Source organism: Trichosurus vulpecula, chromosome 1, assembly GCF_011100635.1.
Source record: "Trichosurus vulpecula isolate mTriVul1 chromosome 1, mTriVul1.pri, whole genome shotgun sequence".
Taxonomy (NCBI): domain Eukaryota; kingdom Metazoa; phylum Chordata; class Mammalia; order Diprotodontia; family Phalangeridae; genus Trichosurus; species Trichosurus vulpecula.
In genome coordinates this window covers 9,162,885-9,234,196 of record NC_050573.1, presented here as the reverse complement: position 1 = coordinate 9,234,196, position 71,312 = coordinate 9,162,885, and the positions used below count along the sequence as shown (strand labels likewise).

Genomic DNA, 71,312 nt, shown 5'->3' with positions numbered 1-71,312 from the left:
TTGGTGGGTGTACTCAGCTGAATGGTCAGTTCTTCCAATGTAGTAAGGGATATCTCAAGTCAAGGCAATAAGCACCTACTGTGTGCCAGGTGGAGTGGCTAGGGGGCGCCATAGTGCACGGAGCATTAGGCCTGAAGTCAGGAAGACTCATCTTACTGAGTTCAATTCTGGACTCCGATACTTGCTATGTGACCCTGGGCAAGTCACTTAACCTACGTTTACCTTAATCCCCAGGAGGGGGAAATGGCAAACCACTCTAGTATCTTTGCCAAGAAAACCCCCTAGACAGTATAATGGGGTCATGAAGAGTCAGATATGTCTGAATGATGGGACAACAATGAACAGACAAGATACAGACAGGATAAATTAGAGATAATCAATGGAGGGAAGGCCCTGAGATTCAGGGGGAACCGAGAAAGCCCTTTTTCAGAAAGTGACATTTTAGCTGAGATTGAAGGAAGCCAGGAGGTGGGGGGAGAGAGAGTGAGAGAGAGAGAGAGAGAGAGAGAGAGAGAGAGAGAGAGACGGAGAGTGAGAGAGAGAGCGCTCCAGGCATGTAGGACAGCTAATGAAAATGCTCCAAATTGGGAGGTGGGGGTGTCGTGTGAGGCACAGCAAGGAAGCCACCGTCACTGGATTATAAAATCATCTGGAGGGGAGCAAAGTGCAAGAAGCCTGGAAAGGTAAGAAGGGGCCAGGTGGTAAGGGCTTTGAATGCCAAACAGGATTTTATATTTGATCCTGAAGGTGAAAGGGAACCACTAGAGTTTATTGAGTAGGGTAGAGACATGCTCTTTAGGAAGACCAGTGTGACAGCTGAGGGGAGGAAGGACTGGCATGGGGAGAGGCTTGAAGGAGGAGGACTAACCACCAGCTATTGCCATGGTCCAGACCTGAGGTGATGAGGGCCTGCGCCAGATAGGAAGGACGGGAACCAACAGATCTTGGCAGTAGAGTGAACATGGGGGCTGGGAGAGAATGAAGATTTGAGGATGACACTTAGATTATGGGCCTGAGCAATTTGAAAGGGTGGTAATCCCTGGGATAGTAATAGGAAAATCTGGAAGAAGGGAGACTTGGGCTTAGATAAACAGATCTGGGAACCATCAGAACAGAGATGATAATTAAATCCATGACAGCTGATAAGATCACCCAGTGAAATAGAAGAAGAGCAGAGGGCCCAGGACAGCTCTGAGGGACACCTATGGTCAGAGGGCTTGATCTGGAGGAGGACCCAGCAACACAGAGAAGGAGCCAAGGTCAGAGAGGGAAGAGGAGACCTGGAGAGAGGGATGTCACAAAAGCCCATCGAGAAGAGAGTCAAGGAGAAGATGGTGGTCCACAGTGTCAAAGACTTCAGAGAGGTCAAGAAGGATGAGGATGGAGAAAAGGCCATTAAATATCAAGATGAAGAAATGACTGATCACTGGGGAGAGCAGTTTCAGCTGATGATGAGGTTGGGGGCCAGACTGTACAGAATTAAGGGAGCAAGAGGAGAGGAAGTGGAGGCCCCTGTTCCAGACATCCTTCCCAAATAGTTTAGCCACTAAAGGGAGGAGAGAGGAATGATGAGGTGTGAAATGATGGATGAAGTGAAGGCAGGGGACACCGAGGCAGAGCTGGAAAGTCTCAGTAGAAGTATGAACTATGACATCATCTCAATCTAATGGAATCACCTGGCTGTGGGAGCAATAGAAACCCTGCAAAATTAAGCATGAAGAGAATAAATAGAAAGAAAAACAGAACAACCACCCAGAAGCCATCCAGTATCAAGCAATCTTTTTCTGCAATGTTGAGAAGGTGGTCTGTCTACTTATTGTCAAAACGGCCTAGGGGGAGGCTTCCCCTCCCAAAGCAATTCCCAGCTTTGATAGTCCCTTGAATAAACTCCCAAGAGGAGGCCTGGTTTGTGCTGCAAAGTCTGTATCCTGTTACTAACACCTGTAAGTTTGACAGAGGTGGAAGCAATATCCTTTCTACTGAGGCTCCCTTTGGGGAGGTACTTTTTCCAATTAACCCAGGCTCCAGGTTTCAATCAGTGAGGGAGACCTTTGGTGATGGGGCCCCCAAGGGAAGGGATCTGAAACCCGAAAAATTAGTCTGGGCAGCTTTCATCAGTCAGTTACTGAGGAAGGCCCTAGAGAAAAGGCTAACAGAATGGTTTCTGTTTCTTAGCGTGACAAACAATGTGATTCCTGAGGGGTAGATGTGTCATGAGGAAGGGCAACAGCATGTCTGGACAGGGAGAGAACAGTCATCGTGTAACCTGGCCAGTTCATGTTTCAGAAGTCCATCCCCTCATTCTACCTTTCCACTGAGCTCTGAAGGTAATGAGGGCAGGGGAAGGTTGGAAGCATGGCAGACATTTAGGAGCTGTTGAAGAAGTCTTGCTATCCCGTGAAATGGATCCCCCAGTCACTGGAAACCTGATGTGGAATTCCCCGAGCAGGAAATATCCTATTGAAAAGAATCTTGGCCACCATTATGTAGCCTTTGAGACAGGAAAGCCCTCCACCCAACCAGAAAACACACAATAATAACCGAAATGCACTCCTCTTTATATGCTGGCAGGTGCAAAAAGTCTAATTATAGATATGCAAATGGACATGAGGAGGTTGTTTCTTTCTTCATCCTTCCTTGCCAGGTTTGCTGGGGTTCTGCACGTTACAGGCAAAACAAGAAGTCACCTATGCCCTTTTCCACTTTATAAAAGTCTCACCGAGAGGATTTGGGTTAGGCTGTATATAGGGCTGTGGCTAATGGGTGTATAGTGGAATTAGGGTCATCAGACAGCTGCTCCTGGATCATCTCTCCAGAGTGATAATTACAAAGAAACTGGAGCTCTGTGTTTGGAAGGGGCACCTCAAACAGGTCTGGTCTGGTCTAGGAAGGGAGGGCATCTGGGAGGGCAGAGCAGTCATGAGGAATCCCTACTGCTTGCTGGTGATGTCATTAGATTGTAAGTGCCTTGAGGGCAGGCACTGCCTTTTGCCTCTTTAAAATTTTTCATTTATTATTCATTTATTTTAAACATTCTTTTCTTTTTAAGTTTTGAGTTCCAGATTCTTTCCCTCCTGCTCCTCCCCCACCCAGTGAGAAGGCAAACAAGATGATATTGATTTTACACATGAAATCATGCAAAGCATATTTCCATATTAGCCATGTTGCAATAAAAAAGAAAGTGAGAAAATTATACTTCAGTTTGCACTCAGAGTTCATCAGTTCTCTTTCTAGCGGTGGATAGCATTTTTTCATCATGAGTCCTTTGGAGCTGTCTTAGATTATTGTATTGATCAGAGTAGCCAAGTCCTCCACAGCTGATCACCATTACAATATTGCTGTCACTGTCTTACAATGATCTCCTGGTTCTTCTCACTTCACTTTGCATCAGTTCATATAGGTCTTGCTATATTTTTATGAAACCTTGTCATTTCTTCTAGCACAATGTACTCCATCACAATCATATGCCACAACTTGATCAGCCTTTCCCCAATTGATGGACATCCCCTCGATTTCCAGTTCTTGGCCAACACAGAAAGAGCTGCTACTTTTGCCTCTTTTTGGGTCCCTAGCACTTAACCCAGTACCTGGCACACAGTAGGTGCTTACTAAATGCTTTTTGACCTATTGATAGATGGATGGAAAGAGGGTAGCAGAGTATTCCCCTCTGCCTTCCATCATTGTGGACTCAGCAGTTCCTGGGATAATAACAATAAAGCTCATCATGAAACATTTTGCAGTCTTCCTGCCTTGCTCAGAGGAATTTGTTCTGAAAGGAAGAGGGACAAAGTTGTAGTCAGAGCAAATTTCTGTTGTGAGAGATGATTCATTTTGGACCCCTACTCAAACTCAAATCAGTATTAGTTCAGTATGATTTCAGAAAGGCTAATGATTATCAGCAATTATTTAACTGTTCTAACAATAGGTATAAGAATAAACAATGTATTAACCCACATTTTATACAAATCACGTAGCAATATCTAGATAAAACAGGTCCTTATGGAAGGGCCCCTATAATAGTCTCAGACTGTGATGTAATGTTCACCACTTGTTTACCAGTTATGAAGCGTACTTGTTTAATGATAGAATGCTAATATGGATATTTCCATCCTGTTTTGCTTAAATTTCATGACCAAAACAAGCATGGGTACATGGTATGGAAAATCCCTCCAATCTGTTTTTGGGAAGTATGTATGACTTCTACCACTTCCTCTTGCTCAGTGGGAGGGAGCCCATCCATCTGACGACCAGTTAGTCAGTGGAGATGTTCCCTGCTTCACCCAACCCGTTACCTCCCTGCTGACCTACCATTTCTAGCTGATGCATCCTTTTTGGCTCTTGAAGCAAGGCCTGTCAACCAATGGGGTTCTGTACTTGGTATACCCCCTCTAGAATGTTTAAGTATTACCTCTGATATCGAGTCTTATAAAAATAGGGCCCTGGACGAAGGGGGCATCTCATACCCTGAGGAAAGTCTGGGGTCGCCTTCATTAGAGGGAGTCAGATCCCTTTAATAAAGTATTACAGGCTCAGAGCTCTGCCTCAGTTTTTCTTTTTGTCATTTGGGGTGTCATTATCCCCACATTCTTGGCGATCTATATAATGGGATGGGAGAACAGGACTCCCTCCTCCTTCGGCTCTCCCACCTGCATGGGTCCCAAGAGATAGTACACACCCTGCCAAATTTTCACTGTTGGCTCCCCCGTGGATTTGAGCCGTGGGAGGTTGGACTCACTTCACCTTTTGTACCTAAATTGTCTGAGCCTGAGGTAAGTCTCTCCAAGCTGCAGATTGGTGAATCTGCCTTGATTTATTTCTAATTTCTCATCTTTTAAATAAAGTTCCTAATGGAGCTGAAAGGAACTGTTCAAATTTATGGCTGATTTATCTTGAATGTGTAAGCTCTGGAGGGCTAAAATATCTCATGGTCATAATTTTACTTTTTAAAAAAGACCAGTTTTTTCTTCCCCATTTTTTCTTTCACTTTGCTAAAAGAAACTCTTCTCAGTGAAATCAGCTGTGAGAATGTTTGTTTCTCCCTGCCGGCCCCCCAACCCCAGCAAGCTAGTTAAAAGACTTTCTTTTTGACAGAATTGAAATAGACTACTTGCTTTTTTTTTCTTTTTAAGCCACTAGTGGTAAGTAGTAAAACTGGGTATCTGGGAGTTCTGCTCTGAGAAATGACATTAATCTTGCCTCTAAGCAAAAGATAATTTATAAGCTTAGTCTCCGGATCTCATCAGTACACATAAAAGGGAAAGGGCAAAGCTGCTCTGATTCCAGTTACCAAATTCGGGGGCTAGTGGTGAAGCCCTATAACCTTTTAATACGAGAGAAGGTCCTTAGTAGCTTTCATGGTGCCAGGGCTGATTGCAGCCATTCCAAAGCCGTCTTGAACAGTGTGGTGATAGTGGCTTTGAAAGCACGGGTGGCAAGTCGGAAAGCCATGAAAAGCCATAAATGATCAGGAGGGGGCCACCAATTAGGGCCTCCTTGGGGGTTTCTTAGTTTTATGAGCCTGGACACCAAGACCGTGACTAGATCTCTAGAAGAGAGTTGATTCCAATTTCTCAAATCCTAAAAATATAGGGAGTAGTTTAGTTTCACATAAGAATTTCCAGAGACCAACCACCTGGTTCTAGTCACTGATAAAGAACCTTTGGGCTCTAGTTGACCGGTCTTAAAGCCTTAAAGGTTTGGTCTTAAAAATGAAAAATGTGAAAGCATTTGAGAAATTTGCCAGAATGGAGCCCTAAACATTTAAGCATTAGCTGTAGGAGAGAACTCCCATATAGGCTGAACTCAGGAAGAGAGGAGATTATCCCCTATGATCCATGCTTGGCCGGGGGTACCTTCAGTGGGGAGCTTCTCGGACAGAATAAGCCAAAAGGCAGGTGCCTCGAGAATCTAGTCCAATTCTCTCAGGAGTTCTTCCGAGGAGGGCCACTCTTGTTTGGGGACGCCCCTAGGGGAGATGGGATCTGGCAAGAGCATTCCTATGGGATCCCCATTAGGCAGACTTTTAACAGCCTGGGACAAGGATGGACTCTGTCTCTGACAGGGCATCACTATCAAGCTGTGTAAAATCTGGTATGAAGCTACAAAGGGTTTAGGGCAAGAGTGGAGAACCTGTAGCCTCGAGGCCATGTGTGGCTTTTTGACTGAGTCCAAGTTTTACAGAAGAAATCCTTTTATGAAGGGGATTTGTTCTGTGAAGTTTGGATTCAGTAAAAGGGCCGCACTTGAGGACCTAGAGGGCCACATGTGGCCTTGAGACCGCAGGTTCCCCACCCCTCGTTTAGGGGAATGGTTCCGGCTGAAGTATGGAGCTTTCAATCATCCCACTCTTAACAAGTTACCAAATTTTATTGAACAATCTCCCCAAATCAGCTTAGAACAAATGAATTGTCGATATTGCTAAATCCTTTATCAGCCTCAGTTTTTCTTCCTGTCATTATGCTTGGGCAAAAAGTCTAGAAAAATGGAACTTTAACCAGCTCTTCTATCTAGCAGGGACTTGTTCTAAATACAAAGTGCCCTTTGAATGGGTGAAGCCAATTGGCAAATTAGACCCAAGCAGTTTTATATAGTTACTAAATTACATTTTTATGACATTCTAAAAGCATTAACATAATTGGGAAACATAAGAATTGTCTTAGGCTGACTGCAGGGCCCCAGCCACAAGATGGTCATAAGTTCTTGTAAGTAAGGTGGAGTTTAGTGTAAGTAAGATGGATTTTAGTACGTGTAAAGTAGATTTTTGTTATTATTTCGTAGAGTTCAGTTTCGCAGGATCCATGGCCACAACAATCTGTTTCTCAGGTTCATGGTTCAAAACATCTCCACCAGGCTTGCACAGCATTATATAATGATAAGTAATATAAATGTGTGCTGAAATTGTAAACATTCACTGTGACTGCGCAGTGAAATATAGGGATGAGGTGATGTAAGCTTGTGAAACAATTGCTAGCAATATGCCTTCTTTGTCTGTTGCCCTATAAAGCAGGTGGGCACGAGTCAGTGAATGGGGAACCCTTTAGGGTTGAATGAACAAGCTAGGATGCTGTGTATGCTTTGATCGGCCCCCATCAAGGCTGGGGGGAATCTGTGTTTGCCTCAACTGACCCTCATTGAGACTTGAGGGGATTTAGGGAAATGTACATGTGCTTGTCTCAACTGACACCATCGACATGAGATGTAGGGGTAGTTGCCCCTGCTTCTTGCCAGCCCCTGTGAGAAGAATGATTAGGTAATGCTGTAGGAGTTTAGTTTGTGTTTCATTAACACTAAAGGAAAAGACTAGACTAGAATAAAGATTATTAACCCCTTTGAAGCTGTCTTTCCTGTCTGACCAGATCAAGAGTGAACCTGTGCTAGCAGCCATCCTGTGTGCTAGTGTTATCTGTCTTACAATTCTATACTTATGGAGACTGGTAAGCTCCTGACTTCAAAATTTCCTAGAGAAAAACTTAGAAATTCAGGCCTGATTTAATGTTGTGTCTTGTTACATGTTCTGCGTGTGTGTGTGTCTATTTTGTGAATGATGAAACTAAGTTGAGGAATAGTGGCTTCCTTACGTCAGATAGAAAGATACTTTATACAATTAGGAAATCTTTAAGTAAAAGAAGGGGCAATACAGTGTCTATTATGTCTGTGTTATGTTCTTCATGCTTCGTGCTAACCCATAGCTAATGGGTGTTTTACCAATTCCTTTTCTTTTGGTGTGATTGACCGAAAGAAACAAGCTGCAAAAATGTAAACTTCCAAAAAAACCTTAAAAGAGGACAAATCTCTCTTTTCTGTCTACCCAACACTGTCCATGTTGGAGAGTGCTAAGATGAAAAACAGATATAGAAATTAATTGAAAACTAAGATACAAAAATAGATTGGAAACCAAATTTGTGAAAAAGAAATAATCAAATTTCTTTCATTTCTAAATTATAATTTGTATGTTTTGCAAAGTCTTTTGATGAGCTATATGGGGTACTAGCAAACTTTGGAGAGTATAATGAAAATGACAACAAAAATTTCACAGATTCCTTAAAAGGGACCTTGAAAATGACTAGGAATTGGGGCAGCTCGGTGGCGCAGTGAATAGAGCACTGGCCCTGGAGTCAGGAGGACCTGAGTTCAAATCGGCCTCAGGCACTTGACACACTTACTAGCTGTGTGACCTTGGGCAAGTCACTTAACCCCAATTGCCTTGCCTTCCCCCCTCCAAAAAAATGACTAAGGATTGATTTAAAGCTGTAGTTTGAATTTTAAGGACTGTCCTATTAGTTATGAGATATATTCAGGAGACAGTCAATGAAATAGGAATTCAGGGAAGTATTAAAATAAGAAAAATTTCAGAAATAGTATAGGAGAAATTAGAATAAAACTCTTGTGAATTTAAATAATTCCACAAATCAGAATTTAAAAAGGAAACCCATTTGCTAAGCCTGAAGAAGTTTCAGCTAGTCAATCTCCAAGTTTGAAGTTTTCAGGTATCTATCTGTGAAATTGGTTTTAATTTTAGTGTAGAATAAAGGTATACTTTAAAATGTATTTAAAGTTGGGACAAATTTACTGCAGGAAGGAATTTTTATTACTAGAAGGCAGAATAAGGAAATTTTAGACCATCTTCAGAAAAGAATAAAAGTGGGTAGAATTGGAGTTTATTCACCCTTCTGTTGTTTGCTGGTTTTAAACAACCAGTCTGAGGGCACCAAGAAAGTCCTGGCTGGGCTTCCCAGTTGAAGGTGAATCCCAAAGAGCTCCCAGAAAAAGGAAAACTTGTTTTGAAATCAGAAAGCAACAGAAGGTAAGTGAAGTTTCATGATGCTACTGCAGTTTAAATCAATTGTTTAGGTAAATTATAACAGAGTAAAACTTGTGTTGAAATAATTGGTTGGTAAAAAATAAGTTCAAATTGTATAAATAAGACTTTAATAAGTTAGGGGAAAATTATTGAAGGTAGAATTTATCAAGAATATAAACTACATACAGGAATAAATTAAGTGCAGGCACATCTATTTGAGAGTGCTCAGATTACAAAAAGATCAAATTAAAATAAGCATATGGCTAATAAAAATATAAAATACTGAAATTTTGAGAGAGAAAAACAGAACTTGCAAATTATTTCAGAATAAATAAACATTTTATAGGTTGAAATAAGGAAACCTACAATATAAAAAAATTCTTATCAGTTGAAAGCTCTCAAAGTCATAAAACAAACAGCAATTATAAATGATACCTTAGGACAGGTTAGGCTAAGAAAAAACAAAATAAATGGACATAGTTTTAGAGTAAATTGAAAGGAAATAGGGGAAAGGCTACACTCTGAGTCGCTTAGAAAAGTACGCTCTCCATCAGATAGTTTCCAGCAGTTCAATTCCTGTTAATACTATATGAAGTCAAAACTGTATTTTAATAGAAATAGAAACTTTAAATCAAGAAAGTATTAAACTACAAGTAAAAGGATCTTTCTAATTCAAATTATTGTCAAATATATACTAAAGCATGAACATATTGATGATCTTGGGCCCTGAAATTTGAAATCCTGGCACTTAATGGCCTTTGTGGAAGCTGAGATTTTAAAATTATTATTAAGTTAAATTAAAATGTGAAATTATTTTAAATTATTAACATTATATTACAGTGTTACATTATTTTAAATTATTGAATTAAATTATTTTAAATTAAATTAATTATTAAATAAAATTGCTAGATTTCATTTAGGTGAATTCATAGTTAAATGAGTGTAATCAGGATTTGTGTTCATTTATAACCATTAGGAAATTAACTCCTTTTTTGACAAGAGGCAAACCTAAAATTCCTAACATGGAAACCTGCAGTTTTGGAAACTATAAAAACTTTGTAAAAGAAAGAGGCAATCAGGAATTGGGATCATTTACAATCCACAAGCACCAAAATGGAAGTGGCTTTCAGAAAGCTGTTCAGTGTTTCACTTAGCGTGAATAATCAAGAAGAGATTAATAACAGCTTACTGTAGTGAGAGGGGTAGCAGAGACCCTTTAAGGTTCCAATATCTGTCATTCTGCTGCCATAGGTGGGCCCTTGGTCATTGCCGTGTGAATTCCTTTGTGAAACAGCTGGATAAATGCCTTTCTAGCATAAAAGAGGTTAACTTTGAGAAAGAGATAAGTCCTTCTGCTTACTGAAATCTGTGACACCCCAGAATGGGGGACTTGTTGTGCTGAGTGAATTGTTTTGGGGTGTATTTGCCCATCACTTACAAAAATTATGTGATTGTAACTAATTCTAGTTGCCCAAAAGCCCTTAAAGAAATTGGTATGAACTGTGCATTTGTAGCCACAAGGGAATCAAAACAGGTGACAGCATTGCAATTAGGTGGTTTTGTGTGATGAAATTTTGTGCTGAAGTACAAAGCAGTACTTAAATCTCAATTTTTTACAACCATACAGACTTAGTCTTTACTCCATTGAATTTTGCTTTATACAAGTTCCTCATGAGTTCCTCTGAGTCTGATTCCAGGTATGGTCCTCAAGGAACCCTATTAGACCAATGATCCATGATGCCAGTTACCCTATGGAGTTGACGCCCATGAATTACGATAGAGTTCTCATGGGGAAGGTTGGGAGAATGGCTTTTGGCATGGGCTGATGTAGGATTCTTCTGATTCCATTTTCCCAGTATGACACTTCCTCTTAAATGAAAACTACTCCACCTTTTAAGCCTAGCTCAATAAAATGGTCTATCTATGCGATTCTAGCCTGGAATTGACATCAAGTTAGGGAAGCATTTTTCCCTTACTGTATAACGTCCCTATTTTCTTTCTATGGCAAATTTATAGAATCACTGCAGGTTATCAGTATAAATATATTAAATCCTTATTTTGTTTGTTAAACTGGAGCACATCTGAGCTATTATAATAAGATAAAGGTATAAGATTTGGTATTTAGCCTAAAATTTTAGTCCTTCCTAAAATTAATGTGAGAATAATTGGGTATTGATGAAATAATTTATGAGACCAAAAAGCTGCTCCATTAATTATTAAGCCTTAAACAGAAACATCTTCAATTTTGGTTTGAAGAAAAGAATGTTAGACTATCTTGTGTCACCTAAATGAAAAAAAATTATTTGGGATTATTACCACCATCTGGATACTGAGAATGTCTTGAAAGGTAAACATACTCAATTATAAATAACTTACTTGATCTGCCTTGTCTTGAAGTCGACTACTCAATGTATTTATATGTCCCATCCCAGAACTTTTGTTACATCGAAATTATTATTGAAGCTTTTAAATGAATTTATTTTTGTATCAGAGGTAATCAATCTTAAAAAATGTTCTGTTAATAGTTCCCTAGCAGAATCTCATCCTCCTAAGTGGGGGATAAGCAACTAAAAGAAAATAGCTACAGTGAAATGTTTTCAGTTGCTTTTAATAAATATTTGTAATAAGACTAGGTAATTAAATATGCCAAATATAATTTGGGTTCCAAATTTTTAAATTTTTTTAGTTGTTATTTGAATTTACCAACCTAAAAATGTAAATCTTCTGATTTAGTGATGTTCATATTAGTGCTTTTAAGGTTTGAGCTAGCTCTCACTACCTGATCTGGTTATTGTAATAGCAAAGTAGAATTATATTAAGATCTATTTTGTCAGAGATTTTTTTTGGAGGAGGGAAGGCAGGGCAGTTGGGATTAAGTGACTTGCCCAAGGTCACACAGCTAGTAAGTACGTCAAGTGTCTGAGGTCAGATTTGAACTCATGTCTCCCTGATCCCAGGACTGGTGCTGTACTCACTGTGCCACCTAGCTGCCCCCATTGTCAGAGACTTTTTAACAGAGAAGGGGACCTCTGCAAGTGATCTGAACTGGAGAAGCAAATCCACTAGGAGTTGCTCTGAATCCCCACTTATTCCAGTCTTCCTAAGAGGAGAGCTAGCCAGAGGAATACAGGCCTGCATCAGAGGATGTTTCAAAGACTGGACAACTGTATGAGATGGGACTCTGAACCTTTTGATATGATGGACTAATTAAATGGACAGGAGGAACTGCCCCCAATGGCTTTTGTCAGTGCAGTGATGAATATTTCTCCCCTTCCCCTCACACTATTAACTACCCTCTCTGATTTTGTGTCACCCATAGAGGATTGCCCTCTATAAATTTAGATTGTAATGATCCATAGAAAGACTATCTTTCTATTGTGTGGGTCAAAAGACCACTGACTCAAGTGAAAAAAAACAGAGGTGTCTCGGTTTCTCAAGGCAGAAAAAAACCAGAAGCTTTATTTGATCAAGTCTTACGAGAATTGGGCATCTCTCACTACCACGGTGGAGATAGCAGTGAAGAGAGGCAAGGGGAAGAAGGCAAGCAGGGAGATATATGCCCTTGTACAAATAATTCTAAGAAATCCCACCCCAGAGGCTGGACCCCCGTCCCCATTTGCGGAGATGAATGGCCTCACAATCTAACCAGGAATAAGTTTTTATCCAATACAAGCACAGAAACTACAGAATTACCTTATAGGAAAACTTTAATGCTAAGATGGCAGTTTGTAAGTAGGCTAGGGGAGGGGGAGAAGGGTATATCATCTGGTTTCCCTGAAATCATACGATTTACAGGATAACAAAACTTAGGCCTGGTGAGATTCACATCCTAACTAAATTTGTACTATCTCTATTTGAATATTGGCTTGCCTGAGTTATTCATAGGGAAGCTTTCACAATCTTGTATTCCACTCACAGCTGAGGTGACATCTATAAATCTAAAGAAGGAGGGGGAGAAAGACATTCCTAAAGGCTAAATAATCAGATTCTCACAGACTCAAATTTATCCCATTTCCCTTTTCTCTAAATATTGATTCTCAAACATTTTAGATATAAATACATATATATACATATTCCCTGTAGAGCCTTCACACTTTATTCTCTCACTACCCCACACACTATGGATTGAAGGGCGAAGAGAAGGACCTCTACTCTATTCCAATCAGTATTGATCAAGTTGATATGATTCCATAGGGTTAGCGATTATAAGCTCTGTATATTAGGCTCCAGAGTTGTGAACTGCAGATTATAAGTTCACTTGCTTAATCATAGGATGCTAACTAGAGGACCACCACTCTTGTTTTTCCTGGTTATGGTGACCAAGTGCATCATGGCAGAGGTGACTTGATTATATGGAAAGTTCCCCAACTTATTTTTGTACCTCTCGACCGTGCTGTTGTTGTCCAACATGACCAGGTGACCGTCTTATGACCACTTAGTCACTGGAGATGCTTCATGCTTTACCCAACCCATGACCCCCCAACTGATGCATCATTTTTGGCCCTCAAAGCAAGGTCTATCAACCAATGGGATTCTGTACTTTGTGTAGCCCCTCTAGAATATTGAAGTATCAAATCTGGTATCAAACCCTATAAAAACGAGCCCCTGGAAGAAGGGGTCACCTCAGACTATGAGGAAGATCTGAGGTCCACTTCATTAGGGGGGACCATTGACTCCTTAATAAAGTACCATTGGCTTAAATTAAGGCTCTGCCTCCATGGTTTTTCTTGTAGGCTGGACAGCTATAATCCCCACACTGTCAGACCTGAGCCTGAATGTCACAGGCTGAGCTATCATAAATGTTATGGGACAAAACTCCCACAAGTCCGTTTGATTTCAGGTAAATTTCATAAATAACTTTGAGAGCAGCCAATTCATGTAACATAATTTTATATTACTTGACAGAGTTCATAACCAATCTTATGACCCAACAAGTAGGAAAACTTTCCTGCTTCGAAGAGAGAGAACACAATAAGGAAACTTATTCAGAAGGCAATTAGGATGTACTTGCTGTTAGGATCCGTTCTTTTAACCTTCCTAGAAATCTTCTTCCACCTGGATGACTATAAGGTTTGGAGATGCAAAAGTAGCGCTCCCTTTGAGCACCTCTTGGCTTTTTCTTTTAAATGACTTAGCAATTGTTTCAGACAGTTTTAACCTCTATTCAAAATGAAAGCAAATAAAGATTACAGTACCTAAGGGTTCTACCTTATACAATAAGTTCCACTCCTTACAAATTAGAACAGAGTGCAGCTGTTTCTCGAGGCAGTCAGTCAACAAGCATTTATTAAGTACCTACTATGTGCTGAGCAGTGTGATAAATTAGCACTGGGGATACAAAGAGAATCAAGGCAAAAAAAAACCCAGTCCCTCACTTTAAGGGACATAACATTACAAATCTCTATGTATAAATAAGCTATATCCAGAATAAATTGAGGAAGGGAAGGCATTAAGATTAAATAGGGCTGGGAAAGGTTTGCAGAATGAGGGACTTTAGTTGAAACTTTAAGGAAGTCAGGGAAGGAAGGAGGAAGAGATGAGGATGGAGAACATCCCAGGAATGAGGGGCAGCCAGCGCAAATGCCCAAAGTCAGAAGATGGAGTGTATTGTGCAAGAAACAGCATAAAGGCCGATGCCACTGGATTACGGATAAAAAACAGGGGTATAAGGTATAAGAGGACAGGAAAGGTAGGAGGGGGCCAGGTGATGAAGGGCTTTGAAGGACAACCAGAGCATTTTGTATTTGATCCTGGGCATCATAGGGAACCACTGGAGTTTAGTAAGCAGTGGGGTGACATGGTTGGATCTGTGCTTTAGGAAGATCCCTTTGGTGTCTGAATGGAGCATGGACTGGAGTGGGGAGAGACTTGAGGCAGGCAGACTCTCCAGCAGTTTTGGCAATAGTACAGGTGTGAGGTGATGAGGGTCCCAGGGTAGGAGCAGGGTCAGAGGAGAGGAGGGGGCAGATTTGAGGGATGTGTAGAGGTGAAATTGGTGAGAAATGCTGCAGAAGTGAAATCCACAAGTTATGCTACAGAAGTGAAATCTGCAAGATATACTGCAGAGGTAAAATTGATGAGAGATGCTCCAGAGGTGAAATCAACAAGACAAGTTGCAAAGGTGAAATGGACAAGAAATGCTACAGAGGTGAAATCCAGGAGATGTTGAAAAGATGAAGGACAAGAGATGTTGCAGAGGTGAAACTGACAGGCCTTGGGACCAGCTTGGATGTGTATGTGTGGGGGGAGTAGTGAGAGATAGTGAGGGATGCAGGATGAATTTTGAGTTGGGAACCAGAGGGACTGGGAAGAGGGTGGTGCTCTCAATAGTAAGCTAGGAGGGAGGAAGAGTTAGGGGGAACGATAAGCAAAATTTCTAAGGCCATCCCCTTAACAAAATTCCATGGGCTCCTATTTGTGATTAGTTCTCAAACTAAGTGTTAGGCATTGATTCTGTAAGTCACTTTTTCTAGGTTTCAGTTAATTTAGTGCGTTTGTCCTTCGTTTTCAAAGACGACCATGGCATCAGGGAGATGATGACGTGACTTGCAGCTGACTTTGATTTGAGTGAGGGAGGGCTGTGCAAGGTCACCAGCCTCACTTTCTCCTCCACAGCCATCTGGATCCAGTGACCAGATATTCATCAGGATGTCTGGAGATGACCCAGGGTGCAATGGGTGTTACCTCACTCTAAGTGAGTACATGAAAAGGCCTTACCCTAAAAGGGCTAGGGTCTCCCATTGCATGCTGGTCATCTCCAGTCATCATCCTAATTTAGTGACTTGAAACCTGAAAACCAATATATCATTATTATTTCCCTTTATCCTATAGTAAATGAATCATTTAAAATTATCCAGTTTATACAAAACGAAAATTACCAGAGGAATCTGTTTACTAAATTCTAATTCATCAACAATAATTAACGAGCAGGTATAGTAGAGACAATTGGAAAGCCAGCTTACTACATGAACTTGCAGAGTGGATACAGCACAGGATTTGGAGCTGAAAGAACCTGAGTTCTAATTCTGCCTCAGATATTTACTAGCTGTATGATCCTGGGCAAGTCACTTAATTTCTGTTTGCCTTAGTTTTCTCATCTGTAAAATGGGGATAATAATAGCACCCAATTCCCAAGGTGATTTTGAGGATCGACTGAGATGTTTGTAAATGGGTTTGTAAATCTCGAAGCATGATATCACGATATCAATCCTAGCTGCTACTATTATTAACTACAAAGAGCAGCTAACTTTACCCCCCTTTTCCATGTTCGACAAGGATATGAACCTTGAATAGTTTCCAGGTAGATTAGACAAGACCAATATAAAAATTATTTTTTAAAAATATGAATTATGCAGAAATGTGTTGTAAAAAAATCAAAATTTCTACACTGTATTTTATAACACTTTCACTAAGAATAACCTTTTATCTATTTCTAAACTGAAAATCGCAGGGAATTGTAAATTCAGTATTTATTGCGGGTATGTATTTTTAGAATAAATGCGATATCCAGTAACACCCTTAAGTAAACTTCTTGTTGCCTATAACCCCTGCCCCTCAAGACGTGCATGTGTGTGTGTGTGTGTGTGTGTGAAAGACCCTTAGTCTCAAGTTAGAATTCACAAGGCCCTCCTTATTCACACACACACCCAAACATCTGTGTGTGTGTGTGTTAAATGTCAATATGAGAGGTGGTTGTGAACTCAGAGATCAAATTTCACATCACAAATCCCTTCCTTCCCCTTAACACTAAAGCAATTGAAAAATCCCTCATGCTTTAGGGATGGATGAAAGAGAGGTCTGGGTATATTTGTATACAAATTGGACAAATTCTAATTTCAACAACCCTGGGATGATGTTCTGCCAAACCCTGCTTGGATATTTCTTAATTTGGAAATCTGCATTAAAGAGATTTTGCCTGAAGCACAACATTAGTCTTTCATTTCTAATGCCATATATTTATGCAGACGGAGGAGGGAAAATCCTGGTCTTTCTCTGCATCCTCAACTGGCCGGATTTAGGAATTCTGACCTAAGATAAATCCTTTGAAAATTTGAAAACATTCATCTTAACCAACTCTTCCTCTTCTTATAGAACTCTGCCCCGATGACCAGGCCACAAAATACAAGAAAACATTGCTAACAGAGTAGAAACTACAGCAGGGGAAATGAAGGAGACCCAAAACTCTTCCTTTTCTTAGAGATACAGAATGGCAGTTTTAAGGTCTAAATTCTCTTTTTTTGGTGGTGGAGGAATCAGAGGCATCATTAGATTGTTGCTGTTACCTCCCATTTACACAACAGAATGAAGAACTTCAACAGAAAATTCGACACAGAGCCGACACAGGGAGATCAAAGGCTCCCAGAGGCAGTCACCTTCCTGGGGCTCTGAGAGAAGCTTGCCAATCCTGCAAGGGAGGAGGGTAATAAGATCCTTGGTAGAAATGGCCTCAAAGGTCACCAAGCCTCTAATTTTAGAGCTGAGACCCAGAGAGGTCACCAGATCCTCTGATTCTAAGGCCTTTCTATGGTAACACACTGCCACGTCTCTTTGCCAAGGCTAAATTCTATTCCTGGACCCTTAATTCCATCCCTCCCCCATCTCCTCCAGTCCTTGGAGTCCAGCAAAGGTTCCCTCTCTCAGGCACTTTCAGTCTTTCTGGCTCCTGAACAGCTGATTACAGACATGTTATAAGTTATGCCTATGATTCTTAGATTCTTTCTCTTTGACTGATTTTCAGGTCAATTTTAAAAGTAATATCTACCTTCCACATTCTTCTGGCTTTTTAAAATCTTTTAAATTTTATTTGAATATTTCTTGCATTTTCACTGGCTGTCCCCCAACCCTGGAATGTTCTCCCTCCTCATCTTCCCCCTCCTGGCTTCCTTCAAATTCCAGCTGAAATCTCCCCTTCTACAGGAAGTGTCTCCCCACCCCCTTTTAATTCTAGTGCCTTCTCTCCATTGGTTATTTCCTGTTTGTGCTGTCAAGAGCTTGTTGGTACATGGTTGTTTGCTTGCTGTCTCCCCCATTAGATTTTGAGTTCCTTGAGGGCAGGGACTGTCTTTTGGCTTTCTTTGTATCCCCAGTGCTTAGCACAGTGCCTAGCACATAGTAGGTGCTTGATAAATGCTTACTGACTATTTTGTAGAGTTGTTTTTTTTCTGTTTGGCCCATTCTAATTGGCTGGCCTGTTTTTATACTGTACATATGTGTATCTATTGTATGCACACACACATTTTAATCTTATTTTTAACATAAACATTAAAAACAGCATTTTTCTACACATATTGTGATACTTGCTTTAAAAAAAAATACATAAGTCCTACAACTTTCTCAAAACTATCCAGCTCATCTGTGCCTTCCTTCCACACTTCCTTTTGTCTGTTTCAGAAATAAGTGAGGTTTATCTGATGATAATGACATCCATCATTTACACAAGAGGGGCAGCTAGATGGCCTCATTTATCATTATAACAATAAGCCATTATAATAATTAGCCATACATACACCCACATTCACCTTTTATTTATGCCTTTATTTTTTACATCAGTCATTTCCAAATATACATTCTCAATATACTGAACCCCACTACCCTAACAGCCAGGGAAAACTGATTGTTTCTGATAGAGTATTCAACATTCTGTACCCACAGCCCCCCCAGATGTCTTCTATGGGGAGGAAAATGGGCTTCTGTGTTTGTTTTTCAGACAAAGATATCAGTCATTCTTCAGCTCAATTTTTCAGCGTGTCTGGCCCCACTATTGTTCAGAAGTATTTTATCTCAGGAAATGGAGGAGATGACAGAATAGGAAGCCTTGAAGTGGAGCCTCAAGCTAGCCATACTGGGCACTGGCAGGTGGTGGTCTATGCCCAGGAACCCCAAAGGCCATATCACTGCCAGGGAGCAATCAGGTCAATCCAGGTCTGACCTGAGGGGACCATACCCTGGTGGAGTGTGACTGACCAGGACAAAGGAGCTTATATCCTTTAGTCTGGACTGGGTGTATGCTGGATGATCCACACGTGTGGCAGACATCTGCTAAGGCAAGACCCAAGAGCTCGTCTCATCATCCTGGGCCCTTGTTTGCGGGATAGTGGGAAGAGGAGAGAGAGAAGCCATGCCTCGACCCGTGTCTCCCGGGGGAAGCTGATATGTTTTATTCTACTGGCTTCTTTGCTGTAGCTATTAGTTGGAGCTAAGTGGACTAACAAAGAAAAAAAGGAATGAAGGAAAGAAGAAAGAAGGAAGGAAGGAAAGAAAGAGGTAAAGAAAGAAAGAAGGAAGGAAGAAACAAAGAAAGATGGATGGAAGGAAGAAAGAGAAAGGAAGAAAGAAAGAAAGAAAGAAAGGCGGGAAGGAAGGAAGAAAGAAAGAAGGAAGGAAGGAAAGAAAGAGGTAAAGAAAGAAAGAAGGAAGGAAGGAACAAAGAAAGATGGATGGAAGGAAGAAAGAGAAAGGAAGAAAAAGAAAGATGGAAGGAAGAAAGAGAAAGGAAGGAAGAAAGAAGGAAAGGAAGGCAGGAAGGAAGGAAGGAAGAAAGAAAAGCTGAATGGGACACAAAACAACTCATTTTTGTTACTTTGTTAAATTAATATTCACTCAAACTATGTGTAGCAGACACTTAGTTTCTTATGTAAACTTATAAAAGTGCTGGGCCTGGAGTCAGAAAAACCTGAGTTCAAATCCAGCATCAGATATTTAGTAGTTATGTGACCCAGGGCAAGTCACTGTCGTCTGCCTCAGTTTCCTTATCTGCAAAATGGAGATGATAATAGCACCTACCTTCCAGGATTACTGTGAGGCTCCAAGAGTATAATATACACTTTGCAAATCTTAAAGGACTATCTAGATGCCATCTATTAAAGTGTGTGTGTGTGTGTGTGTGTGTAAGACCGAGTCTCCCGATCTCTCCCAGGGGCTGCTTGTTCTGAACAGCCTTTGAACTCTGACCTGCTCCATTGCCATCCTTCCCACCCCGATCCCAGTTCCAGGGGCTCACTGTATTGATGCCAAACTCATCCCCTCAGCTCATGCTCTCTCAGAGATCCTCCAACCCCAGACTTCCTGGCAGCAGAGATCACAGGCATGGACCACGACTCCCAGCTTATGTTTATTTTTAAAAATAAAATGTTTACTGGTGTCTCTGTCCCAGACAGCCATTCCTTATCATTCTTTATTATAAACAGTCTGGCAAGACCAAGTGACGCATTGAAAAGTCTGACATGAGAGGCCATGCTCCACACTCATAGACCCCCACCTCTGCACGAAGGAAGAAGTCTTCACTGACGTCTCTCCTGGGGTCAAGCTTGGCCATCCCCCTTCCCAGCATTCAGGTTGGTTTCCTCAGATGCTGGAGCCATTCGCAGGGAGCCGGAGGGCTTTTGTCTTCCATTTTACCATGGAGCCGAAAGTGAGTAAGATCAAGAATGAGAGACAGTGAAGATGACTCAGTGTCTCCAGGTTGGGGACCCTGTGCCCTTCATGGATTCTCTCCTGTCTGACTTTCTACTGTGGCCTTAAAGTCTCTCACCCTTCCCTCTCAGTCCCTCCTGCGGACTGCATGGACCCTGCTAAAAACTTCTGGACTCATCCCATCCTCCCAGCTCCAAGATGAGTCCCCACTCATTCTCATGGCTCAGAGGGAATGCTCGGCCCTCTGAAATCCAACTCCAACTATGCCGGTTGTTTATTAAACCCCATCATTTGTTGGTCCACAGGTCACGCTGGTCTGAAGGATTCCATGGCCTGCCTATCGATCAGGGGGTGGGTTGTCATGGCAGTGGATCTAGTCTGGGAGCCATTTTAATTCCCTCAGGACAGTGTGTAGCACCAGGGCCTGGGAACGTAGCCAGTGTTTGACCTTAGGGTCAGCATCACCTGAACAAAGTTGGGCTTGGGCCTCATCCTCTCTTTTGTGGTCTTTTGCCCAGAGAGCCTTCTCTGCCTCTCCCCCTGACAAGGGTGCAGCCCCCTCCCAGATGCCATATCCCTCAGCTATGGGACATGGCCGGGATGAGATGGCTGGGTATAATTGTGCTGTTATTCAGGGCCATCTAGAGATTTTAACTTGTATATTCATGTATTCTTCAATGAAGCCTATACGAGCATACTCCTTGTATCAAACCACAGAAAGTCTGAACATAGTGACCTGGACTAAGACCTACATATATCCTGCCTCTCTGGATTCCTAAGGTTTGCATGTGGGCAGCTAAGTGGCAAAGTGGATAGAGCCTAGGGTTGGGAAGACTTGAGTTCAAATCTAGCCTTAATCACTTTTTAGCTGTGTGACCCTGGGCAAGTCTCTTAACTGTTTGCCTCAGTTTCCTCATCTGTAAAATGAGCTGGAGAAGGAAATGACAAACCACTCCAGCATCTCTGCAAAGAAAACCCTAAATGGGGTCACAGAGAGTTGTACAGGACTAAAATGACTGAACAATAACCCAGATGTGCCAGGCATTGTGTTAAGAAGATAGATGCTTGAAAAAAGAAACCTGAAAAATGAGCAATAGTACCCTCTAAGGTGGTATTCCAGAGGGGCAGAACTCTGTACATTTCTTGAACTAGACATCAATTTATTCTCTTTCCTCCAAGCCCATCCCTCTTCCAAATTCCCCTATTAGTGTTGAGAATACCACCATCCTTCTAGTCCCCCAAGCTGGCACCCTAAATGTCCTCCTTACCACATCACTCTCTTCCCCCCTCTCCCACCCACATATTCAATCTGTTGCCAAGGCCTGCTGATTTTACCTTTGTAAGATCTCTCACATACACCCCCCTCTCTCCTCTGACCCTGCTCCCACCCTGGTGCAGACCCTCATCACTTCACATCTGGATTATGGCAATAGCTGCAGGGGGGAGTTTGCCTGCCTCAAGGGTCTCCCCACTCCAGTCCAACCCCAATCACCTGTTAAATTAATCTTCCTAAAGCAACAAACTGTTCCCACCTGAAGAAGCACTCTAATCTGTTGACATTAAGTCTTCTGGTAGTTGTCTTTCCTTGGAGCTGCCACTTCTGTTGAATATGAATGTTTAGCTTTGACAGGACAAGTCTTTGATTGGTCCAGCACTCTGTACCCACATCACCTTAGTCAATTTCACATCCTGTCTGTCTCTTCTCCTTACAATGACACAGTCTATTAAATACCAGTGTTTGCGTTGAGGGTGCATCCACTAAGTTTTATTGCATTTAGGTACACAGAAGACAGTGTTGGTGATGAGAATGTCATGAGTTGCACAAGTCTTCAGTAACTACTGCTGTTGCTGTTTCAAACTCCATTCCTCCCAAAGGCTCCCTGCCATGTCTAGTAATCTGTGCCTACTCTGGCATTAAAGTAATCCAGAATTATAAGCTTGTCCTTTTTTGGCACATCAATAATGAGGGTCTCCATTCTTTGACCTGATGAAGGTTCGTCATGGTAGGAGTATAGGCGCTGATGATGGTGGTGCGGCGCTTTCCTGCAAGTGGCAATCACATTGTCATGAGCGTGTTCACTCCTTTTGGGAGACATACATGCTTGTGGATTGAATTAATTTTGATTGCAAAACCTATGCCAGCTTCACGGCACTCTGCTTCACTGAGGCCACTCCAGAAAAACATGTAACCGGCTCTGATTTCATTAAGCTGGCCTTCATTTGCTAGCGTCATTTCACTCAGGGCTGCTATTTGGATGTGGTACCTGCTGAGTTCTCTCACAACAAGAACCGTTTGTCTTTCAAGTCTACTGGATTTTTTGTTGTCCATAAGCATGTGCACATTCCATGTACTGATGATGAATGGAATCATCTTTGCAAAAGTTTTTGTATGTATTTTTTTGTTTTTTAACCACAGGGTAGGATCCTCACCTGCGGAGTAAGAAGGCCAGGGTTGGGTGAAGCAGACAATTTATAGGCAACTTTTTTAGTTTCTTCCTCACATCTGGAGGTGAATAGTATGGTTCTTAAAATAAGCTGCTCAGACACCTGGGGGGCTGCTGAATCTCACCATTGCTTCAGTCCAGCAAGAAGATAAAAGTCAAGACTACTGGCAATGGCTGAGGATGGAGTGGAAGACCTTGGTGGCTTCGATGTCTAACCAATTTCTAAGCACTCCACTGCACCTGCTTCAGTGGCCTTCATGGCCACTGGAATGAATTGTTCATATCTGCCCATTCCACTGATGTAAGTCTTCACATGCTTGGGGTAGACACCCCCTCCCCCCCAACTTACCAATAGATTTGAAACCATCTGACCTCAACCTGGTTTAGCCCATCTGCAGAAATGGTTTTACCAGTGTGGGGGTGGGGGCACTGCACATACTACAGCTTCTTGGAGCCTTAGGTGAGAGTTGGGTGAATCAGGTGGACACCAAAGGTGGATGAGCAGCCCTGAAGAGGGCTCAGCAGCCCTCACACCAGAGGGGCTAGTCTTCCTTGGACACCTGTACACACATCACACACGACTCTACGCAAATTAGGACAATTTAATGCAAAATGTTCCAGATTTAACTGGAAACTCTGGTTACGTTAGGAAGTGAGATAAAAATAACTAGGAGGATTAGGAAAGGCTTCTCCTCACATGAGATGTCTTCAAGTTGGAAAGAATTCTAGAACATTGAGGCAAGGAATGAATGCAGTCAGGGCAAAGGTGTGGAGGTGGGAGATGATATGGGCAAAGAAGAATCATGCAACTTCCTCGGCACCTTTCCTGATGTTCCCATTGCCAGGGCTGCTCCCCTGCACTGCCTGCAATTACTTTCCACTCACTTTGTTATACTATTTTTTTCAGATAAATAATTTAATATTTGGTTCTTTGTGTCCTGGGACTCAAGCTTGGACCTCCTGCTTTCACCTCTCTCCCAGGCCCTAGCCCAGCTCTCCTTTCCCTGTGACGAATCCCCTTAAGACCTCTACCCACTTCATGAACCACTCCCTTCTATTTCCCTCAAAGATGAGTCCCCACTCCCTTCTATTTCCCTCAAAGATGAGTCCCCACTCCCACCCTGATCATCTAACTGGGCAAGCACTATCCATGCCCAGGGACTGGTAGTAGATGGTAGGAAAGGGAGCACATGTGGGTGGACTTCCTGCTCCCATCTTCAGCAGATTAGCAAGCAATAGAGCAGACACTGCAGCATCACAAAGGTCAAGCAGGAATCACCTGGGGATGGGAAGAAGCAACTGGATCAGCCAGGAGAGGGGCAGGAATTTGCCAAGATGGTCTGGGACATATGATCAGGTGGAGAACGGCAGCTCAGACAGAGCTTTCTCCAGAAGGCCGCAGCTGTGGAAGAGCTAGATGCCTGTCCCCCACCCAACCCAACTTCTTCTCCAGATCTTCTCTAAGGGGCCCTCAATAAACCTAGTTTTACTGACAAACAATCCCAACATCTCTCCAGATCCCATATAACCAATGGATTCTCCAACAGAAAAACCGCTAAAGATCAGAATCTGCTCCCAACAGGCCCTATCTCAGCAGATCCCAACAGCTTCTAGTGAGACCCTGATCCCATTCCAATGGTTCTTCTGTCCCCCAAAAGATCCAAACTGTTCCCCAAAGACCCTATCCTAATAGAGATGAACACCCTGAAGGAGGGCTTGGGCCAGGCCAGCCAGGGTGACTTGGGGGCATCTCCCAGCACGCTCGCCAGGTGACCTCGTCCCACTTTGTCACACTTATCAAAGCCCGGCAGTCAGATGAGGGAGATCAGGTCCCAAGAGACCAGGGAAGAGAAGGCTGGGAGATGGGCGGGCAGCAGCGCCCGCTCTGATTGGGTCACGGATCTAGGTCCGCCCCCGCACTCTGGCCAATGGGCGCAAGAGCCATGAAACTATTCAAGAGCCAGGGGCGGGTTGTGCGCATGCTTCGCAGAGTCCTGCCCGTCCTGACCTAGGACCCTAGAGAACCCCTCTGGGACAATCTATCCCCATCTCTTTGAGTCAGGAGGAATCGGGGGGCGGCCCCGTCCCCTCTCACTCCCCAGATCCTCCGCCCCCCCACGTGGTCGGCTCATTTTATGTCGAAGCGGATTTGTCTCATAACCTGCGAGGACGAGGCGGGTCTCTTCGGAGCATGCGCACGAGTCACTCGGAGCCCGAACTACGCTTCCCGAAAGGCCTTGCTGCCGCAGGGGGCGGGACTTCGCATCCCACGTGATTCCTTTCACGCGTTTTTACCGGAACCGGAAGTTGAGGTTCTCTAGCTGTCAACCTGCGTGGTATCCTGCCGCTCTGGGATCCTCGAAGAGGGTCCGCCCAGAGGAGGCGGCCCTCAAAGACGCCGCCCGTGGGGTGGACGCATGTAAGATCCTCGAGGGGGGTTCCAGCGTCCCGGGAACGGCCTCCCCAGCCCGTGTTCCCTTCGCCCAATGAGCCCAGAACCCCCTCCCCCGGGAGCCCTTCCCCCTTGCGACCTCACCCCTTTGGCTCCTCCCCCCCGTCCCCTGCCTCTCGTATCCTAGAGCCCCTCCTCCCTGGGCCCCCCAGTCCCTCCCCCTTGGACCCCGGAACCACTTTCACCAAAGCCGGAGTGATGACCCCCTCAGTCCCTCACCTGCTCCCTGACCCCCCCCCCCCGACGCCCCAACCCCAGCCTCCTGTAGTCTCCATGCTGGGGGGAATCACAGACGTGGATTGGATCGAGGGGCACTTCAAGTTCCGCCGTGTCCTCTTCTCTTCCCCAGCGTTGTCGCCTCTCCGCAGCTGGTGGGAACTTTGAGGAGGGAGAAATGACCTCTGTGCTCCTGACAGCCAGAGCCCACCAGGTGAGCGGAGCTTCCTCTTTGGAATGTCATTTCCCCAGTGTCCTGGATCTCTTAAAGGACCCTGGGGCCGTCATGGAATCACTTACATTGATTTGGAAGAGACTTGGTAACTGATCTAGCCCGACATCCTCAGTCAGCCCATACAGTGAGCCGGTATTCTGCCCCTACTGCGTGCCAGGTGCTAGGGATCCACAGGGCAAGGGGAATCTGTTAGGAGGAGCTTTAAATCTTAGGAGGCAATGGAAGTGTCAAAAGAGTTTGGTTCCTTCGTCAGTCTAGATTTCATCGATCAGTAAACATTTATTTAAACTCCCATCTTTTTGTTCCTGGCATTTTCTCTAACCATCCCCAGTGCCTGGAATGCTCTCCCTCAACTCTGCCTACTAGCTTCTTTCCGTTCCCTTAAGCCCCAACTAAAATCCCACCTTTTACAGGAAACCTTCCCCAACCATCCTTGTTTGGGTACCTTCCCTCTATTAATTATTTCATGTTTATTCTCTCTAGATCCATCTAGACATGCAGATGTATATATGTGTGTGTATGTATCTATCTCTTCACACATACATACACTTTATATCTTGTTTGTACATAATTTTTTCATGTTGTCTCCCCTAATCGATGGTGAGCTTCTCAAGAGCAAGGGTTGTGTTTTGCTTCCCTTCCCCAGTGATTAGCATAGTGCCTGCCTCATAGTAGGTGCTTAATAGATGCTTATTGATTCATTGACTCTGCATTAGTATAAATCAGCAGTGTGACACAGTCAAAAAAACCTAACTCTGATACATTAAGAAACTTAGCGTCCAGAATGTACTTTGTCCTGGTCATGTCACATCTAAGATATTTTTTTCATTTTGATGAACTGCATCCTTAACCTGGGGTCTGGATTTTTTTTTAATATTGTGAGAACTGTTTCTATACAGTTGGTCTCATTTGTAATCTTATGTATTTTTCTTTATGCATTTAAAACATTTTGAGAAAGGCTTCCATAGGCTTTGTCAGCTTTCCAAAGTAGGAGAGGTCCAGGATACAAAAAACGGTTAAGAACATCTGTTTCAGGGTGTTAAATTTTAGGAAAGAGAAAAGATTTGGTGGAGGGCACGATAGGCAAACAGTTGGTATGTGAAAGGCTGTCATGTGGAAGGATGAGACTTGGTTTCCTGGACTCCAGAGCAAGAGACTAGAAACCCAGTAGGTAGGAAGTTGTGGAGAGGCAGGTGAAAGATTTGGGCTGCTTAAAATCAGGATAAACATCCCCACAGTTATGGCTGTCCAGAGGTTTAGTGGGCACTTGGGAAGTGTTGGCAGTCCAATCAAAGGGCCCGTTCAGGCAGGGACTGCAGGGCCATTTCTTGAAGAAGTCCTGGTAGGGTTAGACTAGAGGGCCTCTGAACTGTTCATTGGGAGAATGAACACCCACACCCTTGTTTTGTAAGGTTCTTGTCAAGAAAGGACTTTGGAAACCCCAAAGTACAATCTACTAGTGGCTTCTCTTCATGTTTTGATGCTTCTTTCCTATGACTTCCTTTGACGAAGTCTGCGTTCCAACAAGAATTCCAAAGGGTAATGTCCCTCCCTCCTCGCTTCCACCTCTTAGAATCTTTCTTCAGCACTCAGCTCAAGGCTCTACCTCCTCTACGTGCATGTAGCTTTCTGCTTAAGGCCTCTTCATATTCCCCAGATGCTAGTGTTTCCCCTCTGAAATACTGAGTTTTTTGGTTTTCATTTCTGTTGGTATTTATCGTTCCCCTTCTCCTCCAGGGAGATGAGGCTGCTTGCAGACAGTTTTTAGGTTATTTTGTCATTTAGCTCTGTGCCTGGCACTCAGGCCAGACCAGCATTCATAAATGCTTACTGAATGAACAAGTGAACAAATGATATGTGATTGACCATCTAGTTCATGGGAGGTTCTCAGGAAATATTTGACTTGGAACACATGAAGTTTGAACATTGAGAACCACTTCTACCAGTTCCTTGGGGAACCACATGTTTCTTCTCTAGGATGGTCCTTGAGTACCCAAAATGTGTCTGATGTTACAGGAATTGTTAACGTTCAGAGATGTGGCTGTGGACTTCACCCAGGAGGAGTGGAGGCACCTGCACCCATATCAGAAGGATTTGTACAGGGAAGTAATGCTGGAGAACTATAGGAACCTGGTCTGCCTAGGTAAGCACAGCTTCCTGTGTGCCTCCAAATCTGCTGTTGGAGGATCTTTGCTTTCTTCCTTGGTACATATTGTGGGGTTTCTTGAATGTTTTTTACTTCATGTTTTGCCTAATAATTCTTAGTCCTTGTGGCCAAGTGCCAGGGTATTTTCGCCTGTTGCCAGGGAAAAGGCCTTTGTTTTATTACAGCTATAAAGTGTTGTTTATACAAAACAGCTATAAAGTTTTGTACAGCTATAAAGTGGTTGTTTGTATGGCCCTTGAGGTTGTACCTCCTTTAGTCTCTGTTCCCTCAGGTCAAAGATTCTCTCCAGTGTAGTTCTCTGAAGACGTGAAAGGTTTCTATCCTGTTAGCATCACGTGCATCAAATGAATTAATTGTCTACCTGAGTGCAAATCTAGTCTGTAACCCACTTCCCCATACTGCCAAGTAACTGGAAGCGAGCATCTCACAACAGTCCTTTGTCACATTCTTTGGGCCTTCCTGACATGTTCACTTTTCCTGAGAGAGAGAAAGAACATAGTAGGTGCTTACTAAATGTTCATTGGATTGACTTGAGTTCTGAGATGGTTCTCTGAGCCCTGCATTTTTCTATTTCCAATAAACAGGACTTATGATTTCTAAACCAGATATGATATATCAGTTGGAACAAGGAGAAAAACCTTGGATGCCAGAGGGAGATGTCTTAAGAAGCACATGTCTAGGTGAGTGAATGAGTGAGTGAAAACCAGCTGAGGAGAAGCCATGGTATAGAACATCACAATTGGTCATTAACAGGAAGCACTTTTAAAATGTGGAGGCAGGAAATTACCCTTGAGTCCCTCCCCAGGAATGTGGGGGAGAGCTGACCGTCTCTGGCAGGAGAGCCATCCTAGAACTCCATTCATTCTCACTGTTTTCCTGTTATTTGTTCATAGTCTGTACTAACATAAGGCCTTGTTGTAGTTCTCTTTCTTCGCATTATTTCATAAAGGCTATTCCAGATTTCTTTGTGTTCTCCAACTAGTCAGTGTGAGAATTATATACTAGCATTTTATAGTAATAATTTGCCTATGTTACTTAATCATTCCCTACTTTAACATTTTTTCCAGTTACCAGCAGTTTGTGTTGGTTTTGTTCCAGACCTTTCGTTTCATTTGCTAGGAAACTACTGATGTTGCATCTCCTCCACCCCTGCAGATTTACAAGTAGTGTAGTCCTGAGAATCTTTATATAGCTAGCTCAGAAAACCCTGTTACATACCAAATGGTATGTTAGTCAGAGTATGATAATTTTGTCACTTTTACTGAATGTTGCTAGATTGGTCGCCATACAGTTTCTACAGGTTTTAAATTCTAGTATAAATGAGTGAGTGTACCTGTTTCTATAACCCTGACAGCATTGAGTTTTGTTGCTTTTAATTATCTCTGTCAGTATGTTGGGCCTGAGGAGCCTCAGAGTTCTGTTCTAATTCATGTCTCTGATTAATAATAAAGTTGAGTAGTTCTTCAGTTGACTTTTAAGTTTCTTTCCCCTTTTGAAATTTTCTGTTCATGTTCTTTGACCATTTATCCATTGTAGACTGGCAGTACCCCTTCTAAATTTTTAATATTTCCTTATGCATTTAATAATACCATATACCTTACCTCTGACAGTTACTAACTATGTAACTATGGGCTTTATCAATTATTCTTTCTCAGCCTTAGGCAACCAATGCTTTTAAATTATAGATGGGTTGCAGTCAGTATTGGTGGAGGAAAGTAGTTTCCACACTTGATGAAGTCACAGGTCTTTGAGATATTGACTTTATATATTTTATATGTGGAATTATTCTTCTTATGTGTGCTATCGATAAAATATTGGTATCTAAGATAGGGACCTTGTTTCAGGGAGACATTTGGGGACATTAAGAGAACTTTTCATTTCCCAAAGGCATTTCAGCCTTTTCATTTATTGGCCAACTTATTATCCTTTTGCTGTGTCCATCCCTCCAAGATGTAAGTAAATATATAAAGTCCCAAAAGACTTACTGTAGTTTTAAGCTTTAAAGCTATGTTGTTGGATTAGTTCCATAGCTTGCCCATGTAACCACATGTTAGGGTGTAGATGATAGGCATTCTTCATCCACCTGGTTTTCCCTGCATGAATAGATAGGCCAAACTCTTTTAAATGATTAAGGATCTCATCCAGGAGTCTCTATAGTGTTCTAGGACTTGATGAAGTAAGCACATATGAAAAAAACGAGCATCTGGAGCATTTCACTATATACGGAAAATCCCTCCTCAACTTGCTCTTTGTCCTGGATCTCCCCCACAATAGTAGAAAACCCTTTTGACAAGCTTTATTCTCTCTCTTATGCCTGCTCTGATACTCGCAGAATTTCAGAATTGGAAGGGACCTCAGCAACCATTTATTCTTATGCATCTGGGAGAGGAGATCTCACTATGCTTGACAAGTAGCCAACTCTTTAATAATTGCATTTCCTGAATAAATGTATGTTTATGAGTTTTCTAACTTAAAAAAAAAAAGACCTCCTCTCTGTGATATCCTTCAAGGAATCTTGTAAAGTTTAAGCAATCATCTTATTTTTATTGATCCATTTTATTTTTACTTCATATTTATTTCTGAATATATCTCTTCCTACTCTCCTACCAAACAAGCTTTCCCGTATAAGATTAAAAAAGGAAGCAAAAAAAGTAGTCCAGAACTAACAAATTCTCACCCTTTGGTATGTATATAATGTTCCACACCTGGAAACTCCTACTTCTGCAATGGAGGGAGAGGTACATGTTCTCAACTCTTCTCTGGGGCCATCTTTGGCCATTATAATTACACTTTATGTTGTGTTTTTGTAGTCACTGTATATTTTGTTTGTTCTCCTTACTTCCCTCTAACAGTTCACATAAATCTTGCCTTCTCTGAATTCTTTATATTTGTCATTTTTTAAAATGAAATAATATCCCATTATAGGAATGTACCTTAGCCATTTCCCAGTAGAACCTAATTCTCCTCCATCAGAAAAGTGCTAGTATGACTTTTTTGATGAATGTTGAAACTTCCTTTCTGTCTTTGACTTTCTTGTAGTGTTGGTTTAAGCATCAGTGTAATAGCTTATTATAATGCACAAAAATAATATGGTGTTATATGCGGTATATTTTATTGTTTGATATTCTCTATTGATGGAGGAGATGGAAGACAGAACTAAGTGTAATGCAGGAAGAAATGGAATATTTATGTTTTTATCTCTTTCAGGTTGGGAGAGTAGGCCTGAAATCAAAGAGTTAGTCCCACAGCTGGACATTTCTTTGGATGGATTATGCCAGGAAAGCCTCGTGAGGGATGGTACCTGTGCCTCCAAGTTGCGACAAGCCTGGGAATGTGCCCAGTTAGATGGGAAACAGAGTAATGAGGAAAAATCTCATGAATGTAATGAATGTGGCAAGGCCTTCAGCCAGGGAATACATCTTACTCAGCACAGGAAAATTCATACTGGAGAGAAACCTTATGAATGTAATGACTGTGGGAAGGCCTTCTGCTGGAAGATAGACCTCACTAGACATCAGACTATCCATAGTGGTGAAAGACCTTATGAATGTAATGAGTGTGGGAAGACCTTCCGCCTGACTACAGCTCTTAATCTGCATCGAAGAATTCATACTGGAGAGAAACCTTATGAATGTAGTAAATGTGGGAAGTTCTTTAGCCGGAGGACAAATTTTACACGGCATCAGAGCATTCATACTACAGAGAAACCTTATCAATGTAATGAATGTGGTAAGGCCTTCTGCCAGACCAAAGAACTTACTCGACATCAAAAGATTCATACTGGAGAGAAACCTTATGAGTGTAATGAATGTGGGAAGGCTTTCTTTCAGAAAAGAGACCTTACTCGACATCAGAGTATTCATACTGGAGATAAACCTTATACATGTAATCAATGTGGCAAGGCATTCCGCCATAGTACAGTTCTAATTGGGCATCAGAGAGTTCATTCTGGAGAGAAGCCCTATAAATGTAAGGAATGTGGGAAGTCTTTTACTTGGAGAACATATCTTACTCGACATCTGAGAGTTCATACTGGAGAGAAACCTTTTCAGTGTAACGAATGTGGGAAGGCCTTCTTTCAGAAAAAAGGACTTACTCGACATCAAAGGATTCATACTGGAGAGAAACCTTATGCATGTAATGAATGTGGGAAAGCTTTCTGCCGGAGCACAGACCTTACTCAGCATCAACGAGTTCATACTGGAGAGAAACCTTACCTATGTAATGAATGTGGGAAGGCCTTTAACAGGAACACACACCTTACTCAACATCAGCGAATTCACACTGGAGACAAACCTTATCAGTGTACACAATGTAGAAAAGCTTTCTTTCAGATAAAGGAGCTTGTTCGACACCAGAGAATTCACACTGGCGAGAAACCTTATGAATGTACAGAATGTGGGAAAGCCTTCTTTGAGAAAAAAGAACTTACCCGACACCAACGGATTCATACTGGAGAAAAACCTTATGTATGTGTAGAATGTGGCAAGTCCTTCCTCCGAAAGACACATCTTATTATACACCAGAGAGTTCACACTGGAGAGAAACCTTATCAGTGTAGTGAATGTGGGAAGGCTTTTTGTCAGAGCTCAGCTCTTAATCTACACCGGAGAGTTCATACTGGCGAGAAACCTTATGAATGTAATGAATGTGGGAAGGCTTTCTGCTTGAACACAGCTCTTACTGCGCATCAAAGAGTTCACACAGGAGAAAAACCTTATGAATGTTGTGAATGTGGGAAATCCTTCATTCGGAGGACACATCTTACTAGACATCAGAGAGTTCACAATGGAGAGAAGCCTTATGAATGTAATAAATGTGAAAAGTCATTTAGCCGGAGGTCACATCTTACTAAACACCAGAAAGTTCACACTTGAGAGTTTTATAAATAATGAATGGGGTGGGGAAAGCCTTCTTTTAGGAGTATAGTTTTTATGTTTACACTGGAATGTTCATACTGGAGAGAAATCTTTTGAATGTATAATGAATATGGGAATTTGACATCATCTAATACTGGAGGGAACCCTTAACAATGTAAAGTCTTCTGAAGATCATGAATGTCAGAAGGATTTTAGGCATTGCACACACTTAGCTAAAACGAGTCCATTAGAGTACTCTAGTAAAATGAAACCTCAGAGATAAATCCCAGATTTTTCATTGTGGTTGTTCCATAGTGGTTTTGTCTGCTCAAGTCCTCAAGCACCACACTTCCAATGCTTATTTCAGGTGGCAAGCTATGTTCTTTAAAATTATGGTAAATCTCACAAGTTCTCTCTCAATTTCTCTCTATAAATTCAGAATCACCAGCTGTTTTTTTTCCCCTTTTTATCACATAGGAAGATGTTTTAAATTCCTAAATCTAGGTAGGAAGGGATTGCAGGAGTTCAGCCCTCTCTTTTTACGATTGAAGACATGGGCCCAGAAGTTTGTGTGACTTTTTCAAGGTTATACAATAAGTGATAAAGAGTCAGGTTTTGACCCTAGGTCCTCTGACAGCCTTTGACCTTTCCATGGTACTACACAGCCCCTTCTCTTTGGTAAGGCTTTATTCTTTGCCTGTGCCCTTGATTAAATTTCTCCCTCATTGTAGACCTTATTCTAGAAATAATTCCCTGTCTCACGCATCTTCAGTGTCTCTCCACTAGCTCCTTGCCAGCTGCTAATAGACATGTTTTTGTCTTGTTACAGGATGTCCTAGTTCTGCCTGCCTTGGTTAACAATTGAGTATTTCTAGCTGTTTGAATGGGAGGAAGCAGTAGAATCGCTCACCCCTCCCCCACTTATCTCCTGCTAGTATAGGAATGTTTGGGATGTATGTGGCTGGATATCCCTGAGGGATCATGTGGACTGGCTTCACAAGAGTCTGACTTCTCTGTCAGGCTCTGTGGTTTTCCTGTATTACCTACTGGCAGAGCTCTTAGCAGGAGGTTGCATAATGCTGAGAGGGAGTTATGGAATTGAGTTACAGCTTTGGACCTTAGCATTAAAGTAGGTGACTAGAAGCATGTGACCTAGTTTGAGTAAAAGCAATAGGTAGGGCCTGTAGTTTTGCTCTTTGGCCCTACTTCATTTTTCTTCCCTGCTGTCTGCTGAGGAAGCAAGACCCTGATGTCTTCCTTGTTTACTTGCCAGACCAGTGGGCACATGTAGACACTGCTCCTATCTTCTGAGCTGAGCAGAGAAGTAGAGCTGTTTTTCATTTGCTTCTTTTTCTTTTCCTCCGCTTCATGCCTTTCTTTCCAGGCTCCTCCCTCCTGTCCCTAGCATGAATCCTCTGCCGATTCTGGAACCATAATTGAATCAATTCTGCCATTGTTGTGGCCTATAAGGGTCAGTCTGCTCCCCTCTGGCCCCATTTACCACTGCTGTAACCAAGGTGCTCCTCTGTGGGCCACCGCTTCACTATAGTGCTTTCTCAATATCCCCATTGAAACGTAAGCTTGTTGAAGGCAGGGTCTCTTGTTTTCTGTGTATATCCTCAGTGCTTAGTATGGTGCTTGGCATAGGGTTAGTGTTTAATAAATGCTATTCATTCATTCATTTCCCCATTCCCTTGAGGTAAAAATTCCCTAAGGTCTGGCATCTAGCCCTGCTGTATTTTCTGTTGACACTCTCCCCTAGTTAAGGTCACCAAGGTATTAATGAAAAACTTGCATAAGGAGAAGAAATCAAGAAAGGGGGCTTGGACAACAGCTGGATGATACACACACACACACACACACACACACACACACACACATATATAAAAATATATAACATATATACATTATATTTGTTACATATATATATAATAATTCATACTTTTCCAACTTTAGCCATACACACACAATTTGTTTCATTGATGCCTTTTTGCACTAATTTCTCAACACACTGCACACTGAACCCTTGTAACAAATGATAAGCAAAAATGAATGCTTCTGATGGCACATTCTACATTCTTCACCTGCAACCCCTCTACCTCTCTAGCAAGAGGAGGAAAGTGGGTCTATTTTATTGTTTTCTCCAAGCTTTGCCATTTTAAAATTTCTGTCAGAAGTATTTTATCTCAGGAAATACAGATGATGGATTGGTCTTCTTGAAGTGAAGCTTCAGACCAGACTCGGTGGTTATCAATGGGAAAAGTTCTATCCCCCAGGAGTCCAACTGCCATAAAGTAGGGAGCAGTTAGGGTTATTAGTGACTGAACTGAGGGAACTATGCACAAATATAGTACTACTGACCAGCATAGCAGAAGTTGTATTGTTGAAAGCAGCCTGGGCAAATCCCAGATTATGCAGGTGTATGCTAGGGATATTCTAATTGTGAGAAGCAACAGAAGCTGGATGTCCTGTATTGTTGAGTTAGATTGGGGAGTGGTTAGGGAGGAGCCATGCCTGTGGATGCTGTGGGAATGGTGGAGAATACTGAATATGAAGTGCTGTATTCTAGAAGAAGGAATTTTATGTATGTTTTATGTTGCAAACTTGTTCCTTACTGCTGGAGCAAAGTGGGCCAATCATGTTCTTAGATACATCTAGGGTTCATCTACATTATTCCCTGACCTCCAGTGCCATGGTTAAGGAGGAACAAATCTCAGAAGTTCACCTCTCACTTTTCAGCAGAGAACTTTTTACTTCCTGCTTGTGAGAAATTCTTGTTGAAATTCTTACTATACTTCTGTAATATATAATCTTAGAAAGTTGCTTGGGATGCTGAATATATAACTGACTTGTCCATGTTCATACAGCCAGTATGTGTCAGAGGCAAGACTTGAACCCTGGTCCTCTGTCCCCTATACCAAAAAGCATGCATTTTAAAAAGATATCAGTTAAAAGTTGAATCCTCATAGCTATGTGTAATGAGGGCAGGAAGGGATGGATGTCTTTGTGTTCGTTCACAGAGATTAAGATTGAATTATTACTAGTAGCGTGGGCTATGTGTTAGTATTGTGTTGATTTACCCAGTAATAATAGGATTTTATGGGTGAAAAATAACCACTTTAAAACCGTGAATGGTAATGGTCTGGATTCAACCTGAAAAATGAAGCAAGTTGCAGGATGTATAAGAAAACAACACTAAAAATAACACAACTAAAACAGGGATTTATACATACAAATAATACTTAAATAAAATCTATTTTACCTTGAATTGTAGGGAGCAGAAGTTGCAATCATCACTTTTGATAAGGCAAAAAATGTTCATCTTCAAGCACATAAAAAACTCAGTCAAAAGTAGAAATATAAAATATTTTTTAGATTTTTTTATTTGGACTTCTGATTTCCTTAGGGAATTCCTTTGTGTATAAACTCCCTCCACTAATGCCGACTGGCAACTCATCTGTAGTTTGTAGTCTTAGTTGCCTTGAGGCAGAGTTTAGCACTTGCTCAGTCACTCAGTGTGTGTTTGATGTAGGACTTGAATCCGGGTCTTAACTCTAGGGGTGTCTCTCTATCCATGTTTGTCTCAGAACACTTTTCAGATCATAACACAATTAAAACACTGTAACTGACAAGTTGAAATATGAACAAAGGATGTAGATTTAAATGGAGCTTAATAACAAGTATTGAGCGGGTCAAAGACCAAACCACAAGAACAATAAAAAAATTATACAAGAATGATGTAGGTGTGTGGTGAGAATAACATCCTAAGACTGTCCCAGGCAGATTGGGCCGGCTTTGCCTTAGGAGTTATTGACACCGTCCTCGATGTAGTTTTCTCAGGGGACTGAGTCTTTGGCTGTTGATAGAACTTTACAGTCACCTTTGTACAAAGCCATCCAGGACACCCGGGGCTGTCAGTCTTCCCCCAGGATTCTAATAGAGGAGATCTGTGCTCAAAGCTGTATCCTTGTTGAGTAATCTTCCCCTGCTCTGAATGCTCTTCCCTTGCTGTGGCTAGTGATGATCTTCCAGGCCCTCATTTAGTCCCAGTCTTGGGCCAGAGCTGCCACATCAGCCAGTTGTAAACTCCGGCCTGTTATGGACCACATTCCACCATCTGTGTCATGCGGCTAAAGCCTCCTACCGATTCACTCCAGCTGTTCAGTGGTGCCTCTTGGTCTCCCTTCCCCACCCCTCACTGTCAGGTTGGCCCACCCCACAACTTCCTGACGTGGACTGGAGTTTCCCTCTGACCCTTAGATGCCTCTCATTTCCACTTGAAGTGCCCCCTACCTCCACCCAAACAGTAGTGGAGAGTAGAGCTCCATCCCCTCACCTTCATCCTTAGAAAGGAGGTCAACTTGTACTTTGTACTTGTACTGAGGCACCTGGTGGTGCAGTGGAGAGAGCTGGAAAGAGCTGAGTTCAAATTTGAGGCCACATTAGCTGTGTGACGCTAGGCAAGTCACTTAGCCTCTGCCTCAGTTTCCTCAACTGTAAAATGGGGATCCGAATAGTACCTGCCTTTCAGAGTTGGCTATGAGTATAAAATGAGATAATATTTATTTAAAAGAAAAGTGCTTAACGCATTGTCTGGCACAGGGAAGAGCTGTAGCAAAGCTAATCCCCTCCTCTGCCTTTCCCTACTTTGTGCTTAGGTCACATTCATGGCATCGCAGATGATGCATTCTGAAAGTCACGCAGACTTTCCTGCCCTCCTCCTGCGCTGGTAGCGGAGTCTTTAGTCTTCTCGCTGTCAGTGGTCAGAGCTGCCCGACTTCTGGAATCTTAAGTTACCTGCGAGTCTCACCCCAGCTGCCTGAGGCCACTTCATTTTATTGTTGTTTTGAATCGATTTTTTCAATGATTAAGTATTTATGGGTTTTTTTCCCCTCTCTCCTACCTCTCCTCCAACTGGGGAAAAAAAAGAAAAAAGAGAATCCTTGTTACAGATATGCATAGACAAGCAAGCCAGATTCCCATATTGACCAGAAATGTGTGCTTCGTAGCGCACACCTAGTCCATTACCTCTATTAGGTGGGTCGTGTGCTTTATCTGTGGTCCTATGAGATGTTTTCAGGTCCCCCAGGTGTGACTGCTCTCTATCTTTGTGCTCTCTCTCTGACACCGCCCCCCCCCCCCATTATTTGAATTTACTTTGTATATACTTATCTAGAACAGAAGCTTGGTATCAGGAAGGCCCAAATTCAAATTCTGCCTCAGTTACTAATTGTGTGACTATGGACAAGTCACTTAGCTTCTGTTTGCCTCAGTTTCCCCATATGTAAAATCAGTGCATTAGAAATGCTAGCTATTATTATGTATCACATATCCCCCTCCTCCTTCAGATGCTAGCAGAGGTTCCTATTGTCCCTGCTGGACCGTGAGGTAGAGTTCTATGGGGATGTGGGGTCCTCTTAACTATCTTACTTTTCAACCTCTTTCTCTCTGGCCTGCATACTCCCACCCAGGTGTAGGTCCATTTCCATGACTCTTTACAGCTGGCATGCACTCATTGAACAGTGTGGGGGTGGGGCTACATATGTGGTCCAATCAGAAGAGGGGCTGTTGTTTGCCTCCTCGACTCTGACCTTGGAGGAAGAGCAAGATGCCGCTAAGGCCTGCCTCTCTCACCCCACCCCCCTTCTCAGTATTCATTGCTATTTAAAGGATTATAACATGCGTGGTCTGGATCTCTCAGTAGGAAAACTCCCTTTCCATAGGTTATCAATATGTTCTTCATTCACCCAACAAACATTGAGGCCTACTATGTGCCAGGCGCGGGGGATGCAGATATAAAAGAGAACCAGTTCCTGCTCTCAAGAAGCTTTCATTCATTGGCGGGGAGACAACATATAAACACAAAAGTAAAGACGGTATACCGCGTAATTTTGAAGGGTAGGGCACTAGAAAGGGGGCATCTGGGGAGGCTTATTTTATTATTTGCCCCCGTCCTCCGGATGTCCCTGTTTCCATTGAAGCTACCACCATTTTCTCCGTCACAACCTTGGAGGCCATCTCTATCACCTACCATATAGAAGATGGCTGTTGAAATGATCTACTAACGGGATTCCCTGCTTCTCATTTCTCCCTTCTCTAACCCACACAACAGGGCTGTCCAACCTTAGGTTCTTACTGAAACAATAGACAATGTGGTTTGTTGCCATTTTAGTGAGAGCTCTGCGGTGGCTCCGCTTCATTTACTAAAGCATTTATGTCCATTTCTGTGCTTGTAGGTGGACCGCATAAATCGCACTGCAGCCCTGATCTAGGCGATTCAAATCTGACGTGGTCTGACCAGGTCAGATAATCACAGGACTATCGCCTTTTTAGTCCTGGGAACGATGAGTCTCTCTGTATGGCCCAAGGTCAAGTTCATTTCTTTAGCTGCTGTATCACAAGGAGCATGTAGTTCACTAAGGCCCTCAGATCTTTTTCAGGTGAATTGTTGTCTTGAGATACCTGCAGTGATCTTAGATTTATGAAGCTGATTTTTTTACCTTAAGCATAAGAATTTATGTTTCGCCCTCTTAAATTTTATATTGGCTTCAGCCTAGGAAGTGATTCCTATTTATAAGGCTTAGAACCATTCCACAGTAGAGAAATGGTCAAAGGATGTGAATAGGCACTTTTCAAAGGAAGAAATCCAAGCGAGGCTGTGTTCACTATTCACTTCTGCCTCTCTCGGGGCTCAGCGTCTTTAGAGTTTAGCTCATGAGCGTTTACTCCCCAGGTGAAGCCTTTTACCCTCAGCCTGAAGTTTTTTTTTGTTCTTTTAAATAGTATTTCATTTTTTCTAACTACACATAAAGAGTTTTTACATTGATTTTAAATAAAATTTTGAGGTCAAAATGTTCTCCCTCCCTCCTCCCTGAGACCGTAAGCAACTTGATATAGATTCTGTATGTGCAATCATGTAAAATATTTTCATGTTAGTCATGCTGTATAAGAAGAGACAGAACAAAAGGAAAAAAACTATGAAGAAATAAAGTGAAGATAGCATTCAGCCTTCAGTTCTTAGGGCCCTCTTCCTTCTCAGATTATTTTGTCTTTCCTGATCTCAATGGAGCTTAGACCTTCCTCTCTTCCTTTCCCTTCCCCCCAGCAGAATATCGGGCTCCAGGCAGATAGTATTTCTGGATCCAGGGCACAGTAAGGTGCTGTAAGTAAGTGTTGTGGCTTGAATGGGTTAATATAGGTCATTGTAAAGTTCTATGCTCAGGTTCAAAAGATCAATTTCCTAAGTACAGGACATGGAAGATGAGCCTGGGATGGGGGAAGTGATGTCTACTGCCCCCTCTCCATTGGTTGGGTCAAATCTCAAGGACTGCGTACACTGCGGAGGAAAGATGGATGACAGCAGAGTCCCAGGAGAACAGCCTGGGTGAAGGAGCTGGGAAGGAACAAGCCCAGGAAGAGACGGGCTGGGGCATGGGAGCGTGAGCTCTGTCTTCAGGTATCTGAGGGCCTGGTATGTGGACAAGGGGTGAGACGTGTTCTGGGTGGCAGTGGGGGGGTTACAAAGGTGCAAATTGAAGCTCAAAGTCAGGAAGAACATTGATTAAGCACCTGTGAGTGGTAGCCAGGTGGAAGAGTGGACCAAAGACTGGACCCATCCAGTCAACTAGCATTTATTAAGCGCCTACCTGCATTTATTAAGCATCTACTGTGTGCCATGCACTGGAAGTAAAGAAGATCTAAGTTAAAATCTGGACTCAGACACTTCCCAGCTGTGTGACACTGTATAAATGATTCAACCTTACCCAGCCTCTGTTTCCTCATCTGGTTCTCTCTAAGGTCTGGCTTCTCACTGGGGTCATGGATAGTGGCCCTTCCTGCCAGGCAGGGTAACTGTGAGGAAGCTCCTCTGCCATCCGCAGTAGCAGGACAGGCCACTTTCAGGGTCTTGGCAAAGCCAGGCACGGTGAGACCCTGGCTCCACTTGTCCTGCCTGCTTCAGCTCTGTGTGAGGTAGGGCTGGCCATAAACCATGCTCAAATAGATCTGGTTTCTTAGGAGTTGAGGACATGGCGGAGAAGCTCACCTCGGGGAGTGAGGGTGGCTACGCCCTCTCAGAAGTTGCTGTACAGGGACCGATGCTGGAGAACCACAGGGACCTGGTCTGCCTGGGGAAGAACAGCTGGGCCTGGGCCCCAGAACTGGAGCATCTTTGCTTCCTTCCTTAGGAAATGCCATGGGCTCTCTCCATTGTTTAGTAGTCACTATTAGGCCTGTAGAGAGAAGTGCTTCATAATCCTAGGGTGGCCATGGGACAGAATGTTTCTCCTTATGGCCAGGTGAGTTCTGGCTCTGTATAAAAGGAAAGTGGACATATGATTGTATTGTTCCCACTCTCTGTTCCCTCAGGTCAGAGCTTTCCCTCCAAAGTCCCAGGACAGTTGGCTAGAGCTGTGGTAGGTGCCCATCCCCTCAGCTGGGCCTGGGGCATATGAATCAATTTTCTATCTAAACCCCAGATCTAGGCTGTGATCCATTTCCCCATCGTTCTGAGATCAGACCACAAAGCAGCCTCCCAGGGGTCCTTCGTATGACCCTTTGGGCCTTCCCAGAATCAAGGGAAGGACTAGGGTTGAGTTCTGAGGTTTTCTCTGACCCCAGCACCTTTTTATTTCCAACGTACAGGACTTGTGGTTTCCAAATCACCACAATCTCTCAGTAGGCACGAGGGGAAATACCTGAGATGCCAGAGAGTGCTGGTGCCAGAAGCACCTGATGAGGGGAGCGAGTGAAAACTGGCTGGGTTAGACCTCCTGAGCAGCCTGAGTCTTCTCTCTTCAGTCTACCTCTCCTCTTGCATGCCTCCCTGGCCTTAAATTCATTCTACAAGCATTTCTTAAGCACCGATTATTACCAGACACTGTGCCAAGCACTGGGAATACAAAGACAAAAGTAAAGCGTTGCTTCCCCTGGAGGATTTTGCATTTTGTTTAGGGGTCAGAGGTAACACACACACACACACACACACACACACACACACACACACACACACGATTACTTATAAAAAAGGGCAAGTTTTGGGCAAAGGACCTTAGCAGCCAGGGGATCAGGGCGGGCTTCCTATAAGAGGTGGCACTTGAGTTGGGCTTTGAGGGAAGCTCTGGATCCTGTGAGACGGAAGGGAGGCACCAATACATTCCAGGAATGGGAGACAGTCCATACAAAGGTGTGGAGATGACTCAAGGGATATCCTACCTGGAACAGCAAGCAGATCATTCTGGGTAATGTAAGGTGTCTGAAGGGGAGTGAAGCAAACTAAGTCTGGAAAGTGAGACCAGCCAGGTTAGGAAAGACTTTAAAAGGCTAAGTGGTTTCTATTTCATCCTGGAGGCCAGAGGGAGCCTTGAACAGGGGAGTGACATAGTCAGGCCCATGTCTGAAGAATGTCAATTTGGCAACTTTGGAGGATAGATTGGAGAGCTCAGTGCCTGGAGAAAGGGAGACCAATTAGGAGGCTGTGGCCATAGTCCAGGTAGTATACTGGCCAGGGCTCGGTCACATCCGTCTGTAGCTCAGTTTCTAGATTGGAATGAAATGAAACCCTGGTAGTGCATCCATCAATGATCAAAAAGAGGTTTACTCAGCTGAAGCATGGAATGTCTGTTCAGCAAGGATGCAACATTGATTCATTTGGGTGTAACTTCTCTTGCCTCAGTGTTGCCCATTCTGGTCTGCTGGTCAGAAGTCTGTGGGAGGGATTGCCATTTCCTGGCTTCTTGTACCTGAGCCACCAGGACGACTTGAGCCTTATGTTACAAGGATGGCATTAATACCTTCTAAGGAAAAACTAGACTGGCTTGCATGGGGTAACACCTAACATATCCCCCCCCCCACCTGGGATACCTCAGTCCAGGGATGGGACAAGTGTGATGATGCAGACAAGGAAAATGAGAAGGAATAGCCAGGTAAGAAGAGAACTAGGAGAGAGAAATGTTGGGGAAACTCAGGGAGGAAAGACTGTCCAGGAGAAATGCTAGTGTGCTGAGAAGAGATGGGGTCAATGGTGGCAAAGACTGCAGAGAAAGAAGGATGGGGACAGAGAAAAGGCCAGTGGGTTTGCTGTTGCCATGAAGTGGCACTTGGGAAGTCAATCTCTATCATGAGTATCTCTCTCTCTCTCTCTCACCATTTATCTATCTAGCATCTATCTATCTAGCCATCTATCCTTCTGTCTGTCTGTCTGTCTATCTATCTATCTATCTATCTATCTATCTATCTATCTATCTGTCTGTCTGTCTATCTATCTGTCATCTATCTGTCTATCTATCCTCCCATCCATCCATCTATCTATCTATCTATCTGTCTGTCTATCTGTCATCTGTCTCTCTATCTATCCTCCCATCCATCTATCTATCTATCATCTATCTATCCTCCTATCTATCTATCTATCTATCTATCTATCTATCTATCTGTTAGTACTTGGATAGTTAGATCTTGTTCTCTCTGACCCAACCATTGGGCACATGGGTCATTTCTAGCCTTTTGCTGCTGCAAAAGAAGCAATTGCAAGCATTTAAGTCGACAGATTTCTCTCTTTCCTTTCTGTAGCACCCTTGGGGTACAGAACCACATCAAAGGGCATGAACAGCTGTGTGGCCTTTGCTAGAGTCTGATTGTGTCATAGTGGCCTGTTTCTCCACAGCTGCACCAGCACTGGATTTTAACATTCCATATTACAGTTATCCCTTTCACTTTGCAGGGGTTAGGGGCACAGCGCCCCTGGGTTCTGGAAAATTCACATACAATTTTTTGGCCCTCCCTTTGCACTAGAAAAGAAGTCTGAATTACTATGGCATTAAAAGATAAAATATTTTGATATTATACAATACTATATATATATATATATATATATATTATGCATTTCTGAGTTTCCAAGCTTTTTCTGTGTCCTCTGCTGGCCTTCGCATTATCTTCTGTAAAACTCCCCCCAAATTCCCATTTAATTTCTTATGCTGACCTGCAATATGTTGAAAACACAATGGGGAAAGTTATGATGTGGAAGGGATAACTGTATTTTGTTTAATTGGTATGTTAGAGCTGTTTTCATTTACATTTGTTTGCATACTAGGGAGCTCGAAAATGACAATTTTTTGTTTCCTCTAAAAAATGGGATCTTTTGTAAATTTATGCCAATTCACTTTACATTTTGAATGTCAAAATCTCTTTAATTTTATATAATCAAATTCATCATTTTTTCTACAGTGATTTATGGTTGGCTGAATGGTTGAGTTTCCTTTGTCTCCACCATATGACAGAGGTGTCATTTTGTCTCATATTAATTGTAACATGTTTTTCTTTTTTACATATATTTGTACCATTGATGTACTTGGAAGTGTTCTGGCATCTATAGCATCAGATGGGGATCTAATCCCGGTTATCATTACACAGCTGGCCAATTTTCACAACAAATATTACCGCACAATGTTTTGTCTTCTAGGATTTGTTAAGTACTACTCTGCTGGAAACTTCTTATTTTCTTTTTGCAATGTCTCGTCTGCTCCCCATATTTATTTTCCCAGCTTCAGTCTAGGCCTAGATAGCTTTCATGATGATAGCTTTGTAGGGGGAGGTGAGATCTCTCAGGGCAAGGCTTTTTCTCTTCCTTCCTCCCCCCCCCGTGGTGCTCCTTAATGGCCTCATCTGCTTATGTGTTTTCCACATAAATTTTGTTGTCATTTTATTTCTATAAGAATGCCTATTGGTATCTGGATTAGTGTTATATTAAATTTATAAATTAATTTGGGTGGTATTCATCTTTCTGACAGTTCGTTCCAGCTTTTGTTAGTGGTTTCTCGAAATGCTGATGAATCTTTGGCTTATCTTACACCCTGCTGTCTTGATGAAGCTACTTGTCATCTCAATGCATTTTTTTGGTTCAATCTCTTGCGTTTTCTAAATATATACCATCATATTTTCTGCAAATAGAGCTATTTTAATGTCTCTGTCTATGCTTGTTCCTTTGACTTCTCTGTCTTGTCTTCACTGCTATAGATTGAATTTCTGAAGTTACGGCAAATGGTTTTGAATGAATGAAGAAGCATTTATATGCACTCACTTTGTGCCAGCTGTGCCAAACACTGTGCTAGGTGTTGGGGTTATGAAGCAAAGGGAGCCCTTGCTCTCCTGGAGCTCTCGTTCTAAGAGGGGGAAACTGTACACATATGAAGGTTCTGCTGTAAGAGGGAAGAAAAGGCTCAGTGGTCATCGGGTACGGACACCATCAGGCCAGACGGCAAGGCCAGGCATGCTTAGGGTGCATCAAACAGTGGGTCAGATGGCAGCACCCAGGGACCTGGGGGGCAGATGGGGAGGCCCAAAGAACCTTAGGATGCAGTGGCAGCCAAGATGGCGAGGCCTGCCTGGTGGCCCTCCCATCTCACCAGCAGGATCATCATCGGTGACTCTCGGCTTATGTAAGCCTCATGAGTAGCCATGTTGCTCTTTCCACCTGGCTGCCCCAGGGGTTTGGGGAGGGACAAACTGCCCCATGATGGGGGGCTGAGAGAGGAGTGAAGGGAAGAGAACTATTAATTTCCCCTAGTTTTACTGAGGAAAGCTCTAATATATCTCCATTAAATGTATCTCTGCCTCTCACTTTTATTCTCGTTAAGGAAAAATCCATCCATTCTTGGGAGGACTTGGGTTCCAATTTCACTTTTTACTTCCTGCCTGTAGGAACAGGAACAACCTCCGTGGTCCCTCTGGGCCTCAATAAAATAATGAAGCTATGCTGGGCGAGTTCAACGGTCTTTTCTCCTTCCATGTCTAGGCTCCTAGAACTGACCCTAGACTCTATTCAGTATAGAAGAAAAACGGTTGTGAAAATACAAGAAAGACAAGCTCACGGACCCCAGAATGCCTCCTTTTGTGTGTGTTTGTTTTCAAACAGCCTATTAGTTATGGAAGGCCTAGTTTGTGACTTGATTTAATCACACGTGAGATTTCTTACCACTCTTCTTTGTTTCATGGTTGGTTGTTTTTATAATTGCCTTCCTGGCCTGAATTGTACTTTGTCCTAATGAATCCTTTTTTGCTTTTTTTTTCTTCTTGCTACTTTTTCCATGGTTATTTTTATGTAGGAATCCATTAAAGAAAAGGCCTTGTGGCTTTCCGAGAACTACAAAACCTCAGAGAGAGATGGGAACCAAGAGGCCGTTGAGTCAAAGCTGCACCGGAACAAGAGTCTCTAGGATGTAACCGACAAGTGATTTAACCTGCTCCATGTGCAGGCATGACCCGTACTCTGTCCTGGCCCCTTTCTCTCTTTGCCCTCACTCTCTTGGGGATCTAGGGTTCAACCGTCATTATGAAGGTGACTTTTGGACCTCTGTGTCTAGCCCTCATCTCCCTCCTGACCTCCAGACTCCATGACCATCTGCCTGCTGGATAGCTTCACCTGGATCTTCCAGAGACATGGCAACACATCCAAATAGAACTGACCATGCTGCTCTGGCTCAAGAAGACGCTGTGGTCCCCTAGGCTTCTAGGATCAAAGAAAACAAACAAACCGACCAACCCCCTTTGTTTGGAAACTTTCTAAGAACTTAAACTGGAGCTACAGGGCTAACATATTGGTAAAAAGAGTTTCCTCTTTTTTTTTTCTTTTTGCAGGGGGTAAGGCTGGGCAATTGGGGTTAAGTGACTTACCCAAGGTCACACAGTTAGTGTGTTGAGTGTCTGAGGCTGGATTTGAACTCAGGGCCTCCTGACTTCAGGGCCAGTGTATTACTCACTGTGCCACCTAGCTGCCCCTAAAAAGAGTTTCCTTAACTGAGAGCTCCCCATGTCAGTGAAATCACACACCCAGCCTCAATTGATCTCCCTTCCCAATCTGGCTCCAGCCCATTTCCCCAGGCTGATTATTATACATGACCTCTCCTCTTCACACATTCTCTCTTTTGTCCAAATAAGACTATTTAGTAATTATCCCCTTTGCTCAGGCGGTGTCCCATGCCTAGAATGCCCTCCCCTGTTTGCTTCAAGACTTACTTGGTTCAAGGGTGTGCCTTATAAGACCCCTTTCCTGAATTCTACAGGTAGGCAAGAGAATTGAGCGCTGGCCCCAAAGCCAAGAAGACCTAGTTTTCTCTTTGTGTTGTGACACACACTTGACTTGGTGCCTCTGAGCAAGTCACTTAAACCTCCCAATTAACTAGGCAACTTTTAAAGACCATAAATAGCACAGAAGGTGCTGACTGCATCGGCAGCCGGAGTTTTCTCATTTGGGAGTTCCTTATACCAATGAAATCATAGGTCTAGTCCATGGATTAGTGTCTCCACCCCTTCCCCCCAATATTAATTTTGTGTATATCTTTTACTTACTAGTCTGGATATGTATCATATTACCCTCTCTGAGGGCAGGAATGGTCTCATTTTTGTCTTTGAATCTCTAGTGCTTACCACAGAGCCTGGCATATAGTAGGTGCTTAATAAATGCTTGTTGAATTGAAGGGAATGGAATCGAGCCTGTTCTATTTCCCCCTAAACCACTTGCGCTGCTAATTCCCTGTTTCTGTGGAAAGTGACCACGATTTTTCCAGTTACCCAGGTTTGCAGGCTAGGAGTTCCGTTTCCGGCTCTTCATTCATCTGCCCAAAGCTCAGCCCAGGACAGTTCCAAGAAGACACCTTTGCTCATTCTCCCAGCTCCAAACCAACTTCCAACATTTACTTGGTATTGGTAGGAAGCTGTGAGAACTGACCTCAGAATCAGAAAGACATGAGTTCAAGTCTTACCTTTGACATACACTGGCTGGGGGACTCTGGGCAGATCTCCACACACCAAGCAACTTTAATTCAAGAAATTCAATAAGCTTTTATTAAAGGCCTACTTAATAGCAGTGCCAGGAACTGTGCTGAGTGCTGGGGATACAAAAAGAGAAAAAAGACAGGCCTTGCCCTCAAGGAGCTTACAATCTAATGACGGCAATCTAAAAACGCTGAAGTTGCAGGGCATGCATACGGATGAGCATCATTGGAGGAAGTTTCTTCAGCTGGAGTTCTTGGCTTGACTTTGATGAAATCAAAGATCAGATCCCAAGGGAAGCATTTTGTATTAACTTCTCCGAGCACTCGATGTTTCCCCTAAGCAGAGTATAAGCTCGTTGTGGGCAGGAACTGGGCCCCTGGGCCCCAGTATAGTACCTAATAGGTAGGCACTTCATCTAGCCACTATCCCAGCTCACTTGTGCCGTTCCTTCCCACCTGCCATGTGTTTCATGCCTCAGAATCTGGTTTATTGAAACTACTCTCTCTCTCAAGTCCCTAGCGACCACTTAATCACCAGTTATAGCTGCTTTCTTTCCCAGTCTCCTCTTCCTCTGATGGTGAGAACCTGTGGCCTCGAGACCACATGGGGCTTTCTAGGTCTTTGGGTGCAGTCTTTAGACTGAGTCCAAGTTTTACAGAACGAATCCTTTTATGAAGGTTATGTGTTCTGTGAGGTTTGGACTTGATCAAGTGGATGCACTTGGGTACCTAGAGGGCCACATGTGGCCTTGAGGTTGCAGGTTCCCCACTTTTGTGTCTAACCCCTTTACGTCATTGAAATATCTGACCCTCTCACCAGCATCTTGTCTTTCCTGTCTTTGGAGATGCTACATTTGGTTCACAAGGCCGAGGGCTAGAGCTACAAGGCACCTCAGAGAACATTCAGTCCCACTCTCTCATCCTACAGTTGAGGAAACCTAGGCTCATGAATGTTAGGGGGCTTGTGCACGGTCCAACTGGCAATGGACATCAGAAATAAGCCGCTAGGTGGCAGAGTGGAGAGAGCTAGGGTCAGGAAGGCCTAAATCAAAATCCAGCTTTAGACACTAGCTGTATATAACCCTAACCCTAAATGTGCTCTAACCCTAACCCTAGCCCTAAATTTCTTTGATGCCCTTTACCCTGAATGAATACTTTATTCCAGCATGCACTTTAATGCACCGCAAGTCTTTTAACTGCTGTCTGCCTCAGTCTCCCCTTCTGTAAAATGGGGGTAATAGTAGGATCTCCCTTCCAGGGTTGTTGGAAGGACAAAATGAGATAATATTTGTAAAACACTTTATAAGTCTTGAGGTGTACGGTGTTCAAGGAGGATGAGCCCCCCCAATGTGAGGGAGGGCTTGCTGAGCCCTTTTTAGGGCTGCTCACCCACCTTTGGTGTTCACCTTCACCCAGCTCTCACCTGTGGCTCTGAGAAGCTGTAGCATGCTCAGCAGTCACCCCACGATAAACTGTCTTGGCAGACGGGCTAAACCAGCTTGAGGAGAATCATTGGCAAGTTGGGTGGGGGTTGTCTACCTCAAGCATGTAAAGACCTCCCCCAGCAGAATGGGCTGATGAGAGCAATTTGTTCCAATGGCCATGGAGGCAGTTGAAGCAGGTGCTGCGGAGCAGATGCCAAGGTCATCCACTGTATCCTAGGCCATGGCCAATCCTCCTGACATTTGTCTTGCTACTGGACTCCAATGACTCTGGAAGAGAGCATGAGGCTGACAACTTTGTGCAACTCTGCCTCATTTAAATCCAGTTCTCAAGCAAGTCAGGACATCACCCTGTGATGTCATCGGTCCTCTTAGAAAATGAAGGATGAACAACTACAATGTACTAGCTGCTCTTATCATCACTAAATGGGGATTTGAACTCAGGTCCTCTGCTTCTAGAGTCACTGTTTGTTCCCGCTGTACCAGTTCTCCTGCCACATCCATATCTGCTTCTTCTCCTTCTTTTACTGGCTTCTGGTCTATTTCCCAACATCATCATGGATGTTTCTAGATATTTCCCCCTGCCTCTCTTCTTTCCCTACTCTCTCTGTTGGAATCAGTCTTGTTGCATAACTAAAGAGTGAAAGAAAACTTCAAGAAAAATGTCGGGGGCCAGAGACTGAAAAAGTAGCCTCGGGTAGCAACAAATCTGTAATTTCTTACAAAAACTTAGCTAGTTTCAGCTTTATTTTAGGGTTATTTAACCTCATAAAAAAACAACAAGCCTGTTATCTCAAGGAACAGAGGAGGAGCCAGGATAGAAGACTCGACCGGACCCAGTGGACATCAGCCAGAGGGGGCCCATCCCACGGGAGGCTAAACATGTTGGATTAACAGAGGTTGTTGTGCATGAGCTCATTAAGACTGTGAGCAGGATGACAAAGCCTGGACCATGCCAAATGTTTTTTCCTGATGATGGTAATGATGGTAAACAGTAATCCTGGGCCATTGTTTTGGTGACCTTTGGGAAAAGGCAAGAAAAGAAGGAAGCCAGCGAGCATCATGACTGGGAAGGAAGAAGGAAGGAAAGCAAATCCCAGCGCTCAATATAAAGTCTTGAATTTCTAGGAGAAGGGAAGGGGAACTTTATCGATATTTGCCCCGAAGGACGCAGACCAGAGCTCTGTGGGCTGATGAAATCGATAAGGCCAGGTTCTCTCTGTCCACAGATGGATGTGGTTCAGGGAACAACAAACCCTAAAGCTTCACAGGTCGCCTCTAAGATGACCCAGATGGATGACTCAGGATCCAGCCCTGCCTCACTGTGTTACCGTCACTGGTCGTCCCTCTGGGGATAATGGATTGTTCACCGTTTTTGTTGGTGTTGCTATCATTACCCCAAGTCTCCCGTGGTCAGCAGCTTGGTGCTCCTTTGAACTCTTCTCTATCCATTGCCTTTCCCACCTTCTGGCCGTTATCCTTCCCCGCCATTTGCTACATTTGTCCCCTTCTCTACTCCCATTACCACCTACCCAGTTAAGATGCTCATTCATTATCACCTGTGTGGGCAATTCTCAGAATCACCTTATGGGTCCCTGATCATCCTCTTTCTTCACCCTTTGTGCCTCAGTAAATCTCTGCCCAATCCAATGGACCAAACTTGTAATTAAGTGGCCCCTATGTGTAAGGTATTTGGGAATTCAAAGAGGGAAAGGAACCATACCTGCCTTCTGAGAGCTAACATTTTATTGCAACTTAGGATAAAACACAGAAAGGGATAAGTAAGTACCAGAAAAGCTGAAGAGAAAGAAAGTACTAACTAGGGGCATCAGGGGAGGGCTTCGAGGTTAAGGAGCTGAATTTGGAAGGAAGCCGGGGATTCCCAGAGGCAACAGTGAAAAAGGGATGTGCACTGGGCATGGGGGCCGCACAAATGGGGGTGGACTAGGTCGGTCTGCAGTGCAGAGGGTCTGAGCGGGAGTCATATAAACTGACTTTGGACAGGTACATGGGAGCGAGGTGGTGGAGGGCTTTCAACATCCAGATGAGAAGTCGGTATTATATTCTACAGGCAGTATGGAGGGGCTGAAGATTTTGAGCAGAGGAGAGTAGCATGATCAGAGCTGGATCTTGGGCAGCTCCTTGGAATGTTGATTATCCGTGGTACTGGTAATAATAGCTAGCATCTATATAGTGTCTGAAGGATTCGTGAAGCACTTTGCATTGATTATCTCATTTGCTTTTCACAATAGGTAGGTGCTGTTTTACAGATGAGGAAACAAGGTTAAGTGACTTGCCCAGGGTCACATAGCTAGCAATGATATGAGGCTGGGTTTGAATTCAAGTCTTTCTGGCTGATCTAGGGCTCAACCCATTGTGAGACCTAGTTGATAGAGATAAGAAATTGGAAAACAACTTAGGAGGCTCGTAGCGGGCAAGAAGAGATAAATGCCTGTATCGATCAATCCTAAAACTTAATCCGTGCCGTCCATCCTGTGGCGAATACTCAGGATACAGAGAAGCTTACACTCTGTCACGTGAGGGTAGAAGACGTGGGAGATGCTGTGGAAGCAGGCTCTTCCTGACCCTAGCCTTCCAATGTCATGTGTGACACATTACTCTTCTCCAGTACTCTGCGCTTTCTTATATGTGATGCTCCATCTCCTGCCTCCATGCCTTTGTCTGGAAGACACTCTTTGCCCTACTCACCTCCACCTCTTAGACTACCTGGCTTCCCAACACCATACCCCTCCCTCTAGTAGCTGAAGTCTCCCCTTCCCCCCGAGTTCACCTGGCTTCTGTTTCGCTTATGTTTTGTCTAGAACTGTATATTTCACTCCCCCCCCCCCCTAGAATGTGGGAAGGCAGGGACTGTTCTGCTTTTTCTTTGTATCTCCAGTGTTCAGTTTGTTTCAGTCGTGTCTGACTCTTCGTGACCCCATTTGGGGTTTTCTTGGCAAAGACACTGGAGCAATTTGCCATTTCCTTCTCCGGCTCATTTTACAGATGAGGAAACTGAGACAAACAGGGTAACATATCTAGTAAGTTTCTGAGGCCAGATTTGAACTCAGGAAGATGAGTCTTCTTGACTTCAGGCCCAGGGCTCTATTCACTGTGCCACCCAGCTACTTTGCCTCATTTATAGTAGGCAATTAATAAATGGCAGATCTATCTGAGTATCTAGTTGAAGTTATAGGCTGGTCAATCAGGGAATGTTGTAGATAAAATTTACCCAGATTTGAACATACTATGTGGCAGAGTCTCTCATTTTGTTCTTATGTGTCACATAGGGAGATGCCGGCCACATGAGAATATGGTTGGGGGATCTGAAGCTAATTAAGTGGCTCAGCCTAAAGAATGGTTATTGAGGGTTCCATGTCTGGTTGGAAGGTAGGCTGCTTGGGTCTGTGAATGGCCCTGTGAGATCTGACGTTTTTATCAGTGATTCAGACAAAGGCACAATAGGCAGTTTGCTCATCAGGTCCACAGGTGACTCCCAGGAGGCGGCCCCAGTCCATGCAGACATACGAGACCCTGGCATGGCTCCCCTAGGCTGTGGTTTCCTCCTGATGCCTGTCTGCCAGGGGGCAGATTGCCCATTGCCAAAGAGCTGCCAAGGGCTCTGGGGTCTCTGGGTGTGGGGTGAGATCAGTCTCAGGTCTGCATGCAGTTCAGGGCGTCTCATCTGGGAGTGATGGGAGCCATTGGAGAGAGTAGGCTAGGAGCTGGCCCAGAAGCTGCAGAAGCAGCGAGTATGTGAGGGTAAAAGGAGGTATTTGGAGCAGCACCCAATTGGCTGGTGCCCTGCAGAATTCCTCCTGCTTTCTGAGGTCTGACATGGACAGCCAGAGCATTATTCTCTTAATGGCTCAGCCTTCCTTAAGCCTCCTAAACCCTAGGGCCTGTGATCTGGCCCTCAGCCTCAGTCCTGCTTTACCAACGTTGAGTCAGAATGAGATGGGGAGGGAAGGAAGGTGTAAGGGGTCCATCCCTGGATCAGGGGCTATGGGAGCTCCCCAAGGTACTCTTCCTTGGAGCAGGCTCTCCTCAGATTCATGGCTCCTGTTCTCAGACCCCTTAGCAGCCTCTGTTAGAGAAATGAGACCTAGTTCAGAGCCATGTGGCAGCTGGTTGGCTATCCAAATCCCAGTTTTGTTTTCTCCCCGTGTGACTCTGGCAAGGTACTTGACCTGTCTGGGCCTCAGTTAAAATGAAGGGGTTTTATTAGATGAGTTCTCTAGGGTGCATGCTAATGAAATTTTATGATTCTACCCCTCCTCCCATTCTATAAATGAGGAAAGTGATTCTCAGAGAAGCCCGTGAGTTGGGAGCCACGTGGTGAGCGAGTAGCAGAGGGAGGGCTCGTTGGGAGACTTCTGACTCCCTAAAATCCAGGTTTGTTTCCCTTCAATACCTCGAAACTCAGATTTCTTTCTTTCTTCTTTCCCTACTCCCCAAACCTAATCCAAATCTAAACCCCAACGGACCTGTGGCCTTGGAGTTTGCCTGGCCCCCTGGCCCCAGGAAACAGCTGTACCTGATCCTTATTTGTCTTCCCTCCTCTCTCTTCTGTGGCTGCCACCATCCCTGGGTCTCCTGACTCCAGCCTCAGCATCTTTTGTCCCTTTTCTGCACCTGGAGCCCCATACTCCAGACCAGGAGTCCTTTTTCTAGGGTTGGTTCACATGGGAAAAGTCAGTCACAAAGGGGACAGCAAATAACAGGAATGGATTTGTAGGGAATCGAAATGACTGAGATATAATTGAAGCCATAAGCATGGGGGAGCTCACGGACCTTCATCCCTAGGGCACTACATCTTAAAGAATATTGAAGGGTTGATCACAAGCCTCTGGAACTATAGGGACAATGAGGTTAGACTCTGAGCATCCTATTTACAGGATAGAAGGACTTTACATGTTGAGTATCATCTGAATATGACAAGGGTTTGGGAAGCTCAGCTATTAACCGGCAAAGATAATGATCCCTTTACTTGCTCACTGATGTGGGTAAATGGATGGCACTGAGAGTTTAAAAGTGGAGGGTCAGCAAGGGAAAAGGAGATTTCTCCATCTCCTTCCCCACACTGGCATCTTGAAGTGAAGGAACTCATACAGGAGAACAAGCCCAGAGAGCCATGTTAGTAAAAGAAGAGAGATCCTGGTGCCTGGAGTGCAAGGTTTCAGAGCTGAGGCTCCTGGGAGCAGAGACCAACAAAGAACAGGCCCAGGGGCCTAGCAGAGATGTGCCCAGCAGAAAGTATCCCAAGGACATCCTAAGAAAAGACAATTGGCCTGGCCATGAGTTCCCTACTGGGAGTTTCTCTATTAGTGGCTTCTGTGTGGATGTGGTTGTGATGCGGCCTATATTTGTGACTGAGTGTGCCTCAGGTTTCTGGGAGAGATGTTTTGTTATTTCTCTTTATACAACGCCATTTCATTAAAGGCCTTGTGCTAACTGTGCCATTTGGCTGACTGTTGAAGGTAAAGGCACTGGTAGGAGCTTGTGAGCTCTACTTTTCAGAGTGGGGACCAGCTGAGTATCTCAAGCCTAGTTAGCAAGAATATCTAGTAAAGTAGAAGGCTACCAGCTTACCCTTCATTGTAGCCAGGCCTTAGATAAGCTGGTTTCTGGCTTTTCCCAATTACTCCACACCCCCATCTACCTAAGGATCTGTCTGTCCATGGGAAGCTGATGTCATCAGGGCTCTGTCTCTCCACAACAGACACGGCCTTGTCTTTCTGTTCCCCATTTAATTTCTTTTAAACAGTTGTTTTGTGAAAGTGTTTAATGAGATTTACCCCATGCTTCCTAACTTGGGGGTGAAATTTTACTGGTTATGCCTTTGAGGGAGTAAAGAGAGATGTCAATTTGAATGCTGGCTCTGACTTGGCCTTATTCTCTCCCTCTGTAAAATGGGAATAGTGATTCTCACACTCTATTCCTCACAGGCCAGAGTTGGCACAGGGCTCTTATATCAATGGTTTTCCATTTGTGACAACCTTTCTTCCCCTGAAGGAGAGAAAAGACTGACATAGACCTTGTGGAAAAGAAGCCTAAACATGGGGTGTGTGTGTGTGGGAGAGAGACAGAGAGAGTGAGAGACTGAGAGAGTGAGATAGTTAGTGTGTGAGAGAGAGAGAGAGAGAGAGAGAGAGAGTGAGGGAAGACAGAGACAGGGAGAGAGAGACACAGAGAGACACACAGAGGAGAGGAGAGACAGAGAAGAGGATAGAGGGTGGTGGGGAGCACCCCTAGCATCAGAGTTAGACCAAACCCCTTCCTGGCATTGTCAGGTCTCTGAGAAGGGAAGGTCATTCTCCCAGAGCCTGGTAGACACAGCCCTGGCTCTCCTGGAAGTTTCTTATGTCTCTTCATAAAAGACACCTTGGTTTGCAGATTTGAAAGTTATTGTGGGGACAGAAACAAGATTTGGTAACTGATGGAATATGTGGGGTGAGAGGAGCTGACCCAGACACTGAGGTCACAAAAGACAGTGCGAGAGTTCCCTATCCCTCAAGCTTCCAGCCCCCCCTCACTCCCCCAGCCAATCTCCAGCTGCCTTGTATGTATTTGTATGTGCCTAAATATGTGCCATTTCTCACACCACCAAGAGAAGTTCCTCAGGCAGGTACTGGTTTTCACGGGTTATGTTTTTGGTGTGACTTCCCAGCACTGGGCACAGTTCCTGGCACATAAGTGTTTAATAAATGTTTGCGTTTTATTTCATAAAAATAAAATACAATTTTCAAATGCTCATGGACTAATTGACTGGGTCAACTTTAGCCTGTTCCCTGTGGCTCACTCTAGCCCACAGCCCAGGGCCAGAGCTGGGGAGGGGGCTGTTCTCCTAGCACAGAGCCCCTTCCTGACTTTCAGAAGGGCCTGGGCTTTCTCAGAATTACTGATACTAGCAGCTGGATGGAGCCATTCTTTGAGATTCCCCCTCTCCCCGCCCCCTCCCTTTTGGAGCTTAGGAAACTGAGCTCATGACTGAGGAAGTAAGATCCTCAGATGTTTATCCTTCCTTGTCCCAGCCTGGCCCAGAGGACTGTCCTTCTGACTGGCCAAAAACCTCTCAGACATGTTTTTTCCCCTTAAAAAAACTAAAAAATTATGAACTTACCAAACATCAAGAAACATGAACATTTCAACATACAAAAAATAGATTATGTTTGAAACTGTAAACTGTTACTGTCCATTTCTTGAAGTGCCTGGTGCTTTGAGGGCAGGTCTTAAAGTTGAGATGAGCTGGGTTCAAATTCTGTCTCTGGCTCACACTTTCTGACTTTGAGCAGGTCCCAGAATCTTTTAGGGTCCCAGGTACTGCAGAGCTGGTGCTGACCTTCCCCGGCAGAGGGATAAATCGCAGGCTTGGGACTCTGGAAGCTGGGCACACCCGTCTCCAGAGGACACTCCTGGCCATGCTCCATGCCTGGATTGCTCTTCCCTCCCCATCTCTCCCTCCTGGCCTCCCAGGCTTGCTTCAAGACTCAGTTGAGATCCCACCTTTTATAAGAAGTCAATCAATAAACATTTGTTAAGTGCCTACTGTAAGTCAGGCACTGTACTAAGCACTGAGGATACAAGGAGAGGCAAATTCCTTCCCTGACCTCACAGTCTAATGGGGGAGATGAGCACGTGACTGGGTACAAGGCAAATGAGACAGACTGGACATCATCTCAGAGAAGGCAATGCCATGGAGAGTGACTGGGAAAGGCTTCTTTTGATGATGGGGTTTTAGCTGGTTCTAAGGGGCCAGGGCAGCCAGGAGGCTGAGATGAGGGGGAGAGTTTTAGGTATGGGGGATGGTCAAGGAAGGTGCTGGCCTTGGTACCAGGAGATGGAGGGTCTTGTCTGATTAACAGCCAGGAGGCCAGTGTCCTTTGATCTCCGAGTAAGTGGTGAGAGTCAGGTGTAAGAAGCTTGGAAAGGCCTGAAGGGTGACAGGGAGGGTTTTAAAAGCCAAAGAGCAGATTTTCCATTTGGTCCTAGAGGTGATAAGGAACTGATGGAATTGATTGAATTTGCATGGTTGCATGGTCAGACCTGCTCTTTGGGAGAATCCCTTGGATCCCTGAGTGGAGGATGGGCTGGAGTGGGGAGAGAGCTGAGCCTGGGAGAACCACGAGGAGGCTGTTCCAATACTCTGGGCTTGATGTGTGAGGGTCTGCCCCAGGATGGTAGCAGTGTCAGGGGAGAGAAGAGGTGTATGAGAGATGTTCCGAAGGTGGACATCGATGAGCGATGGCGGCAGATTGGACATGGGCAGTGAGGGAGCCGGCTTCAAGCTGTGAACAGGGAGGATGGTAGTGTCACTGCCAGTAGTGGGAAAGATCTGGACTCTGCTGAGCCTGTCTATAGGGTGTGTCATTGGAGCTGTCCATGTTTGCAGGTTGTCCTCCCCATCGGACTGGAAACTCCTTGAGGGCAAGGACCACCTTTTGCTTCATTTTGTGATGCCGGAACAGTGCCTGGGTTATACATTTTTGCTGTTTGGTCGTGTCTGTGTCCTACACTTTGTGACCCCATTTGGGGTTTTCTTGGCAGAGATACTGGAGTGGTTTGCCATTTCCTTCTCTAGCTCATTATACAGATGAGGAAACTGAAGGAAACAGGGTGAAATGACTTGCTGCCCTGGGTCACGCAGCTAGTAAGTGTGTGAGGCTGGATTTGAACTCAGGTCTTCCTGACTCCAGGCCTGGCACCCTACCCACTGCGCCACCAGCTGCCTCAGTCAGGTGTAAGCACTTGATACACAGCAAATACTTGACTGACTACCCGTTACCTCCCCCCTCCCCCAGTCCACTGGAGTCCTCAGTTACTCAAAGCAAACCCACACATCGGCCGTGTCTGAGAACCTGTGTCTCATTCTGTCTCTAGAGCTGGGAGGCCAGCCAGGCCCCTGGCATGAGCATCCCCCACGCCCGGCCAGGCCTGGAGGCCAGCACGGGGGAGGGGAGATGAAAGGTCTCTGAATCACCTCTCTGACACTGATGGCATCTCAAAGCCAGCAGCTGTGGCCCAGACCAGACCTTCCTCTGGAGCAGAAATAGCTGGGGGCTGAGTTGGGAGAAGTCTGTCCCCTGGGGAGGGGGAGCTGAGAAAGCACAGCCAGCTGTCTTCTCCTCAGGATCTGAGGTTTCCAAGGGAGCTTTCCCAGAGCCGTGGCCAGAGGCAGCAGCTGCATCAGCAAACGGAGGCCACCTCCCGGTGTCCCGGGGGGATCTGGCAAGGGTAGGGCCCACTGTCGAACCCCGGTGCTTGGACTGGCCTTCCCCACCCCTCTCCTCCCCGTCAAGGCTTTGGGGTGTCTGGACATAAAAGAGTATCTGATTACAAGGTTGGCTGGGGAAGTGGGGAGGGGCCTCTCCTCCAATCTGAGCCTGGGATGGGCAAAATCTAGGACCCCCACCCCCCTTGCTGGGGACTGATGCCTCTCTCCGCCCACACCCCGGGGGCCCATGCATCTCCCTTTAATGATTTTCCCAGCTCCTTTTGGCCAGGCTCCTGACTCCCTCGGGTACAAGCCAGGAGCCTTTGTAACTATTGTAAACCAACAGCTGGGGTCCCAGGCAACATCCTGAGCCTGTGGGGGGTGAGGGAGGGATGGGAGAGCTTTCTGGAGCCAGGCTCTGCAGCGCTGGGGCCCCACACTTCCCTTGTCAGACTCCCCTCTCCCCAGGCTGCTATTCCCACTGGAAAAAAGAAATAACTGCCTTCCTTTCTCACGCCGGTTTGAACACTGTACAAGGTTTAATACCCTATGGCTGCCTAGAGAAATAAAATTGTTTATGTGCTCCACCCTCAGCAGCAGGAGGCCAGCAGGAGAGAAGGCTGGCCTCAAGCCTCCTTTGACTCCGCTATTTTCCCTGAGCAGCTTGGCCATGGGGGCCCCCTTGGATAAGCTTAGGGGAGAGGGGATGTGAAGTCCAGGTGTTCCCAAGGAGGGGGTGGGTGGGCAGGGTGCACCCTGGGAACTCAGAGATGTCTGGATGCCTTTTGTCAAGCCTGGAGGCTGTGTGTGTGTGTGTGTGTGTGTCTGTGTGTGTGTGTGTATGTGTGTGATGTGTGTGTGACTGAGTAAGTATGCATGAGTGTGACTGTGTGAGTGTGCATGTGTATGTCTGACTTTGTAAGTGTGCATGTGTATGTGTGTGTGACAGTGTTTTGAGTGTGACTGTGAGTGTACATGTGTGTATGTGTGTGTGAGGGTGACTGTGTGTGTGTGACTGTGTGAGTGTGCACATGTGTATGTATGTCTGTGAGGGTGACTTTGTGAGTGCAGGTGTGTGTGTGTGTGTATGTGTGTATGTGTGTGTGTGTTCTCCAGAGCACCAGTGCAGGGGGCACCTTGGTTGGCATGAGCTGATTCGTCTATATGAGCAAACAAATCCATTTCCACTTTCCTGAAGCCCAGACCTGGTCACCACATCCTAAATCCTTGCTTGGAAACATCATGGCTCTGGGGCTTTGGTGGTCCCTTCTTCTCTGCACCTCAGTTTCCACAGTTGTAAAATAGGTGTAATGAAACTGCTGGCTTGGCATTTTAAGAGGTTGGTTTGCTCTCTTCCTGGAGGTCTGAGGGAATTGTCTGCTTCCTCCCCTCCCCTCCCCCCAGACTCAACAACATGTCTTTTCAGGCCTTGGCCAGAGATGGGGAAAAAATGAACATGGTGAAGCCCGGGATTCCTAGGAACAGGGTCCTGGGGAAAGTAAGTGCTTCCACCCCTTCCCCTCTCCTCCCTCGGCCTTGGGAAGGGGGAGGAGGGGAGGACAGCTGGAATGGGGCAGATCCCATCCCAGAGGAGAGCTCCAAGCAACCCCTTCACTTGAGCCAGGGAATTCACTGTCCAGGGTGGGCGGGTGGATATTGGGCATCGACAGCTTTATAGACCACAGGCCCAAGTCTCCAGAGGGAGAATAGTGTCCAATTTCGAATCAGAGACAGAGAGAGATGCTTATATCCTGTTACAAACAGCCCGAGGCTGCCTTGTTCCCTTTTTCTTCTTTCTGTAGGAATATGTAAAGGACCTAGGCTTCCTCCCACCCCACTCCCTGACCTTCCAACTCGGACCGAATTCACTCTGTGACCCTCAGCATTTCAGCATTCTGGGCCTCAGTTTCAATCTCTGGAAAAACAAGGGGACTGATCTCAACAATTCCTAAGGCTTCACTTGGTTTGTGAAGACATGGGAATCAAAAGCCCACAGAGGGGTAGGGACTTTCCTGGGCTCACACAGCAAACTGGAAGCCAGGTTTTGTGACTCCTAAGACCTGCAGATGTTGCTGCCTCCCAATGCCATCTCCTCCCCTCCTCCCTCGCCACCTTGGCCATTCACCTCCCAAGCCTCTTCTCTGGGGCACCTAACCTCTGTGGAGACTGGGGAGAGGAGGAAGAGAGAGACAACTGGTCAGGAGTGGGGGGGTCAGGAGCTCGAGGAGACGGGAGGAGCAGCAGGGACCTAGTGGCTATTTCCAAGGAGAAACACACACATACATCATCTCAAATATCAGAAATCTCTTATGTGATGCTTTCCAGGGCCCAGCCCTCCAACAGAACAGAAGGGACAGGGCAGAGTCCACAGCTGGTTCCCATCAACTGCAGAGAAAAGAGAGGCAGCCTGGAGAGTGGGGCCATGTCCTCTTCTTCCCTGGAAAATGAGGCAGCTGTGCCTCCTCTCTGACCCAGGGTCATTTTCCTGCCCACCCCTGCCCACTCTGGCCCAGCCAGCCCCTGAGAGATCATCCCGTCCCAGCCCTCATTTATGGAGAAGGAGATGGAGATCCGGAGACCTTGGAGAAGGTCACCCAGCCAACATTGGCCTCTTCCTCCCACTAGTGAGAGTGCACTTGGTGTGATTAGGACAAATCCTCAGAATTCCCCTACTGTGAGGCACATAGGGTAAGGAGTGTTACCCTATTCTGCAGAGGAGGAAACTGAGGCAGAGAGAGAGAGACAGAGACACAGAGACAGAGACACACAGAGAGAGACAGAGACAGAGAAAGATAAGAGAGACAGAGACAGAGAAGAAAGAGAGACACGGAGTGGGGGGAGGGAATGGAGAGAGGGGGAGGGAAGAGAGAATGACTTTCCCAGAGTCACCCAGCTAATCAGTGTGAACATCATCTCTTGACTCTAAACCTAGAGCCTTTTCTCTAGTCCTCATCTGCATGAAGATCTTTCCATACAACTCGCCCCTCCCCCCCTGCCCAAACCGGGCATCGGCCCCAGTACTTGTGCTTCCCTGGTGGGGCAGTACCCCTCACCCCCTTGGCCCCACTCATCCAAAGACAGACCTGGCTGTAAAATCTCTTCTAGGAAGAATACTAGCCTGAGTATCGAGAGACTTAGTATTCAGGCTACCTGCTGCCCCTTACTCGCTGGGTGGGATGGTGAGCAAGCCATTTCCCCGTAGGGCCTCAGTTTCTTCATTGTTTTATGGGAGGGTGATGGTGACTGCTTTGCCTCCTTCACAAGGCCATGGCAGAATCAAATGTCACCACAGAAGGTAGAAGGGTATGCTAGAAATAGTGTCTCTAGGAAACGCAAGGCTTTAGGGACTTAGAGGGGGCAGGGAGGATCTTCCAGGCAGTGTTTGTTATGGAAGGAAGAAGGCTGAGTTTAGAGTCCAATGAACTGGATTTGAATCCTGGTTCTGACTCAATACCTGTATGACTGTGGTAAATATACTTGGCTTCTCTGTGCCTCAGTTTACCCATCTATAAAATGAAGGGGTTGGATAAGAGGCCTCTTAGGGCCCATATGGCTCCAAGTTCCTCTTAACAGGCAGTCACTGTAGTGTGGGCAATCTCTCCAATTCTCTGGTTTTGCCTCATAAGGCAAGTGGAGGGGGTAGTCCTGCTGTGACTTCTCTGGCAGGGTCAGTCAGGTGTGGGCAGGCTCATGAGGGGGAACCAGCCTCATGTTTGGGGACATTAACTCACCTCCCTGCATGAAGTTCTGAGCCTAAAACGGTAGGAAGTCATCCACTTCCACCCTGAGGAAAGGGTTGCACCAGGTCCGGATGCGCCAGATTGTTCTCTGGCCAATGATTGAGGGAAGGATGCTCTCGTAGGGGCTGGGGTTCACTACGTAGATGTAGAACAGGACACTGCAGACGAACAGGCACAAACCTGCCTTGGTCAAGAGGGTCCAGGATTTCCTGAGGGAAGGTGTCCAGGATTTCCTGAGGTGAGGTGTCCAGGATTTCCTGAGGGGAGAGGAGGGAAGAGAAGAGGGGAGGTGGGGATGAAGTCCCTCCCTGATATTGCTCTGCAGAGGAGGCTGCACTAGCATGGTGTTAAAAGCATAGGCCATGAATAAGAAGCCTGTCTTTGTCACTAATCCCTATGTGATCTTGGGCAAGACACTAAGCCTTTCTTGGCCTCTGGCTCCTGTTATATAAAATAAGGTTCCTCCCAGCTCTGACATTCTGTGTTCTATGTTCTAGTCCTTACATTCCATGTTCTAGGAGCTCCTCCAGCCCAGATATTTTTTGTTCTGAGGTTTCTTCTATCTCTTACATTCTGTGTTCCAAGGCTCCTTCCACCATCGACATTCTATGCTCTTATAACTTTGTGAGGTTTGGGGAAAAATAATTTAATTGCCAAAGAAAAGAATTACAGACCCTTGCCCCCAATACTTCCTAGATACACTAGAGATCCCATTAGGAGAAGCATCAAGCACTTATGGCTTAGAATGCTGCCATCAGTGAACATTACAGCTTTAGCATTTCAGAGAGCATCTGGCCCAACCCCACAATAAGTGAAGAAATCCTTTCTGAAATGTTCCTTGGTGGGAGGGGGGGGGGGGCATCAAGCCTCTACTTGAATCACTCCAGTGACAAGCAGCTCACTACTTCTAGAGGCTGGCCATTTCTTGTTTGAGGGTCCTAATCATTAGAAGGCTCTTTTCCCTGCTAATTAGAAGTCTACCACATGTTAACTTCCATTTGGTGCCCCTGTTTCTGCCCTGTGGGGCCCAGCAGAAAAAGTTGAATCCTCTGCTCACTTAACAGTCTTTTAAATACAGGAAGCCAGCTACCAGACCCTCTTCTTGTGCTGGAAGTCTAGGGCAAATGTGCCCAATTCCTTAAGCTGATCCTTCTATAACATGATCCTTCCCCCATCCCGGCTGCCCTTCTCTGGACACTTTCCTGTCTAGCAACATCCTTCCTAAAATGCGGGGCCCAGAACTCCAAAGGTGACCTGACCAGGGCGGAGGACAGTAGGGTGATCACCTCTTTATTTGTGGACACTGCCTCTCAATACGACCTAAAAGCCAATTAACTTTCTTGGTTGCTGCACCATGCTGCTGAGTCATATGAATCTCGAGGTCCATTAAGCCCCTTAGATCTCTTTGAGGCACACTACTGTCTCCCTATGTTCAACTTTTGAAGGTGATTAAAAAACCCCCAACCCAAACCCTCAAGCATACAACTGCATTTTATCCCTTTTAAATGTTCTTTTATTAGATTTAACTCAATATTCTAGCCTGTCAGGATCTTTATTTGGATCCTCATTCGGTAATTCAGTGCATTAACCATCCCCCTAGTGTTCTGTCCTCAGCAAATCTCATCTACACTTTTATCCAAGTCACCCATAAGAATGTTAAGCAACCAAGAGCCTAGACCCCTGAGGCATTCCACTGGAAACATTCCTCCCCCCCCCCCCCCCAGTGATATATTCTCCCTCTACCCCTGCCATGGATATTTGTGTGTCTTATTAGCACAACAATCACCAATGGGTGCCTAGGCTTGTTGAATGGCTCCAGTGAGTGGAAGGTGTGTTGATGTGACGCTGACCCAACCACCCTTGAATGTTCTTGCCCTTGGGGATGAGTTTCCCACGGAATGTAGAACTTGTGTATGCCAGGAAGACTAGCTCCACCTACCTGGACCAGGTCCGGTTGTCTTCTCTTCCAGGAGAGGGTGGTCGAGACGGCTAGGGCAGAAAGAGAGAGGGAGGCACTTAGTAGGGGCCGGGAACTGGAAGCGACCTTAAAGAGAATCCAATCCGCCCTCCTCCATTTTAACCTGAGGTCTGTAGACATAAATTGATTGAGGATCCCAGGCCTATCGGTTAGAGTTGGAAGGACTTTAGAGATCTTTTAGGCCAAACTTATTTTACAGGAAATGTGGGCTCAGAACGATGAGGGCCCTTTGATTCTAATCTTGACTTCCCAGTTGGCCGTTGCTCTGAATGTCTGTGTGCATGGCAAAGGCGCCTTTACATACAGACAGCTGACATGCTCATTATAAACCACTCTTACTAATTCATCAAAACCAGCCCCCTACAGGGACAGCATCCAAAGTGGAAGAAGTGTATTTCTCCTTAAAAGCCAAGGTTAAAAACTGGGCATCTGTGAAAGGACACCAGGTCCAAAGTCAGATTCACTCCCCAACTTTGCAATTGATTGTGACAGTCGTGGGTGCAAGAGTTTAAGGGATTATGTGATATTGGGCAACTCATGTGATCAGTCTGGAACTCAGGAACCTCAGGCCATAGAGCATAGATCAGAGCTGAGAAGGGCGTGGTGGTCCCCAAGCCTAGTGATGTTCGACCTGTGGGACATAAACCCGTGTGTGTGTGTGTGTGTGTGTGTGGTTCGTAGAGCCATTGCTAGGGGTCTGAGAGGCTGTTTGTGACCCAAGCATTGCCATTTCAATTTTATCCAGAACCAACCAAACATGTGATGGGAGTTCGGTTCTCTGTGTGTGAGTATGGTTCATGAAACTTCCTGACCTTGAAAGGGGGTCTCCGGGGCTTCCTACTTGAAAAGGTTGGGAAAGAACGGCCAAAGTTTCTCCCCTTCTCCCAGAATTTGTTGTTGTTCAGTCATTTCATTCACATCCAACTCTTTGGGACCACATCTGGAGATGCTGGAATGGTTTCCTTCTCCAGCTCATTTTCCAGATGAGAAAACTAAGCAGGGTTAAGTGACTTGCCCAGGGACACACAGCTAGTAAGTGTCTTGAATCTGGATTTGAACTCAGGTCTTCCTAACTCCAGACCCATTGCTCTATCCACTGCAGTGCCACCTAGCTGCCCCAGAATTGTACTGATGGGGAAAACTGACTGGGGAAAGTTACCCCAAATCAGGCAGTAAGCCTAGGATGCTCTTTGTCCTGAGCCCACCTGCCTCACTTAGAAAATATTTGGCTTCCATTGAATACATTGATGGGGGCAGGGAGGGGTGGAAAGTCTGCTCACCTTTTTCTCCTGCATAGGCGAGTCTTTCCTGGTCAGAGTTTGGCATTGGGCCTTGTCCCTGCGCAAATCCAAGATAGCAGAGACTGTTCCAGAAACCCTGGGAAATCCAGTTTTCCATGGGCACAGTTCTGCTCTCCCTGGAGGTGTGATTGGGGGAGGGGCGGGGGTCCTGGGATGAAGGTGGCAATGATGTCTTTCATGCTGCTCCCGCCTTCCCCACTTCCTTCACTATGTGAACCTGGGGTGGGTGGGGAAGCTAATGAGGAAGAGCAGCTCTGCTCTCCAGCTGTGGGGTGGGGGGAGACACCAGGAGGGAAGGGGGTGGTTCTGGCAGGCTCATCTCTGCACTCAGTAGGGGTGCTGTTTGTCTATTATTCACCGAAGAATTTCCATCCGGATGTCTTCTACCTCATCTAACACATCTCGAATATCCTTTTTGAGATTCTGAAACCCAGAACAGAGGAAAGACCATCTGCATTTTCTCATCCTCTCCTGTCCCTCCCCCCACCCCCAGCTGGACACTGACCCTCTGCTTCCCCTAGTCTATGTGTCCCCACCCCCACCCTGGTTCTTCCTCCATTTTATTGCCCCCTGCTGGCTGTCTGTCCTCATCCTTCTGTTGTCTCTCCACTCCTCCAACTCAACTTCCTCTCTCGTTCCCTCAGGCCACTGTCATCTGGTCCCTCGGCACATCCCTCTGCCCTAAATGCTTTGAGGATCTGTGTGGGTGATGCTTTTCTGAGCTGCTCAGTCTCTGGGGAAATGAACTTGGAATGTCCTGGCTTTTATGGAGGGGGGAATAGTTCTCCTGATCCCTGGGTCTAAGAAGCAGACCCCAAGCTTGGGTCCCCTGTAGCGCTCTCTGCCTCTGCTCCTGCCCTAGCCTGGCTGTGGGCTCCCCAGAGGCCTGGCTGTGGCCAATAGCGCCCCCCGCCCAGGCCCTGTTCCCAACCAGGTGACAGGTCAGCCTACCAGAAGTCCTTCAGCCTGGTCAGTCAAGGACATGTGAACTTCACTCATGCCATCCCACACCTGAGCAAGGAGGAAGAGCAGCCCTGACCATTTCATGGAGTTGACCCAACTCTTCGTGCCTTTTCCATAACCCACTCCACCCACCGTGGTGGGATCTACACTGGGTAGCCACTTGTTTGTCCATGGGAGCCTGCATGCGGCCTGGCCTAGGATACTTCTAGGAGTCAGGCTCTGACAGCCGTGGGACCTTAGGCAAAAGTCCCTTAACATATCCCTGAGCCTCAGTTTCCTCATGTTTAAAATGGGGATGGATATCTACCTCACAGAGGAAGGTACCTTGTTCAACCTCAGACTGCTCTAGAATTGGGAGTTATCATCTCTGTTACTAATACCATCATTTCCTATCTTCTCATTCTGGTAGAATGACAAAAGAGCTGCTAACATAGAAGAAGGTGGTGGTGTTCAGTCCTGACCCTGTCAGAGGTTTTCTTGGCTGAGACACTGGAGGGGTTTGCCATTTCCTTCTCCAACTCATTTTACATATGAGGAAACTGAGGCAAATGGGGTGAAGTGACTTGCCCAGGGTCACACGGCTAAGAAGTGTCGGATGCCAGATTTGAACTTGGGGAAATGAGTCTTTCTGACTCCAGGCTGCATGCTCTGTGCACTTTGGCGCCACCTAGCAGCCTCAGAAAGAGGAAACTTGGTTCAAATCCTGGCTCTGCCCTTCACGAGCTGTGACCCTCCTTCAACCTCCTTTTCCTCATATGTAAAAGGAGAACTGGATGATCTCTGAGGCTCCTTCCAGCCTCTGATGTCCCATGGTTCTGTAAGTCTTTGAGGCTCTGGGTGGGGCCTGGGAGGGCACCAAGAAACTGGGGGAGGGGCAGTTCCCAAGTATGGCCACGAGGTGGCGCAGCAACTCCACACTTGGCCACAGCCTTAAGAGGCCGACTTATACCAACGGCCCCTTCTAGATCTACAACAACAGTAATAAATACTGGCCACCATTTATATAGCGTTTGCCATGTGCCATGCACTGTGCTAAGTCTTTATAATTACTGTCTTGTTTGATCCTCACAACAGCCCTGGGGGGTAAATGCTATTACCATCCCCACTTTACAGATGAAGAAACTGAGGTTAAGTGACTTGCCCAGGGTCACCCAGCTAGTAAGTGTCTGAGGCTGAATTTGAACTCAGGTCTTCCTGATTTCAGATGTGGCACTGCACCACCTACCACATACTTCCTCCATGGGAAGTAATGCAAAGATCATTCTTTCCATTTTACAGATGAAGAAACTAAAGTCAGGAGAGCATCACAGGATCTCAGAGCTTCACAGGAGCTAAGAGGCCATTTGGCCCAAGTGATAGCTGAAGCAAAGGCAAGTACAAGACATGCCGATCAATGATGGAGTCTGAACCAAGACCTTCTGGCCACCAAGCCTCTGTTCTTCCCACTGTGCTAACCCTGCCTTCCTCTTAGAAGGCAGACACACATGCATACACACATACACACGCATCTACGTATATTGTACATATAGATATATAGACATAATTGAATCCTTATTTGAAGCCCAGAGGGTGTTTATAATATCCCCACTATACAGATGAGGAAACTGGGGCAAACAGAGGTTAAGAGATTTGCTCAGAGTCGCAGCTAGTTAAGTGTATGAGACAGGATTTGAACTCAGATCTTCCTGACTCCAGCCCCAGACCCTGGTAGTTCATCCTGAACCACGCTGCTGCCTCACCAAATCACATCAATGAATTGCTTCAAGGTATCTTAGAATTTTTGTAACAAAGTTATCTTAAAATCTGAGAGACAAAGTATTTTTAAATGGTTTTAGATTATAAAAACAGTGTTTCCAATCCTTAGAAATGTACTAGCTACTCTTAGAATCTTGTGATTAAGCTTATAAATTTAGAGACAAACTATCCAATACCCCTAGAAACAGAACTTGGCAACAAAATCTAATAATCTTAGAAATTAAATCTTAGAATTTTTGTAACAAAGTATCTTAGAATCTGAGAGACAAAGTATTTTTAAATGGTTTTAGATTATAAAAACAGTGTTTCCAGTTCTTAGAAATGTACTATCCGACTCTTAGAATCTTGTGATTAAGCTTACAAGCGTAGAGACAAAATATCCAATATTCCTAGAAACGGTATCTTAGAATCTCGGCAACAAAATCTAATAATCCTAGAAATTAAATGTTAGAACTTTTTTGTAACAGAGTATCTTAGTATAAGCATACCAGTGGGCCCTGAGTTTCTGAGTTAGGTTAACGTTGGAATCTTATGGAACACTGTTTCTTAGAATTTTAGAAACGAAGTATTATACCTTCTAAGAAAAAAGTCTCGGGATTTTAGAGACATACTATCTTAGACTTTTAGAGACAAACTACTTTAGAAACAGCATGTGACTTTTCCAAAGGTTTCACTCTTTGGAAATAGTGTCAGATTCTTAGAATTATGCAGCAACTGAAACCCTTAGAGACAGAAGAGCTGACTCTAGGAGAACATTTTAGTCTTTAGAAACTGAATCTTAAATGAAGTTAGAAGACTTGATGTTGCCAGATGTTACTATGGGTAAATCACACAGGACTCTGAGCTCCAGTTCCCTCATCTGTAAAATGGGCATAAGAAACATATAGGAGTCTCCATGATGGGCCTTATCAAGAGACCTTGTCAGCCCCCTTCACTTTTACAGGTGGGGAAGCTGAGGCTTGCGAAGAGGAGGGAGGCTTGTGTAGACGCACACAGCTCTATTCCAGGGCACGTATCCAGGACTGAACCTCAGATGTCCTGACCCCAGCCTGTGTGAGGCTCTTGGTACCCACTGCTGCCTCGAGCACTTTTGACAACCACAGAGCTTGGCAAACCTTGAAAGCACTTTAGAAAGGGAGCAGCAACTGTTGCTGTTGTGGTCATTACTATCGCTAGCATTTTGGAGGAGCTCAGGGGCAGAGCAGCTCCCAGGAGCAGTAAGGATTCAGGCTCTAGCTGCCCCCTGGCCCAAGTCTAGCTGCTACTTTCCTCCCACAGACCTACATTGGGAACATGTGGACTAGGCCAAAGTCTGGGGGGTGGAGCTGGGGTTCAGCTGGGGTTAGTTTGGTCAGGAGGCTAGAGAAAGGACTGGGTGACCCTTAGAAATCCCACCCACCTGAGAAGATTCGCATGTTACCTCCGTGATGGATGTCTTCTTTCTCTCAAAGGACAGCCTCATCTTCTTCAGCTCTTTCTGGGGGCCAGGAAGGGGGAGCCTTAGGTAGGCAGCTCAGTAACCTGGGCTGTGGACTTCCCTCAGGTGGGGGCAGTGCCAAGGAAGATAGCACCATCCCCGGGGTGGGGAACAGGAGTTTCAAGGAGGGGAGGCCATATGCCATATCACTGGGCTTAAACCTAGCCTCATCTTCATTATCCCTTGCCCTCTGCCAACCCCATCCTAAGCTCTATGCCTTTCCTTGCAGGCAGGTGTGGGTGAATGGTGGGGGGAATAGAGGAGAATCAGAAAGAATGAGGAAACAACTGGCAGTAGGCATTGCTTCCAGGTGAATGGGGTGGGGTCCTTCTAGCCTGGAATGAGGCACAGAGAGCCTACAAGGACCTTGTATCCCCCTCTCCCTAGACTATCTCAGAGTTCTCAGCCTTGGTACTACCTCCCCTGGCATCTCTCTGGAGGGACCCTTAGGAATATAGGACTATGTCTCTATAGGGGGAGACCCTCCAGCTCATGTGGTTCAACTCTGAGGAAACTGAAGCTCAGATCCTTGTCCAGCATCACCCTGGTATTTTCAGAGCCATGACTTCTACCCAGAGCTCCTAGACTTGAATCCCAGGGCACTTTTCACCCCAGTGAGCTGCCTCTATGCTCAGAGACTCTTCTGGGATTGGAGGCCAATGGGGACCAGGAGCATAAGCTAGCCTTGGCTGGGACAAGTGGCTCCTCTTTGTCTTACCTGGGACTTTTCTGTGAAGGGATCCTCATGAGGGCAGATTTTTTGTTTTAGCACCTGTACCATCCTTGGGTCATCCATCGTCTGAGGACAATCCTTCTTCTGAGACATCACAGGGAGCCCCCAACAAAGTTTATCTACCACAACTGGGCCAGGGGAGGGAGGAGCCCTCCCATTCTGACCCGCTGTCCCTCCTCCCCCAACCTCTGCCTCCTCTCCCAGGTGTTCCCCCCTCTATGTTCCCCCTCTGGCTTAAGAGTCCTGGCCCCCCTTCACAGGCTGCTGGCATCCCAGGCCCTCACCCAGGACAGGATCTGTAACTGGCGCTGATGGTTGGGACACATGGGGATAAAGTCCTGCCTCATCTCCCTTGGCTCCATGACATCTTCGAGCTGCCCCCTCAGCTCCTGGTTCACATCCTTCTACAATGAGAGGTTGAGAGGAGGCCAGGTAGAGTCAGAGGACCCAGGTTAACTTTCTAGTTCTATTCCCCCCTATCCACTGGATCTTAGAAGCAAGTCCCGTAGGGTGTCTGGGCCTCAGTGGTAAAATGAATGAGTTAGATTAGATGACCACAGGTCCCTTTCATCTCTAAAGCCCATGAAATTGGAAGGAGCCCAATGGGCTCATTTTTCTGATGGGAACACTGAACCTGGCCTCTACCGTCAACCAGACAAGGAGTTGTTTCTATCCGTACTTTCTCTTGCATTTCTCCGTGTGGCTGTGGTTAGGACAAAACCAGAAAGTCCAGCTCTAAGATCTGCCCAAAGTCTGACTCTGGGCTCTGAACCTGAGCTTAGGGACCTTCAGCAGACTCGGTCCTATCCCTTCCTTGTCCCCTTACCAGCAGCCCTTCTGTGTGTCAGTGAACCCTACTTTAAGAGGAGGGGTTGGGAGTCTCCAGAGCTATTATTAAGGGTTGGGAAAAGGAGAAAGGGACTATTGCACATATGAAATGGGCTGTCTGTCTGTGAGGGACGTAAGTCTCAAGAATGCCCAGGCCTGGGAAAACTGGGATGGAATCCAGACTCAGAGGAAATAGCTCCCAATTCCCCCTTCTTCATCTGCCAATATTATGAATACAGAGAGCGCACTTAGAGCTGGTAGGGGCCTTAGAACAGGGTGTGTCAGAGCTGGGAGGGACCTTAGAACAGGGGATGTCAGAGGTGGGAGGGGACTTAGAATAGGGGATGTCAGGGCTGGGAGGGGCCTCAGAACAGGGGATGCCAGAGCTGGGAGGGCCCTTAAAACAGGGAATCTATGCTAATTACTCAATCAACAAGTATTTATTAAACACCTGGTGTATGCTAGTACGTGCTAGGTGCTGGGGATACAAATGCCAAGAATGAAAAAAATCCCTACTTGAAAGATTACAAT

General features: G+C 45.0%; 2 protein-coding genes across 3 annotated transcripts in view; one reads left to right on the top strand and one right to left on the bottom strand.

Moving 5' to 3' along the window:
• The first annotated feature begins 20,198 nt into the window (after positions 1–20,198).
• On the top strand, positions 20,199–32,623 carry LOC118848069 (zinc finger protein 345-like). Its single transcript, XM_036756843.1, has 9 exons — positions 20,199–20,210; positions 20,731–20,825; positions 24,315–24,425; positions 24,719–24,927; positions 24,978–25,075; positions 25,458–25,538; positions 27,576–27,702; positions 28,311–28,406; positions 30,934–32,623. Exons 1-9 carry the CDS (start codon positions 20,199–20,201, stop codon positions 32,601–32,603), a joined length of 2,499 nt encoding a protein of 832 aa, XP_036612738.1. The 3' UTR covers positions 32,604–32,623.
• A 27,668-nt stretch (positions 32,624–60,291) lies between these two features.
• CCDC188 (coiled-coil domain containing 188) overlaps positions 60,292–71,312 on the bottom strand; it is a 14,307-nt gene continuing 3,286 nt past the window's right edge. Inside the window, exons 2-10 of one of the 2 annotated variants that reach the window (XM_036748802.1) lie at positions 70,238–70,357; positions 69,939–70,037; positions 69,164–69,220; positions 65,977–66,036; positions 65,384–65,448; positions 65,005–65,062; positions 63,686–63,735; positions 61,738–62,003; positions 60,292–60,443 (exon numbers count right to left, since the gene is read on the bottom strand). In XM_036748802.1, the coding sequence (XP_036604697.1) occupies positions 61,760–62,003; positions 63,686–63,735; positions 65,005–65,062; positions 65,384–65,448; positions 65,977–66,036; positions 69,164–69,220; positions 69,939–70,037; positions 70,238–70,357 (753 nt within the window). In that variant the 3' untranslated portion in view covers positions 60,292–60,443; positions 61,738–61,759. The remainder of the gene's footprint in view (positions 60,444–61,737; positions 62,004–63,685; positions 63,736–65,004; positions 65,063–65,383; positions 65,449–65,976; positions 66,037–69,163; positions 69,221–69,938; positions 70,038–70,237; positions 70,358–71,312) is intronic. The other variant, XM_036749569.1, reaches the window with a different exon arrangement.

What these genes read in the sequence shown, in the direction of transcription:
- LOC118848069 (XM_036756843.1), top strand. An exon ending in TCTCCCAGCACGCTCGCCAG is followed by an intron (nt 24,426 to 24,718) that starts GTGACCTCGTCC and finishes TCTTTGAGTCAG; the next exon opens with GAGGAATCGGGGGGCGGCCC. An exon ending in CTTAAGAAGCACATGTCTAG is followed by an intron (nt 28,407 to 30,933) that starts GTGAGTGAATGA and finishes TATCTCTTTCAG; the next exon opens with GTTGGGAGAGTAGGCCTGAA.